This window comes from Budorcas taxicolor, chromosome 2 (genome assembly GCF_023091745.1).
Source record: "Budorcas taxicolor isolate Tak-1 chromosome 2, Takin1.1, whole genome shotgun sequence".
NCBI classification, from domain to species: domain Eukaryota; kingdom Metazoa; phylum Chordata; class Mammalia; order Artiodactyla; family Bovidae; genus Budorcas; species Budorcas taxicolor.
The window spans coordinates 815,133-883,461 of NC_068911.1; the positions used below are offsets into that span (position 1 = coordinate 815,133).

The 68,329-nt window shown below is 61.6% G+C and overlaps 2 protein-coding genes across 2 annotated transcripts; both read left to right on the plus strand.

Annotated features, from left to right (window-relative positions):
- Window positions 1–16,510: 16,510 nt before the first annotated feature.
- Window positions 16,511–48,554, plus strand: FAM20C (FAM20C golgi associated secretory pathway kinase). The gene is made up of 10 exons (XM_052658013.1): window positions 16,511–17,148; window positions 18,817–18,992; window positions 23,271–23,349; window positions 39,656–39,748; window positions 40,075–40,190; window positions 45,677–45,857; window positions 46,398–46,507; window positions 46,665–46,746; window positions 47,268–47,327; window positions 47,720–48,554. The coding sequence occupies exons 1-10, from the start codon at window positions 16,535–16,537 to the stop codon at window positions 47,967–47,969; spliced, it is 1,761 nt and encodes a 586-aa protein (XP_052513973.1). The 5' UTR covers window positions 16,511–16,534; the 3' UTR covers window positions 47,970–48,554.
- A 9,617-nt stretch (window positions 48,555–58,171) lies between these two features.
- FOXL3 (forkhead box L3) lies at window positions 58,172–59,482 on the plus strand. Its single transcript, XM_052636359.1, has 3 exons — window positions 58,172–58,278; window positions 58,654–58,822; window positions 59,081–59,482. Exons 1-3 carry the CDS (start codon window positions 58,172–58,174, stop codon window positions 59,480–59,482), a joined length of 678 nt encoding a protein of 225 aa, XP_052492319.1.
- Window positions 59,483–68,329: the final 8,847 nt, after the last annotated feature.

Sequence of the window (68,329 nt, forward strand, 5' to 3'; positions counted from 1 at the left end):
CCCTCACTCAGACGCTCTCCCGACCTCCCTCCACAGACCCCCCTGCTCCACTCCACAAGGCCCTGCGCCCCGAGCCCCCAGGCCCTTCTGGCTCAGCGAGGACCCCCAGCCCTGAGCTCTCGTCTCCTCTGTTAGCAAAGCCTGTCTCTCTGTTGGAGAGAAACCCGAGGAAACGCCACCTGTAATCCTGTGACTGTAACAAACCCTTTCCGCATTTTCAGCACTAATGTGGACACCGCACGTGACTCCCATCTCAGCGCACAGGCCGTGGTTCTAAAACGCGCTTGACTCTGTTTCTCAGGAGCTAAGTCACCGCGTCGCATTCCGCAGCGCCACCCGCCGTGCCGCGCCCTCCTCCTCCGCACGCATTCCACGCACCCGCTCGCTTGTTTGGCTGCGAAGCTGTGTCCGACGCTTTCCGACCCCGCGGACTGTGTCCCACCAGGCCCCTCTGTCCCTGGACTTCTCTAGGCAGGAGTCCTGGGGTGGGAGCCCTTGCCTCCTCCGGGGGACCTTCCCAGACCAGTGGCCGCTCGCCCGTCTCCTGCATTTCAGGCGAGCTCTCACCCCCGAGCGACTGGGGACGCCGCCTTACAGGGCGCGCCACAAGCGTCTTCAGGGATGGAGGCCGTTCTGTTGCCACGATTATGTTTTTGTTTCTCAGCTGAGTAGTTTCCTTCTGGGGTCGATGAGATGAATCGTTTTAGGAGTCTCGACTTTCAGAAAGACTGAATGGCACACTGTAGGGCTGCGACACTGGCTTTGGCGGGGACCCGGGCGGGTCCTCAGGATGGAGCCGAGGCGGGCACGTGGGACAGAGGACAGGCCCGGCTCTGGGGGCCCCTACAAGTGCCACGTCTCGGCGTCATCATCCCCGACAGGAGGCATCTCCTGCAGCCCCCTCACCGAGTGCATGGCCGGCACCCCGGCCAGGTTCTGCGGGATGGTGCAGGGCGGAGGCCTCCTCGGAGCTCAGTAATCCGGCTCTGACACCCCCACCTCCCTCCCTCTCTCTCTCTCGATTCTGCTGTGAGCAGAAGGAGGCAGAGAGGCCCGTGTGACCTGGACCAGGGGCATCCCTACCCCACCCCACGGCGGCCCTCAAGGCTGGAGACTCACCCGGCCACCAGGCCCCCTCACCACGGGAAACACGAGAGGCCACATGCTGTCGTATTACGATGCTGAGTCTTGGGCGATGTGGGAAGCGGCGCCCACTTTGGACCAGCTCACAGTTCCGTGCCTTTCCCCCTGTCAGCGATCCACACCAGCGGCCCTGGCCAGCCAGCTTTGCAGCTGCCCTCCGCGGGGCAAGGCCGCGCTAGCCCAGGGCTGTCTGCGGGACGGGGCCCTGCTGTAGGAAGCGGCCTCCATCCTGAGAGGCTGTTGTGAGGCCTCCGAGAAAGTGATTCTGAGGCCCCCGCCCACCCCAGAGAAGGAGCGAGGCGCCACTCGCCTGGCGTGAGCAGCGCCCCAGAGAGCCGTCCTTCGGTCCCAGGCCTCTCAGTCCTGCATGCAGCCACGCTCAAGGGCTTAGTGTGCCCGGCTCCCTGTGGGCATGGTGCCACGTATGCTTAGCCAACAAAGGGGTGAGTAGTCCAGAGGGTTAATCAAGATGTGTGAAAGTGCAGGCCCCCTCAACCCCAGGGGGTCCTTTCCAGGGAGCCACGGCCAGCCAGTGCGGGTGGAGGTGGACAGGCCAGGGCTGCCGAGGACCCACGGGAGGATGGGGCAGACGGCCATCCTGCTGTCTCTGCTCGCTGCCCAGGGCTCCCAAACGGCTTCAGGCTGGAGCAGGTGCCGCCTCCCAGGTGGAGACAGGAGTGGAGATGGGGGTGTGGCCCTGGGGCATCAGTGGAGGGTGACCCTTCCAGACCAGCAGGGTCCGAGGGACTTGGACCCGCTCGTGTTATTCTAGCCCTAGGTACAGCAGGGCCCGCGGCCCCGGGGGTCACTCGCCTCCAGGCTGCTGCTCCAGGATGCGGTCGCCACCCAGCCTCCTGGATGGGGAGGAGCAGGGGCTTCCTGACCTCTGGGCCTGGGACAGGGCCCTGCACACACTTGGTAGCTCAGCTGGTAAAGAATCCGCCTGCCCAAAAACCACTACAACATTGTAAAGTAATTAGCCTCCAATTAAAATAAATTAATCAACTGAAAAAAAAAAAAGAGAATCTGCGTACAGTGTTCAATCCCCTGGTGAAGGGATAGGCTGCCCACTCATTTTCTTACCTGGAGAACCCCATGGACAGAGGTGTCTGTCGGGCTACAGTCCACGGAGTTGCAGAGTCAGACACGACTGACTGAGCACAGCACATGTGTACACACAGTAACACGCACATGTGTGCACACGCACATCAGTGCACCAGCACACATGTACACGCACCAGCACATGTGCACACACACTGCACACAGGAATGTGTGCACACGTATGTCCCTTGTCCCTCAGCTCCTCCCAAAGGGGCGCGTCCTAATTTCTCTGTGATGGGCCTGAGTGCCCAGCGTCTGAGCCATCGGGCACTGCTTGGGAAGGCCCTCCCCACTGTCAGAGCCCTGTGGGTGGCAGCCCTGCTGTGCGGCTCCCCTGCCATCAGGACCAGGACCTGGGCCTTCTGGCCACCGGGGCCTGTGTTTCAAAGGGACCAGTACCCATGGCTACAGGGCCTCACTCTCGGGCCAACCCTGGTGTGCCCGCCTCAGTTTACCCACTTGTGCAGTGAGCCGAGGGGCCACCCACCCTGGTAGGGGACGACATGCTTCGTCCACTTGCCCAGATCCTGGCCAGTTTTCCCTGCATCCCTGCGGTTTCCTCACAAAGGGGAGCATGTTAGCGTTTGAAGTGTTCTCACCTCTTGCTATTTTTGCAAGAGGCCTGAGCACAATTGTTAAAAATAGAAATAATGAGGGAAAGCAGAAGCTCTGACCTTGAGTCCTGAGGCCAGGACAGGGTTTCCAGTCCCCTCTCTGGCTTGAGATGATAAATGATCATTGTGCTGTGTTTGCCCTTAGCTAATTTATCCTTGGCTTAAAGAGAAAGTTTCTGCCTTTTTTTCTTTGGGGGGCAGGAGCTGGAACGGTGCTCAGGCCTCACCGCCTAATCCGGTCTTCTGAGGGATCCTCTGCCTCGACCTGCTGTGGGGACCCCATTCCGGGGCCCTCAGGAGCCTCACACCCCCTATACTGGCTGAAAACCAGTGTGTCCCTGCCAGACATCGGAGGATATGCAGGAAATCACCCTCTACCTCCTGCCGACAAGCTGCATGTAAACCCTGCAAAGGGATCAAGAAGATGGGGACCCTCCTGCACCCACATCAGCCGGACCAGGGTGTCATGCCCGCTGTCCTCCTGGGCTTGTTTGGAGCGGGTTGGAGATCTGATATGTGGGGCGCACTGACCCTTCCGAGCTCTCCGGGGACCCCAGCGGTCTCCTGAGTGGTCTCCTGAGTCAGGAGGACCTGTGGGAGGACCCGGGTAGAGGCCTGGGACTCTTTTCCGGTTCCCAAATCTGCGTACGGCTGTGTGCCGGCCCCCAGCCCAGGACCCGAGTCTCTGAAGTGTACGCACAGCTCTGTACAAGCTCCAGAGCAAGCAGAGTCTGACTCAGAGAACTGATGCTTCTGACCCTCACGTGGAGCCTGGGCCACTGCTCGCCTCCCTCAGCTGGTGGCCAGCCCTTAGCATGCGGGGCCCTTTGGGCAGAAGGAGCTGCAGAGGGTGGATGGGGTGGCCAGCCCATGTGGTCTGATACGTGTGAGCTGGGGGCTGCGTGGTCTCAAGAGCTGCCCCCACCAAGACTCTGGGATGGGTGGCCTGAGGCCCAGAAGTCTAGGAGGGAATCTTCAAATTCTGCAGCAAGTGTGGTCCTAGAGTAGCACAGCCATCTTTTTAAAAAAAGTGCATAAACAGAGACTTTAGACAATATTCTGGTATATAAAGTTATGCAAACCAAAGTGTCTCTTTAAGAAGAGCCATGTGAGGCCAGGGCAGAGTACTGCAGCTCTGGAACCCTGTCCTGCTCCCGTCTTCACTCAGCAGCAAGCTGCTTTTTGTACAGGTAAGTGGCAGGGAACGAATACAAAGAAGACTCTTTCTTGATGTACAAATCATATGAAATTGAAGTTTAGGTGTCCATGGTAAAGTTTTGTTGGGCCCCAGCCTTCCACCAGTGACACCGGCAGAGGCTAAGTCACCCCAGAGCCCCTGACCTCCTGCATTGGGCTTGATGAAGGGCGGGGGCAGAGCCAAGGAGGCCGGGGATCCAGGCCTCCCGGCTGCCCAGCTCTTCTTGGCAGAGGGGAAAAGATGCATCTCAGGAACTGGGAATAACTTGCCCAGAGGCTGATGGATTATGGCTGAAGCAGCCACTGCTTTGAGCGCCAACACCTGGAGGCCAGCCAGGCCCACCTGCCTGCACCCGCATGGACACAGAAACAGCAGGTCTGCAGGTGGTGTGGGGCAGAGGGTGATCAGGCCCCAGGGGAGCGGCGGCTGGGTTGGCAGCTGGGCCAGCAGGGGCCCCAAGGAAGCCCCTCAGGGCCTCTCTGCTCAGAGAGGAGCTCTCTGGCCTCCCCCTCCCCTTCCAGCTCTCTTCCCAGGCCGCGTTATATCCACCGGGTGCTGGTCTGAGTTCTGGGTGCTTCCCACACCGTTCCGCTGCTCACGCTTCCCAGGTGGCTCAGGGGTAAAGAACCCATCTGCCAATGCAGGAGACGCCTGGGTCAGGAAGGTCCCCTGCAGGAGGGCATGGCAACCCACCCCAGTATTCTTGCCTGGATAGCTCCATGGACAGAGGAGCCTGGTGGTCTCCCTCACTCACCCTGCTGCTGACAAGGTGGGCGGGCGGGGTGGTGGCTGGTCCAAGCAGGGCTCGGTCTCACCGTTGTACTGGGGCTCGGGGTGAGACGAGGCCCAGGCGTCTCTGCACCATTTCTCCTGCAGTCTGAGCCTCTGGGTCCCCGACACGTTTGTGTTTTGAGACCTAACACCCGACGTGACTGTATCAGGAGGTGGCTTTGGGGGTGCGGATGAGGTCCAGGCAGTGCAGGCCTCATGAACGGGGTCAGTGCCCTCGTGAGAGGAGACCCCAGGAAGGTGAGCAGGCAGCCGGCTGGTGACCAGGAAGGGAGAACTCACCAGACACAAAACTTGCCGACGCCTAGACCTAGATATCCAGCCTCCAGTGGAGAAACCAGCGTTTCTGTTAAAGTCCCCTGACTGCCCTGAGAGACCCGCGGGGACCATGGGACCTGAAGGGACATGGACGCGGGTGCCCTGCACCCCGCCCCTGCAGACACAGGACGGAGGCGGGCGCCCTGCACCCCGCCGCTGCTGAAGGGACGTGGACGCGGGCGCCCTGCACCCCGCCGCTGCAGACACAGGACGGAGGCGGGACTGGAACCGGCGGGGGGGGGGGGGGGGGAGGGGCCCAAATATTCTACTGCTTTCAAGCTCAGTGGTTTCAGAAAATGGTTTTGTTTTCAGATCAGCTTGCCTCATAGGTAGTTAAAACAACATCAGCCACACCCCAAATACTTAACTTTGTTCTTGGTCCAAAGACGCTGAATTGGGGTCACAGCTGAGGCTCCAGACCCTGGGGGTCTCCTCAGGGTTTTGGGAGCCTGGTGACTGTCCGAGGGGCCCTTCCCGGGTATTCAGGATGGAGCAATTCCCCCCAGTTGCGCCTGGGCCCCTGCTGCCCGCTGCTGCTGGCCGTGTGCCTAGAATCCGAGGGAGCGACTCCAGGTCCCTGTGAATTACAGAGGCCACACCTCTGTGGGCAACTCAGGGCCTTGGGAGCCTCCGAGGGAAACCAAACCCTGGGGGCTCCCCTCGCCCATCCTGCAGCACAAAGGGTATGGGTCCAGCAGGGGACCCCAGCCCTGGGGCAGGATGCCTCGTAACTACAGGGCGGAGTTTCTGGAAAGTTCCCACTTCTCTGTGTCATTGTGGGCAGTAGTGTTTGTCCAGCCTTCCACTTCTGCTCTTCACTTCTCATTAACCCTATTTTTACTCCGAAGTGCTGAGGCCTCTGAAAACATCATTCAGATCTTCACACCTGCCTTCTGTGAGAGGGCAGGCTGAACGTCAGGTGTGACGGGGGAGAACAGACCTTCACCAAGGCTGCGTCCCAGGAAAGGTCCTCTCCCCTGCAGGCCCCCGAGGCCTGGAGCAGGGCGCTTTCCAAAGAGAACGTGCTGCCCCCGCAGCCTCTCAGAGGCCTCCCCTGGCTCCTGAGAGAAAATCAAGACAGCTCTGGGCAGCCCCAGTGTGGACCACGGTCAGACCCTGTCTGCGGGTCTGTTCAGAGGGACGGGTGGGGACGGTGGTCCGGGAGGCTCAGGGCGCCTGCTGTGTTGACTCAGGTCACAGAAGAGCTTGAGAGAAGTGAGTCCACTTGGCACCCAGCTCTCCTCCCGCCTGGAGCTGGTGATGTGGGCTTGGGCCGTTGGGACCCCCTAGAGAAGGGTCTGGATCCTCCCGTCTTGGCCGGCCTCAGTCCCTCTGCCCTGACCTGGGATCGGTCCCCACCGAGGGCCCCGTCCTGCTGCTCCTGCCCTGGGTGCCACACCCTCCAACCACTCCTCCTGTGACGCAGCTGGTTCCCAGGGCCCAGCCTAGCTCTGGCAGTCCCACGTTTTCCGTTCATCTTTGGAGAGAGTGCAGAAGAGGAGCCGAAGCTTTGGGGGGAGGTTGAAGCCGCGGGTTCTTTGGGCCAAACGCAGTGATTTCCCTGGAGCTCACTCAGCCCTGTCCTGATTCTGCTGCAGCACCGGCGAGGCTGGGGCAGGTCTGGCCTCAGTCACAGGAGCCCCGGGCAGGAAGGGGTCTGTCGACCTTGCGTCCAGCACAGTGAGCGGAGGAGGAGGGCCTTTGGTCTTCACCCCTCGGTGAGGGCCTCGGCTGGAGAGGCTCAGACAAAGAGGAGGAGCTGCTTTCCTTGTTTTCTCATAAAGAGAATGGGGTTTGGCCAAGGAGGTTCCTGCAGGTGTCTGCAGAACAAAGTGGGAGGAGGGAGGCCAGAGGCCTCCGTGGGGCCCAGAGTGAATGCCGTCCCTGCGAGACTGGTCTGGGCCAGGCCGTGCCCAGAGACGGGGCTGGAGGGCGTGGGCGCTGTCCTTGCTGTAACCGCTCGACTGGCAGGGAAGCTGGAGCGGGGAGCACGCCTGGCCAGGTGTCACCTGGGCCCCCGCTCGAGGCTTGGTCCGCAGGCTCTGCCCGCGTGTCCCAGGCAGTGCACCGCCTGTCACCACAGCGATGGCACAGAGCCGTGCTGAAAGCCATCTGCCGTCGTAAAGCACAGCATCGCTTTTCTGCAAAGCCAAGCCTAGGACTCAGCCAAGAAACGGCCTATAAAATCCCGAATGATGACCTCACAGCATACTTTCCAATGTAAAGACCATTCTGGGCAGCTGTTTCCAGATTCTTTAAGTTAAGCCACTTTACACCCTGGCTTTTACCGTGTTCGCCATCCGACCCTAACAAACGCTGCCCCGTGAGCCGTCTCGGGACGCAGGCCCCATCCCTCTGGGTGCCACGTGGCAGGGCTGTGCTCCTGAGCCGTTTGCTCGCAGACACCCCGGCAGGCTGGGCCAGAAGCACCTGTGGCCTCCACGGTCTTCGGCGTGCCAGGAAGGAGGCACCGGGCTCTGGCCTGTATCTGTTTCCAGGGTAACAAAGAGAACACAGGTTTTGTCTGGACATGAGGCCCTGATTCAGGGGTTTCCCCTGGAGAGGGCTGTGGGAGGCCCCTCTGGCCAGGTCCCCCCGACTCTAGAGGAGTCATGGGACCTTCAAGAGCGGGATGGGGTCCTCAAACATGGCTTGTCGCTGGAAGCATGGCTGCGGCAGCCGGCAGGGTGTTGGACGGCGCCATTAGGGTGGACCTGAAGCTGGAGGGGCATCAGGGGGCCCCACAGCAGGCTGCTCCCCCAGGAGGACTGGCACCCCACCATGTCAGAAGGAGGCGTCTGCTCCAGAGCCAGACAGTTGGCAGCTCTGATTAAGAAGTTTTGCTGAAATTTATTCTCTCTCTTGAATCTTGCATTTGCCTTTAAATATCAAATCTTATTTGTCTGATATTTGCATTTTCTTTCTAATCAGTAAGCCTGTAAATTACATTTAAGCATAAAATAATGATGTTTGGTGAACGCCTTTTTACAAAATGCCTGCTTCTAAAATTACTCCCCTGCACCCAGGAAAACACAGAACGGTGTCACTTGGAGACAAAATTATTTAGTCAGTCTTCTCAGCTTTGGCTTTTGACATTCGGGTTAGCAGCGGACAACCAGTAAAGTCCCTCCGTCATCACAGGGAAAGGGATGACTGATGAATAATGTCAGGTTAGCAGAGGACAGGAGAAGGCAATGGCACCCCACTCCAGAGTTCTTGCCTGGAAAATCCCAGGGACGGGGGAGCCTGGTGGGCTGCCGTCTATGGGGTCGCACAGAGTTGGACACGACTGAAGCGACTCAGCAGCAGCAGCAGCAGAGGGCAACTGGTAATGCCCCTCGGTCATCACAGGGAGAGAGACGACTGATGAAGAATGTCTTTAATTACCGGGCCCTCCTCCTCCCCAGACCTCCCAAACTGGGGGCCACCGCCTGGATGACCCAGGTGGCCCCAAAGCAGCGCCCCAGCACTCGACGTGCCTTTCTGTTCGGATTGAAGGTGCCTCCGCTGTGGCGCCTGGTTGTTCACAGGACGGAGCACTTTGCTGCTGCCGGTGCCACAGCCGGCCGACCCAGCAAGCAGCGTCCAGCCCCAGGCCCGCAAACCAGCACTGGAGCTCCTGGGAGAGCGGGGCTGCGGAAGCCTCGGGCCGTCTCTCCGCCCGGAGGCTTCGCCAGGCCTGAGTCCTCCGCTACCTGCAGCTCTCCACCCTCGGCCCTGGGGGACCCCGCCCCGCGGCCCGGCGTGCAGACCACCCCGCCCTCCCCTGCGACCAGAGCCCATGCCTCTAGCCACACCCGAGCCCGGGCTTGCTCCTCTTTCCCGCCAGATTTCACAGCATTTCCCGCTTCCTCTGGTCCCTTCAGAGAAGCTCTTTTCGTCTCCCAGCGCTCGCCATCTCGCTGTGGCTTGTTTGCTACAGCATTCGGTCTTGGTCTGCTCCATCGGAACCGTTCCTTCTTGATTCGGGCTTGTTTTATTGTTCTTTTCCCAGTTTCTTGAGCTGAAGTTCAGTTCACTCAGTCATCACCGTTTCCCAGCAAACGCAGTTACCCCTCCAGCTCCCCTCTGAGAGCCTTGGGCAGCCCTGCACAGGGCAGCCCTGCACAGGTCTTCTTAGGTACTATTCTCATTTGCGTTCACTTTCAAATAGCCTGATTTGCCTTTTGGTTTCCTTCATAAACCCCAAATTATTTACAGCAGTGTTTTCACTTGTGGTATTAATTTCCACAGAAATATTTTTAAAGCTTACCTTGTTTTAAAATGAAACTGCGTTGTGTTCAGTGAACAGACTGTAGATGATGCACGCAAGCGTATCTGTGTACAGGGATGCGGACATACATACATACAGACTCCATGAGCCAACCGGAGATTGTATGCGCTTGTGGATGTGTACGTGCGCACACACGCACTCAGTAAACAGACTATAAATTTTCTTCCTTTGAAATTTCTTGACAATTTTCCTGATAGATGGTCAGTTTTTGGTGGCTATACCATATGTGATAGAAAATAATATATATTATGTATTTGAGTGATATCAAACGTACAAAATGAAGTCAAGCTTTTTTATTGTTTGATTCGCTCTTTTTTTTTTTTGGCTTTTGATCTGTCGTTTTTAGTTAGCACAAAAGGGGCTCTGTTTCCCAGGGGCCCCTCAGGCTGTGGCTGCAGGCGGGAGAGTGAATGGGCCAGAGTCCCCGCAGGAGGTGCCTGATGGGCCGCCAGCGGGGTCAGGAGGCCAGGTTCACCCACAGGACACTTCCCTCGGCACAGACGGCTCTGGTCTTCTTGTCCCCCTCCTGTTAGTGGTCAGAGTGAACCCCCTGCGGAGGCCCATCACCCCTGCCAGCCCCAGGTCCAGGCATGCGGGAGGGCAGGGGCCTCCCCATGCTCTTTCATCCCCCAAACGAGGGTTAAAGCCCCAAAGCCTGGGACGCCTGGACAGGCACAAATGGATGCCCTGTGCAGACCAGGACCCCGCCCGCCACCCGGAGGCCAGCGTTCCTACCAGGCCAGCTGCCCCCGCCCCCAGCTCCCGGAATAGCCTGTGGCCAGGGCAGGCCTGTGGTAAACAGCCCAGGAGCCTCCCCCGTGGGTCTCAGATGAGTCATCCTCTGAAAACACCGGGCTGTGGGTGCTGGCCCAAGGCAGCGGGCAGGGCCCTGCGGGCCTCCTTCCTGCTCGGCAGGCTGGACACAGGTTGGGCCGGGGGTGGGCCGGCTGAGCGACCCACAGGGTGGGGCAAGCCAACGGGCAGGCTACACTGCTCTCCTTTCTGCCTCGGGAAGGAGGGTCCTGGCCCCCCGGAACATCCCCCAGGCACTGAGGCAGGACCGTGGTCACCCTGCGACCGGCGGCCCTGCCCACCCGGCACGCACACACCCACTTCAGGGCACAGGGCTCCTCCCAGCCTGGCCCGGCCGCCGGGCACCCCTTCCCAGGCGACACTGGATTGGGCTCCAGGGCTGGTCCCACTGCCTCACACGACACCCACGAAGTGCTCACAACTCCTCTTCGGCACAAAGGCCGCCACTTCCCTGCCCTTGCCTGTCCAGGCACCAGCTTTTTTGCTTGAAAAGACTAACCATGCCCCCTGCCAGGCCCGCTGGCCTCTCCTTGCACCCCCAGGAGGTTGGCACAACAAAACACTCGCCTCCCTGAGGGTGACGGTCTCACTGAGGCAGAATTCAAGGAACACTTGGCAGGTGGGGAACCAGGGGGTCCTAAACGGGTAAGAGGCAGGGGCCTCGGCCCTGGATCAATCCCCGGGACCTCGCCTCTCTCCGCCTGAAGCACCCCCCCTCGCTGGGAGCCCCCTTGTCCTCTGCCCAGCCCTGGCTTCCAGGGGTGCACCCAGCCCTGCAGCCAGCACCTTCTCCAGGCCTTGCAGGGCAGCCACGGGGCCCGGGGCAGATTGCCTTCAAGAAGCCCACAGAGAGGTGGTCCAATGGAGAAAGGGGCTCCCAACCAGGGTCCTCAACAGACACAGGACCGGGCTGGCCCTGCCCGGAATGCCAGCCCCCCAGGCCTCCACGCGGCTGTTCCCCCCAGGCCTCCACGCGGCTGTTCCCCCCAGGCCTCCACGCGGCTGTTCCCCCCAGGCCTCCACGCTGCTGTTCCCTCCAGGCCAGGTCTCTATGCAAATGTCATTTTCTCAGGGGCTATCCCTGCTGAACAGCCAGCTCCTCACCCGGAACGTGCGTTATTCTCTCTCTGTGGCACCAGCTTGATCTTTCCATGTAATTCCTGGCACCACTTGTCTTAGCTGAACTGATGTATTGGAGCGCCAGTCTTTGGAAGAAAGCAGTCCCCAGAACTGCCCTCTGGTCTCAATTAAGACATTTAACCTTCCTGTGCCCTTCGTGAAGCAGCTTGCCTGGCCCAGTCTCTGCCCAGGGACAGCACAGCAGAGGCCTAAGGGAGCTTCAACCCTGCATGTTTGTGAGCATGGGTACTTCCCGACTACGCTACAGCCTTTGACCGTGTGGATCACAACAAGCTGTGGAAAATTCTTAAAGAGAAGGGAGTACCAGAGCACCTGACCTGTCTCCTGAGAAATCTGTCTGCAGGTAAAGAAGCAACAGTTAGAACTGGACATGGAACAACAGACTGGTTCCAAATTGGGAAAGGAGTACGTCAAGGCTGTATACTGTCACCCTGCTTATTTAACTTCTATGCAGAGTGCATCATGGGAAATGCCAGGCTGGATGAAGCACAAGCTGGAATCAAGATTGCTGGGAGAAATATCAATAACCTCAGATATGCAGATGACACCACCTTAATAGTAGAAAGCAAAGAGGAACTGAAGTGTCTCTTGAGGAAGGTGAAAAGGAGAGTGAAAAAGTTGGCTTAAAACTCAACATTAAAAAAACTAAGACCATTGGCATCTGGTCCCATCACTTCAAGGCAAATAGATGGGGAAACAATGGAAACGGTGACAGACTTTATTTTGGCTCCAAAATCATTGTGGATGGTGACTGCAGCCATGAAATTAAAAGACACTTGCTCCTTGGAAGGAAAGCTATGAGCAATCCAGACAGCATCTTAAAAATGAGAGACATCATTTTGCCAGTCAAAGTCTCTATAGTCAAAGTCACAGGTTTCCAATAATCATGTGCAGATGTGAGAGCTGGACCGTAAAGAAGGCTGAGCACTGAAGAGCTGATGCTTTCGAACTGTGGCTGGAGAAGACCCTTGAGAGCCCCTTGGAGAGCAAGGAGATCCAACCAGTCCACCCTAAAGGAGATCAGCCCTAAATATTCATTGGAAGGACTGATGCTGAAGCTGAAGCTGAAGCTCCAATCCTTTGGCCACCTGATGAGAAGAGTTGACTCGTTGAAAGACCCTGATGCTCAGCAAAGTTGAGGGCAGGAGAAGCGGGTGACAGAGGGTGAGATGGTTTGATGACATCACTAACTCAATGGACATGAGTCTGAACAAATTCAGGGAGACAGTGATGGACAGGGAGGCCTGGTGTGCCGCAGTCCACGGGGTTGCAAGAGTCAGGCGAGACTGAGTGACTGAACAACGGCAAAGTGTAAACCCGCCTGCGTGTCTGCGTGTGTGTGTGTGTGTGTGTGTCTGTGCCTCTCTGTGTCTGCGTGTGTGTGTCTGCGTGTGTGTGTGTGTCTCTGTGTGTGTGTGCCTCTCTCTGTGTCTGCGTGTGTGTGTATCGGTGTGTGCGTGTCTCTGTGTGTGTGTGTGCCTCTCTCTGTGTCTGCGTGTGTGTGTGTCTGACTGTCTGTGCCTCTCTGTGTGTGTGTCTGGGTGTGCGTGTCTGTGTGTATGTGTGTGTGCCTCTGTGTCTGTGTGTGTCTGTGTGTGTGTCTGTGCCTCTCTGTGTCTGCGTGTGTGTATCTGTGTGTGCGTGTCTCTGTGTGTGTGTGTGCCTCTCTGTGTGTCTGCGTGTGTGTGTGTCTGTCTGTGCCTCTGTGTGTGTGTGTCTGGGTGTGCGTGTCTGTGTGCGTGTCTGTGTGTGTGTCTGTGTGTGTGTGTCTGTGCCTCTCTGTGTCTGCGTGTGTGTGTGTGTATCTGTGTGTGCGTGTCTCTGTGTGTGTGTGTGCCTCTCTGTGTGTCTGCGTGTGTGTGTGTCTGTCTGTGCCTCTGTGTGTGTGTGTCTGGGTGTGCGTGTCTGTGTGCGTGTCTGTGTGTGTGTCTGTGTGTGTGTGTCTGTGCCTCTCTGTGTCTGCGTGTGTGTGTGTCTGTGTGCATGTCTGTGTACGTCTGCTGCTGCTGCTAAGTCGCTTCAGTCGTGTCCGACTCTGTGCGACCCCATAGATGGCAGCCCACCAGGCTCCCCCGTCCCTGGGACTCTCCAGGCAAGAACACTGGAGTGGGTGCCATTGGCTTCTGAGGGTGAGTCCATTAAACCAAAACCAAATTGCTTCTCAGAGCAAAGTATGAAGGGAGCAGGCGGACAGACTCGGCCAGGAGCCCCATTCTCCGACCTCCGGCGGCGGCGGCGGTGGTTTAGTTGCTCCAGCCGTGTCCGACTCTTGCGACCCCATGGGCTGTAGCCCACCAGGCTCCCGTCCCTGGGACTCTCCAGGCAAGAGCACTGGAGTGGATGGCCAGGGATCGGAGCCGGGTCTCCTGCGCTGCAGGCGGACTCTTTACCGGCTGAGCGACAGAGGAAGTCCCCGACCTCCCACGGCGAACGCTGTTTCCAGAGACTTCTGTTATCTTCGCCTGTTGACACCGGACTCCAAGCTGGACAGTGGCTCGTGGTTCCTTCCCTGGCGCATGCCCTGCACCTGCCCAGGGCAAGGGTGTGGAGAAGGCTCTGATCTTAGTGGAGCCTGTGCGCTATGAGGGACAGAAACCATGAAAGAGAACAGAAGATGGTTTGGTATCATGATGGCGTCAGTGGGAAAATAATTTGAGCGGCAGGTCAGGAAGAAGGTGGGTGGGGCTAGTGAGACAAGGCTTCTGCCCAGTGATAGTTGAAATAGGGCGAGAGCTGTGTGCGGGAGCCGTCTTGTCTCCCAAGAGCATGGCGACTGTGCAGAGAGGTCATCGGAGCCCCGGAGAGCCCCAGAGAGGCCCCTAGCCCTGATGCCCACGCTTCCTGGGGTCTGCCCACCCCACGGCCACTTAAGGACACTGAGCGTGTGAGGCCTGGGCTGTGGAGCTGGAGCCGACAGAACCCCGGGGCCAAGCGAGACACTCTGCTGATCTCAGACCTAAGCGCCTTCCTGCCTGGTTCCCTTCCCCAGAGAGGGGGCTGCTTCTCAACCTCCGACTCAGTTTGCGTCACCTGCTTGGTCTCTGGGTAACCCTGTGCAGAGTTACCTTATCTGCGCACAGATGGCACTGTCCGTGTGAGAGGGAGGGAGGGAGGGATTCCACATCTGGGGATGAATGCCCCCAAATCCCCATCTCCAGTCAAGCTCACCTCACCCTTTTTTCCCCATCCACCCTCAGCCCTGGCCCCAACACATCACCCACACCAGCTCCAGGAGGGCCCAGCCTTCACAGGCTTCACAGGGCCTCAGAAACATCTCTTTGCCTGACTTGCTGGGCTGGGACTCCCTTCCTTCACCTCAAGTGTCTAATGGGCACCTTCTGACTGTCAGGCACTTCGCCAGGCACTGAGATTCAGTGCTGAGTCTCAGGGAAAGCGGACCCTGAATTCACACTCAAGGAAACATTGGTCCTGAGAGAGCAATACAGTGAGTCTGTGGGAGAGTAGGGGTCCCACCCAGGGCCCCCACCAGAGACCGGCCTCCTCTCAGTCCTGCCAGAGAGGCGCCATCTATCTGTTCTGGAAATGTGCAGGGCTGAAGGGCAGGGGTCAGGGAGACTGATGGTGGGTGTGTTTGTGATGTGTCCTTTGGCAAAGTTCACCTACCATCCCAACTATGATTTCAGGCGGAAATGCACATTGATATTTCCTGCTGGGGGTCCAGAAGCTGCGTGGGCCACACACACACACACACACACACACACACACGCACACACACACTGTCCCGCCCAAAGCGAGGGAGGTTCGGCACACCCAGGCCCCTCTCTCCGTGCCAGGCGGAATTCTAACGGGGCGCCGGCGGGGCCAGAGTTAAAGAGCAGGCTGGTCCCCTGGAGGTGGAGTGGCCTCGCGCGCTGTAGCCCCCAAGCTGCGCAGGCCTCCCCTCCCGGTTTGGGCCAAACACCCCGCCCCCCTCATCTTCTCCAGGGGCGGAAGCCACAACACCCCCGCCTCCCCATCCGTGCGGCCAGGGGCGCGGGACCCGCCCGAGGCGGGGGCGCGTGGGGCACAAGGTCGCCGCCTGGGGGGGAGCTCGTTCGGCGGCGCAGACGCCCAGCGGCCTCAGGGAGGGACTTGGCCCGGGTTTCGGCCCTCGGCTCTTCCGGGAGAGCCGGGAGGCTGAAGCGGGCCGAGGTCGGGGCGCGGGGCCCCTCTCGGCGGAGCCTGCTCAGCGCGGCCCCCGCGCCCTCCGCCGGGCTCTCCGCGCTCCCTCGGCACACCGCGGGGCGGAGGCGCCCTCTCCGTAGCGGGCCCGGCGGTGCAGAGCATCGCGGGGCGCGGCCGAGGGGAGGAGAGAGGAGACAGCGGAGTAGGCCCGGGCTCCCGGGACGCCAGCTCCGCCAATCTGCGGGCGCTGACGCGGGGGGCGGCTCCGCGGCGCTCGGATATCTGCCCGCCCGCCGGGGCGCCGGGCGCCGAGAGGTTGGGCCGCGAGGGCGCCGCGCTTGGGGGCGGCCGCTGCACCTGCCCGGGACCTCGCCGGCCTCTCCGCGCGCCCTGCCCCCGCCGGCGCTGCTCCCGCCCTCTCCTCGGTCCCAGCGGCCCCGCGCCCTGGTTCCCCGCCAGGTCCCCACCTGCGGGCCGCGGCGCGCCCGAGGGAGAGAGCGCCGAGCCCTGCCCGGGGAGCCACCCCTTCTCCTGGCCGGCCGGGCACCCAGCGCGGCCCACGAAGCCGTGGAGACTGCTCCGAGCCTCGGATCGGATTGCGCCGCGCGGTTGCCGCCGCCACCTCCGGACCGCCGCGCCTGGGCCGGGATGGGCCTAAGTGTCCGGCCCCTGAGCGCCTGATGAGCGCAGCCGCGGCCCCGGAGACCCAAGCGGGCCGCTACGTGCGCGGGGCCTCACCGGGCTGCGCCCCTCGCTCCGCGGACCGCTGGGCCCGGCCGGCCGAGGGCGCCGCCGCTCCGAAGAGGCGAGAGGGACCTGCTCGGACATGGCCGGGCAAGCGGGCGCTTTGGCGTCGGGCGCCCTCCGCATGGGACAGCCCCAGGGCTGGTAGCTGGCCGACGCCAGATGGACCTTGACCCGCGCCGCGGCACCTCCTTCGTGCCGAGTCAAGGCTAGAGGGGCACGGGCGGGCGGCGCTCCGGGGGCGCCCGGAGGTCCAGGCCGCGCTCGCCCGGGACCATGAAAATGATTCTGGTGCGCAGATTCCGCGTGCTCATCCTGATGGCCTTCCTGGCGGCTTGCGCGCTGCACCTCGTGCTGGACCTGCTGCCCAAGCTGGAGCGGAGCGCCGCGCGGCCCTCGGGGGAGCCCGGCTGCTCGTGCGCGCAGCCCGCGGCGGAGGCGGCGGCCCCCGGCTGGGCCCGGGCGCGCGGACACCCCGGAGGGGAGCTGGCGCCCGCAGCCTCCGCCGCCGGCGACGCGGGCTGGCCCAACAAGCAGACGCTGCGTGCCCTGCAGGACTTCAGCTCCGACCCTTCCTCCAACCTCACGTCCCACTCGCTTGAGAAACTACCCCCCGCAGCCGAACCGGCCGAGGGCGCCCCGCCGGGGCAGGACCCCAGCGCCCCGCGCCCCCCAGACCGGGCTCGCCGGCCGCTCCCCCGGGACCCCGGCCCGCGTGGACCTGTGCTGCCCCCTGGCTTGAGCGGGGACGGCTCCCTCCTAACCAGGCTGTTCCAGCACCCACTGTACCAGGTCCCCATTCCACCTCTAACGGAGGGCGATGTCCTCTTCAACGTGAACAGTGACATCAGGTTCAACCCCAAGGCGGCAACGGCGGAGAACCCAGACTGGTGAGTGGGGTTAGGGTCATTGAGGTGGGCGCTGGAAGGCCGGACTCCCGAGGCAGCCAGGAACCATTTGAGAAAAAAGGCCCACCCAGGGCTGCTTCCTGGGAGGGGCCCTTGCTCATCCAAGGTGCAGTGTAAAGAGCGTCAGGGTGAGGGACACCCTGGGGCGTGGGCCTTGCGGTGGGAGCCCCAGGAAGGGGAGGCTGGGGGCACGCAGCAGGCAGGCTCCAGGCACTGCCTTTGTCTCCAGAATGACCGCCGCCCTGAGGAGGACTGCTGGGCGGCTGGGAGCTCTTCCCTGTGGCCACTGGCCTGAAAGGCAGGCGGGGCAGGGGAGAGTCGGTGCTGCGCCTGCCGGAAAGCAGTGCTGGCCTGCTGGGCCTGGCCTCTGGCTCACAAAGGAACTCGGGCAGGGAGCGAAAGCGCTTCCTTGGGAAGCGACTGGCTGCTGGCTTCCAGGGACTCAGCAACGCTGCTCTGGTGGACATGTCAGGGAGGTCTGGAGTGGCCTAAGGGGCTTTGTAAACCAGTCCCTGAGAACAAAATTAGTGAGGGGCGTGCTGACCCCCCTGAGGCATTACTGAGGGGTTCTCCCAGCCAGGGTGCCAACCGTGCCAGCTGCAGACAGCAACGGCTCCCTAAAAGGCAAGTGGCATCCCCCAGGGGCATCCCTTTAACTGCTTTAAACCCCTGCCCCCAAGGCCCTCAGCCACACAGACCAAAGTAACCAGATGCTGCAGCCCAGGTGATGAAATGCTAGCCAGCAGCAAGGCCAACATAAATACCTGCGAAAGGTCACCCAAGCAGCCGAAGGGAGGCCAGCTTTCCAAAACACCCCATGGAAGCCGCTCTCCTTCGCGTTTGGACCAGGCCCAGGGTTTTCAGTCTAAACACACCAAGGCGTTCAGTAGCCTCTGAGCTCTGTCTGCTGGCCAGGTTCACCGAAATGCTCAGCAGTTTGAGAGGCGGAGCCGTGAGCCAGGCCTGAGCCTCTGGAGCCAGCGGTCAGTGATGGGGCTCCTGGGCAGCTTCTTGTAACCCGTCATGTCCATCGTGGGGCAGCATTTGGCTGAAAAGGCCTCACTTGCACTTAGACAAGTTCCGCTGTTCCCTCCGGCAGCAAACAGGCTCTGTCCTCCCTCCAACTGGCCCTTTGACTCCGGAGGCAAGGACGGGCCACGTGGGCAGCAGGTCCTCGATTTGCGCCTGAGCTGGAGTGAGCACCACGGTCCTCTCTCCCCACCCAAAAGCAGAATACTCAGCGAAGGCTTCCGCCAGACTGGGCTCGTCTGCCCCCGGGAAGGCAGCAGTCCCTCAGACCCCAGGCTGGCAACGTGCTTGCCAGGCTGTTGCAGAGACCCCAGGACAGACCCGGCGGGCCTAGCCCTGACAGTCTGGGCTTGGTCTCCTTTAGTTACAGCTGTCTGTGGCGTCTCTCGCGGGTAAGTGAGAATTACGGGCCTTCAGATATGTTATTAGTCAGTTGAACAACAGCCACAGAAAAAGTGCGGACGTCGCAGGGTCCTGTTTGAGCAGAGGCTCCTCTAAATAAACCCACGTTTGTTTGGAGCCACAGTGAAAACCTTGGCGCTGGGGCCAACTCCCCAGTCCATGCTGAGACCTTGCTGTTTGTCCTTTCCCTGCTGACCTGGGTCACCTTCATTTGTGCAGGCCACACGAAGGTCTTGAGGATGAATTCCTGCCCACGGGGGAGACGGCCGTGGACTCCTATCCCAACTGGCTCAAGTTCCACATCGGCATCAACCGATATGAGCTGTACTCTCGACGCAACCCTGCAGTGGAGGCCCTGCTCCGTGACCTGGGCACCCAGAAGATCACCAGTGTGGGTAGGTGCCCTTGTGCCCGGCCGGCTCCTTGCTGAAGCGTCACCTCCTGGGCGAGTTACACCAGCAGCCTTCCTGGAGGAGGCACACAGGCCTTCGGTGCTGTCTGTAATTGAGGGGGTGTGGTGGAGAGGGAAGGGTTGCCTTCTGCTGCAAAACAACCGAGGCAGGACAAGATGCCGCCCAGCCCACCCTGTTGTTCTGCTGGGCCGGGGGGTGGGGGCCAAGGCCAGAGGCTCCTGGAGCTCACATCTGCTCCTAGATTCAGGGTGGACGGAGGGTGACTGGGGCTCCACTCTGCCAGGGGCAGAGCGCCATGCGCCGAGTAGTTTGGAGGTTACATCTCCGAGGACTTTGGGATCTGCTGAAGCAGAGGATTCAGGGCATCCAGTTACTGATTTCAAGAAACTGTTGGCAGTGGCCTCTAAGCGTGGAGGTTCGGTGCCATTGCTCTCAGGCCTGTAGGCGATTGTTTGTGAAGGTCCCCGGGTAGTCACCAGGGGCTCCCAGAGCAGAGGGGGCAGGCAGAGGCCCTGGGTGGGAGGAGCGGTCCTGGGAGGCCCAGAGGGTGGAGGAGGACTCGGGAGCATGGTGCTGGGAGCAGGGGCTCCAGGCAACGTCTTCCTGATGTCTGGACTGTCCTGTGGCTTAAAGGGTTCTGCTAACCCAGGTTCTGTCTGCCGCCAGGGCCAGGGAGCTGGGTGTTGCCTGCGAGGCTGGCGGCTGGGGGTTTCCAGAGCTCCTTAGAGGCTGTGCTGGGTGTCTCAGCCCGGCGCTGAGCTATTTCTGGCACCCGCCCTCTTCCTAGCTGTTCACCCTGAGAACATGATGAACACCCTCCTGGCCGGGGCAAGGTGGTGGTCTCCCCTCCTCGATGCCACCCAGGAGGAATCTAAGCGCCTCCAGCCTCCCCCAGTGCTGGAAGGCGGTCTGTGCAGCCAGCGGGGACTGCTGGGGAGAGGCCGCAGCTGGTGCGTCCCCTGCCCGCCTGAGCAGACGAGGCTGTTAGAGAAACACCCAGTGCGGTGACGCTCATCGTCCATCCCACAGGCTCTCTTGAGCACCTTCCGCATCTCAGGGCCCTGTCTGGGCAGGCACTTGGGGTAAGCCCGACCTTGGCAGAGTTCTGCTACGTCCTGACTTGCTTGTTCCCGGAGGACCGGAAGTGCACACAGGATGGGCAGAGAAAGTCCAGGGCGATAGGTGAGGAGGGGACCTCCACCCCGCAGGACTGGGTCCTGGATGGGGCAGAGGCTTTCGTGGTAGAAGCCAGCAGAGAACACAGGACTTCGGGGGGAAGCTATACCAGCGTTTGGAAACTAGGGTTTAGGGAAGTGCGGCATTCACGCTTGCAGGTCAGCCCACCGAGGTCTCCCGTCCGGCAGGCTCAGGCACGCTGTGTCTCAGTCCGGGAAGCTGGCCTGTGCCCCAGGCATATGCTGTGTCGACTCGGGCTCTGAGCAGGGCAGAGGCAGGGCTGAGAGGACTGGCCAGGCTCCCCATAGCCCTCAGGGCACGGCCGGTGACCCCGCTCTCACCAGACGTTGCTCTATGCCCAGGGGCCTGGGAGCCCTGAAGGAAGAGGATGGGCCTCGTCCGTGCCCTGGGGACTGACCTTGGGCCACCCTCGTCGGGTCTGACTGTCCCGGGCTTGGTGCCCAGGCTGCCTGACATCCCAGTGGCCCACCCCCGAGTCCTAGCCTGCTCTGTGCCCAGCAGTGGGTCCTGGACTGAGGGCCTGCCCAGCTGTGTCCTGCTCTCGCCGCTGGACGACCCTGACCAGCTGGCCCTAATCCGTGGGCCGGTCAGAACCCAGGCTGGCACGCACAGGCACCTAGTGAGCATGGGAAGACTGGTGATGGCCCCGGGCGGCTTCCCCCGCGGTGAACAGCGGGCTCGGTGTGCCCTGACTCCCCCGTCATGGGCCAGAGCAGCTCTGGGCAGCTCTGTGGGCCTCCTGGGGCCTCTGTGGATCACAGAGGTGGTCATAACCTCGACCCTGTAATCTCCAGCTTGCAAATCCAAAATCATAACCCGTTTGACTGCAAAACCCAGCCCAACATGAACAGACACGGAGGCTAACCCTAAAATGAGAGGCTGTTTCTGAATCTTCGCTTTTCTCGCTTGGAGTGAACGTTCTCACATACCTCTTCAGACACGGCCGTGTGTTTCAGTCCCGGGCTCTGCCCCCTCCCCGCCCTGGCTGCAGGCCCTCTGGGCTGGATGCCCCTATGCCTCTTGTCACCCAAACGCTTCTGCTCCCAGAGACCTTGAAGGCGGGTGTGTGTCTGAGGCCTGTCTTGGGGGCTGCTGAGACGTGGGAGCAGAGGCTGGGGCACCTCTGCACAGGGCGGCGGCACTGGGCCAGCCGGAGCCTGGTGAAGGCCTCGCCTGGACGCTCAGCCCCACTCTGCGCGGCCTTGGGCCCAGAGGTGCTCCCAGAGACTCACACTCGGGACGAGACCCTCTTCCTTGAGAAGCAGAGCGCCGCAGTGGGAGTGTGGCTGGTCCGACCAGGCGCCGGGCTCCCCTGGAGAATGGACGCTTTTCCTGGGGCGGGGGCGGCAGGGTTGGCCCTCCCATCCGGCTGGATGTTTTGATTAAAAACCCCGCTGCTGAGACGGTGGCTTCTGACTGGGCCCTTGGCCTCACAAAGCCACGGGGCGGATTTAGAGACAGGGGTCCCTGGACAAGAGCTGTGTGCTGCTGGGGGCTCTGCCCCTGTCACTACTGTGACCTGGGGGTGGGTGCAGCCCTCAGAGGCCCTGAGGGAGCCTGGAGTACAGCATTTTGGGGAGCCTGGAACCGACCATGGGGTCAGGGTTCAGCAGAGCCGTCCTTCTGAGCTTAAAATGGAAGAAGAGCTAGAAATCTCGCCTGTCTCCCAAGTCCCATCCTGCAGATAAAGGAACAGGCCTCCGAGAGGGCAGGCTTGCCTGTGGTCAGCTCATTCCCGCCCTCAGCTCCCGACTCGGTCCCGCCCCGAGCAGTCTCTTCAGTCTTGGAACGTGAGAGAAAGTGTGGCAAAGAGAGCAGCTCCTTCAGGCCCCCAGAGACATTTCTTTACCGCTGGGCTCCTCGCTGCGTGGTGACGGCCCTTGGCTGCCTTTAACGAGTTCAGAAACTATCTGCCTCCGTTCAGCTTGAAGCCAGGCCTGTGGAGGCCTGGGCCTCGCTGGTGACGATTAAGTCGATGTCGTGGACGATTACGCATACAGAGTGAGTGATGCAGTTGACGACTCTGTGCTCTGAGTCATTTAGAAAGAAGCCACGGTGCAGGCGAGGACTCGAGCAGCCTCTGACCTGAAGCGCAGGCCCTGCAGTTGTTTGTCCAGGTCAGGACGGAGCTGTGGGTGGAGGTGAGCAGAGGAGATGGCTCCACTGGACGGACTCCCTGGACACTCACTGGCCTGCTCGGGCAGCTGCCCCGGGGGCCTGGGGGCCGTGAGGCCACCCTGCCTAGTGAGCAGGCCCCTCAGGAGGGCAGCTCCGGTCCCAGGAAGGCCACAGTCCCACGCCCACGCGAGGACACTGCCGCTTCGGGGCCTAGTGCCTGGAGCTCTTCCGACTCAGCGGCGGGGAACCAAAAGTGCCCCGTAAGCCAAATGCCCAGCCCAGGGCCAGAAGGCCTCTGTCATCCCAGAGGAAGGATCCAGGCGCCTCAGGGCTCCAGGGGGAGGCGGTGAACAGCTGCGTCCCCGTCCCTGTTCTCTCTGCTGTCAGGCGAAGCGGGACAGAGCCCCAAGGTGCTGACCCAGCCCCCGCTCTGTCCACGCTGAGCCGACGGCGGCCACAGCCCTGGACTCCAGCGGACGGCACTCTGAGTGGGTTCCCGAGCCCCGGGCGGGAACTGCTTTCCACTGTGGGTGCTGTGGGTTCCCTTTCCTGGGAGTGGGTCTCAGCCCTGCCCCAGCCCCATGGGGGCACTGGGCGAGGGTGCGGACCCCCCTTCGAGAGAGGCAGCTGTGGTCGGGTGAGCCGAGGCGCGGTCTAGGGAGCCAGCAGGGTGGGAAGCCAAGCGCCCCTCTCCCATGTGCGGCCCTCCCATCCTTCTGATCCCTCTGCTGTCGCCTGTTTCCCAGTCCCAGCCACCCTCCTGCTACGGCTCTTCCAGCCCGGGCGGCCCTTCCTGACCCTGAACACGCTGCCTGTCTCAGACCTCCATCCCTGACCCCGCTCGCCGCCTCACCCAGGTCTCAGGCCCCCCCTCTCCACCAGCGCGTCTGCGCTCACAGGCCTCCGCGGGCAGCAGGTGACCGAGCTCCTTTCCTCCCACCGCAGCCATGAAGTCCGGTGGCACGCAGCTCAAGCTCATCATGACCTTCCAGAACTACGGGCAGGCGCTGTTCAAACCCATGAAGTAAGTGCCGGGGCGGGGGCGAGGGCCGTGAAGTTGCGTCTCAGCCGCTCAGCCCTGGTCTCCTCACCAGAAGGCAGCCAGGCTCTACGACCATGGGCACAGCTGTGCCCAAGAAGCTTTATTTCTGAAGCTAGCAGGTCAGCTGATTTGACTCCTGACCGCTATTCCAGATGAAATAGAAACTGTGCTCCCAAAATCAAAAGGAAGCACTCAGTGGCATCTGAAAATTGTGGGGGCGGTGGAGAAGGGACGTTTGGAAGGCAGACAGCCCCGGAGACTCAGCACGTGCGTCTGCGCCCTGTGATGTCCACCCGGCGGTCCCGGGGCTTGGGTGTCTCCCGTGGTCCGTCTGGTTAGTTTCGCATGGGCCACTTCTGTCCTGACCGGAGGGTTCATTGTGTTTAAAGCGCGGGTTGCACCCCCAAGGGCCCGTGGCGCCACTCTGCCAGTGTGTGGAAGGAAGCCCGCACGCCCTGGGGGCTCGGGGACCGCTGGCCGACCGCTGCTCCGTGGCTGTGACGACCGCCCGGGCTCACGCGCCCCGTGCTCGGGAAGGGCGACATGGGCTGCACGCAGGCTCCTCGGGCCCTGGAGGAGACGGATCCCCCTGGCACCTCGGGCACCTGCGTGCCCTCTCAGGCTGGAGCTTGAGGAGAGGGGCCCCTTCAGCCCCTTCATACCTCAGCGACGTGCTGGGGAGGAGGATGCTCCGGGTGGGGGCGGGCTCCGACACTCACTGCTGGCCTGGTGACCGGTGGGCCTGACCGTCCCTGGCCGTCACAGGAACCCAGGAAAAGAACCAAAACCCACCACGCCCTTGGCAGCCCCTCAGCTGCACTTCGGGGCACAGGCCTCTTGTCTCCAGGGTGCGTCTAACACAGTGCAGCAGACCCGGGTGTGCGCAGAGCTGCGTGGAGGGGGAGGGGCCACGCCCGGCCCTGGGGGGCAGGAGCCCAGTGGCGCGGGCAGGGCAGCCTCTGCAGGGGCCTTGGGGCTTGGGGCTTGGTGTTGCTGGGACCTGGCGGCCTGCCGGGGCGGTGGCTCAACTCCGCACCTTGGCTCGGGGTGGGGGCTCTCCCGGGCCAGTCCTCACCTCGGGCATCCAGCTGTGTGCAGGTGCCCAGCGCCACGCCCGTGTTGAGGGCTTGCCCACCGTGTGGTTTAGTGTTCCAGCCCCTCTGTGGGTTAGAGGAAACGTCACTGTTGTTATTATTCTGCCACGTAAAGATGCGGGAATCAGGGCTTGGCGAGGCGGTGCAGACCACCCAAGGCGGACCCAGACTCTGGAGCCTCCCAAGGCCAGGGCACCCAGCCTCGAGCCCCTCTCGGCCTCCCCAGCCTCCCTCACCGCGGGGTGGCCGTCCCCTCTGTGGCCACAGGAGGCGTGAGTGGCAGCCGCTGTGGCCTGGCGGCCGGGGCAGCCGGGCTCCGGAGGGCGCCTGGAAAGGCCACAGAGTCCACACCTGCCCTCTCCGGCCCTGAACCCTCTGCCCTCAGCCTGTGTGTCCGGGGACGGACGTCAGAGTTCCTCTCAGAAGGCTGCACGTGGAGGGACAGCCTAGGGCACGGCTCCTGTCCCGTGGGCTGAGGCTGAGGCCGGGGTGAAGTGTGGAAGCAGGGTGGGGAATCCCCCAGGGGCCGGGGACGCTGAGGCCAGGAGGATGGGCGTGTGCACGGCCAGCCTCCCTGCACACTGCGCTCCCGGGCAGAGGGCCCTGGCCACAGGGCAGGCTCTGCTAGGCTCACGCTGCTGACCTCATGCCCTGGCCAGCCTTCCTGCCGCTCTGGCGGGCCTGGCCCACGCCGACCCTGGCTCCAGGCTCTGACCCACCCCAACTCCGGCATCCGCTAGAGTCTGGTTGCTGGCAGCCACCACCCTCCCGATGACCCTGGGGCACACCGTTCCTGCCCCTGCGGCCGTGTTCTGAGCAGGAAAGCAGCTGTGGTTTCTGACCATAGCATTAAGAAAATAAATATATGATTAATAATTCCCTTAAAAAAGAAACTTTCTTCGGTGAGTTCGTAATAGCTCTGTAAGCTGAATGTTCTGAATTAATCAGGTGGTAGTTTTTCTCTGAGATCCTGAAGGACGTGTGCTCAGAGGACCCAGGCAGGAGCAGTCCTGGGGCAGGAGGGGAGCCTGGCAGGGCTGCAGGGTGCAGTCCCCGTGGTATGAGGGGCCACTCATAGTCTAATGGTATATGTTAATAGACGTTGAAAAATGTATAACTAGGAGAAGGCAATGGCTCCCCACTCCAGTGCTCTTGCCTGGAAAATCTCATGGACAGAGGAGCCTGGTGGGCTGCAGTCCGTGGGGTCGCGAGGAGTCGGACACGACTGAGCGACTTCACTTTCACTTTTCACTCTCATGCACTGGAGGAGGAAATGGCAGCCCACTCCAGTGCTCTTGCCTGGAGAATCCCAGGGACGGGGAGCCTGGGGGGCTGCCGTCTGTGGGGCACAGAGTCGGACACGACTGAAGCGACTCGGCGGCGGCAGCACCTTAGCCTGCCAGTTGCTGGGTAGTCTTGGTTTTACTGTTAGAGGAAGGTGTTTTGACGCCTTTACCCAGATACGGTTCGCACAGATCGTGATTCAGCCACTTGGAGTCTGTCACCCAGTAGCTTTCAGTACATTTCACAGAGCTGTGCGGCCATCCCCATGGTGTTGAACTGCTCCGTTACTCCGGAAAGAAGCCTGGTGAAGCGCTGCCCTTCCTGCCTGGACACCACTAGTCTGCTTCCCGTCGCCGTGGACTTGCCCGTCCTGGGATTTCACGTGAGCAGCGTCCGTCGCTGCTGGCCTTTGTGTCCGCTTCTGTTGCAGAGCGCTGGGTGTTCAGGGCTCCCCCGCGTCGTGGTGCGTGTCTGAGCCTCCTTCCCTTCTGTGGCTGAACACTGAGTGGTGCTCCCTGGTGTGAGTGGGCCACGCTTCACTTGCCTTACTTGCTTTACTTTACTCTCATCTGTCAACGGATATTCACCTCATTTCCACTTCTTGAGTGCACGGAGGGCGTTGTGTGAGCATCTGTGTACAGGTTTCCATCTCTCTTGGTGTAAGCCTGGGAGTGGCATTGCTGGGTCCAGAATAACTCGGTGCAGCTGCTAAGAAGCTGCAGCCGCCCTCCCAGCAGCCGCCCTCCCAGCAGCCGCCCTCCCCAGCGATCTCTGCAGGCTGCGCAGCCTTGTCTTCATCATCCCTGTTGACCCTCACCATCCTGGTGGGGGTGGACCGTGTCTGTCTGCGGTTCTGAATCACAGTTCTCTCCTGACTAATGACTGGGAGCATCTTCTCACGTCCTGTTGGCCATTTGGATCTTCTTTGGAGAAACATCTGTTCAGATCTTTTGCCGCTTGCTGTTCAGCTGGCCGTCTTTCCATTAGTACGTTGTGAGAATTCTTCATGTATTTGGGTTCAAGACCCTTGTCACACACGGCCTGTCTTTTTGAGGCACAAGGCTCTCATTTGGAGGATGTTGGAACCGACTGTCGCGTTGTCGCGCGTCCTTTGCTGCAGTCTTTAAATTTTAACGTCTGAGAAGTCCATGCTGGCTCACAGTGGTGCCGGTGATGTGTGTACCTAGATGGAAGCCCGGGTGTGTCTGCAGAGACAGGAGGCCTGGCGAGGCCCTGCGTGTGTGGCCTCCAGTAACCTCCTTCCCTCCCCGGGACTCAGTTTACCCACCTGTCAACGAGGGCGTTGTAGGCGAAGGACTGAGGTCTAGACCCTACTGGACTGGCTTTAGGAGGCAGGGCACCGTGTTTATGGAAGGAAGCCGGGAGGGGCTGGTGGCTTGGCGAGGCAGGGCGACACTACACAGGCAAGCCAGAGTGTACATCCGACTTCACCATGCTTCTTAGAAAGAAAGCTTCCGGGCCTGCTCGTGACGCTGGCTGTGGCCACCTCCTGGCAGAAATGTACATTCAGCCACCGCACTCACACCGAGCCCAGCCTGGCCTCCTGCCAGGCACAGGGGCAGGCTTGACGCAAGCCTGGCGCTCCTGCCTCTGAGGGCCTTGACCCTGGGGCACGGGGCCTGGTACTCAGGCCTGGTCTGCAGGACGGACAGGGGAAGGAGGGCTGAGCACGAGTGTGAACGTGAAGTGGGCGTCACCCCAGGCCAGGAGTCCGGCCTGGAGGCGGTGACGCATTCTAGGACTGGGTGGCCTCTGCAGGCTGGAGGACCAGGGCCACTGTGTGGAGGACTACCAGGTGGCTTTCTAGGCTGAGATTAACGTAACTGAGATGAAGTTGCACCCTAGTCTTCTGCCGCACCTGGGCCATCGGGGTTGCGCGTGGCTGGTGGCGCCATGGTGGACATGGCCAGAGTCACAGAAAGTTCCCTGGGACAGAGCTTGTGGGGAGGTGAGGCAGGCGGCTGGACAGTGGCAGGGGCCAGGCCCTGATGGGCATCCGGCCTGATGTGATCTCTTTCCCCGCTGTGCAGGGACAGAGCTGGGAGGGCGGGAAGGCTCCCCGGGAACCAGAGGTGAGGTGTGGGGTGAGGACGGGGACAAGCCTGGGTCCTAGAGACTCGTTGGGGCCAGGGGCAGGCAAATGCCCTGGGCCCGGGGACGGACTTGCTGGGGCCGAGAAAGTGAAGGCTTCCAGCTTGGGGCACAGTGGCCAGGGGGCCCTGTGGGGGGTGTCCAGGCAGGCCAGGAGCACGGGGCGGGGCCGCGTCGTGGAGGGCATCCTTGCTGTGAGACCTTGCAGCCCCCACACCGTCTCTGGGCTGCAGCTGCCTTCTGCTGCTTGAGGCTGGACAACAGGAAGCTTTGGGTCCTGGCCCTTCTGGGACCAGGTCTCTGTCTTCAACCAGTGAGGCCGTGGGTTCATACTGGTGGGGGTCTGGGAGCTGCTGCAGCCCCTCCCCAGGTCTGTCCTTGCTGATTGTCTGGGTGTCCTGAGGTTTGCAGCTCTGAGTTGTAGGCATTAGAGGGGTGACAACTACTGAGTGAGCGTTTAGGGTGCACAGCTGATTGCAGGCTGCACACCGAGCCGCAGCTGTGCTTCTCCTCAGGTCGCCGGCCAGCAGAGACTCATCACTTCGTGCAGCCTGGTGAGGCTGCTCTGAAGTCCCCATCTCCACCAAAACAGCCAGGTGACCACCTGAGAGTTTGGAACCCAGAGCTACAACGGCCTCTGTGCCGCGTGTGGTTTGGGATCCAAAGCGTGTTCAGACACAGGGAGGGAAGAAAAGCACACCTTCCCCAGGTCGCTTTGAGGCAAGAATAACTCCAGCAGCAAGGCAACACCCCCGGGACAGACGGGCCTGCCGCTGGAACTCCGCAGACCCAGCCTTGCTTGCAAACCGGAAGAGAAAGAGAAAAGCCCCGTGGGCCAGGCTCAGTGAATCTGAAATGGGTCATTTCAAGTCTGGCTTAACAAGCACCTGTCCAAGGCTCAGGAGATGGGGGGACAGTGAGAGGTGCCCCCAAGGAAGGCCCCAACCTGGCCTGGAGGCAGGTGGGGCTGAGGTCGTAGGTGCAGGAAAGGGCACCACGCCAGGCCTCGAGAGCCAGACAGAGAGGCCACTGTTGCCTGTAGATGTGGTTGTAGACAGGGAGGCTGAAGCTCAGAGTGACCGGGGACGTGCCCGAGGGCACCGGCCAGCAGCAGGTGGAGCTGGAGAGACCACTGGGAGTGAGCGCCACTCAGTCGTGTCCAACTCTTTGGGGCCCCGTGGACGATACAGTCCATGGGATTCTCCAGGCCAGAAGACTGGAATGAACGGCCATTCCCTTCCCCAGGGGATCTTCCCAGCCCAGGGATGGAACCCAGGTCTCCAGCATTGCAGGCGGATTCTTTACCAGCTGAGCCACCAGGAGAGCCACCGTGTGGCAGGGTGGCCGCCGTACGGTCCCTGTTCAGATCTCAGAGCAGTGGCCACCGTGATCTCTGACGTCACCACCATGTAGGCTCCTTCCTGGCTCCTTAATTTGTAGTACAGTTCAGCTGTAACCCCACGTATCCACACCATGTGGGCGTCGGGGCAGCCGTGGGGAGGTGTTACCGCACGAGCCGCTTAGGGCACCAGGAAGCTCTTCTCTCTCCAGAGTCAGAGACTATGGTGCCGCCTCCCCGAAGGCTCCGGAGGGTCTTCCCTGGCTTCCCTCCTGAGCGTGGCGTCAAGTCTTGGCTCTGTGCCTGTGGCCACGTCACTCCCATCTTCACCTCCGTTGTCACGCGGCCTGTCCCATGGGTCTCAGTCCAAACCACCCTCTTCTTATGAGGACGTCGGGCACTGGACTCAGGACCAGCCTGATCCACGGGATCTTTTCCTAGTGAATCCCGTCTGCCACGTCCCTATTTCCAAACAAGGCCACAGCCACAGGCTGGGTTAGGGCTTGAGAAGACAGCACAGCCCTCTCCCATGCGCAGCTGAGCCTGAGCTCTGCATGCCCACGCCACTTCCCGGTACCTGGTGATGAAGGCAGGAAAGCACTTGCGTCCTCACTGTGGATGGGTTCACCACCGCCCGCCTTGGTTTCCTCTGTATGTTGGACAAGGGGGGGTGATTAGATCAAGGGCAAACGTCATCAGTGCTCGTAAAACACAGCACAGCGCTAGCTTTACCAACGCTTTGAGTTCCCCACTGTCCCAACTTCTTAAAATACAGATTTGCATTGACTGGGGTGTTCATACAGAAATGCAGACAGATGGTAAGCAGATATTTGCAGCACAGGCCAGTGGCCAGGTGCCCAGGTGCCCAGGTGCCTAGGTCAGGAACAACAGGCAGCCCCCAGGCTCCGGTGACCCCTGCCCTCCCGTTCCTGACGTGGGAATCCTCGCTGCCTTGCCCCCCTCCCCTGCTGCCGATGTGTCTGTGAAGTGCCTCCCCCAGTGCCCAGGCTGGATGCCATTGCCCGTGATGGCAGTACACGCAGAGCCTGGACTGCTCACAGGCTGCGAACGCCCTGCCCGCCTGGACCAGGCCAGGCCTAACCCCTGTGTCTGGCCCGTGGAGCTCACTCCCTGCATTTGCAGGCAGCAGCTCCCCCTCTGTCCTACCCTGGGTGCCTTGGTCTGGAGGCAGCCCTGTGGAGCCTGCGGGGGGAGGCACGTTGCTGCCGGCCCTGCAGGGACACACGCCCGCCGCTGCCCGCCGCCCGCTCCTTGTTCGTGCTGAAGCCTGGTGTCTGTGAGGCTGCTGCGCTGGGCCAGGGCTTCCCGCTCCGGGGGCCACGCCCTCCCCATCTTGAGGTCGCAGAGGCAGGGACCCTGTCACTGATATGCCAGGTGGTTTTATTTTTATCACCAGCTCTCCTTCAAGGAGGAGGAAATGGAGGCTCCGAGGTTTAAATGTGAATCGGGAGCAGGCGGCTGGCCAGGCCTTGCTGGGGCCCAAGGGTCCGGGATGTCAGGTCCCAGCCTGTCGGGCACAGCCGGCCGGGGAGCCCTGGGCCCGGGGTCTCCGCTGGGGCCCAGGCGCCGCACACGGGGGGACTCTAGGTGCGCAGGCTCCTTTTATGAAGGAGAGGGTGCGTGTGCACGCGAGCATGCGCATGCGAGCCCCTCCCAGAGAGTGCAGCCCTGAGCAGCTGTCCGGAGGCCCCGGGTTCCTCGGAGCCGAGGGGCGCGCACAGGCACCAGCAGACGCAGTGCCGGCGGGAGGCCGCCTCTCGCTGGGGCCCAGCCTCCCCGCCCCCAGGCCAGCCCGGCCGCCCAGCCCCAGCGGGCCGCTGGCACCCGGGTCCCCTTCCTGCATTTACCCCCGGGAGGCCCACCCCTGCCCTGGGTGCCAGGCTGCCCGGAGCCCTGCAGTTTGCCTGCAGCCTCACGTGACCCCCACTGAGCCCTGGGTGCGGTGCTGAGGGGCTGCTATGTGACCCGTCCAGTGTCCCCGGGAAGCAGAGGCCAAGCGGAGGGGCCACCCCGTGGGTCCTGGTGGCTGGTGCAGCCCTTGTGCTGGGCCACTGCGGTCCACGGGCTTGAGGGGCCGGGGCGCCATCACTCCAGCTCCACAGACGCCTGCTGGCTTGCCGTGGGCCCAGACTGCGTAAGTCAGGTGACCACAGGAGTCCACTGTCTTCTCCTGCTCCCACTGGGAATTTGGAGTGATTACTAATTCTGTAACTGTTGCAGGGAGGTTGGCAGGGAGGCAGGTACACAGTGAAAGCTCAGCACAACCTGCCGAGAGTGTAGTCCTGGCCCAGCCCTGCGCCGCCCCCGTCGAGCAGGTGGGGGCCGTGCTGTCTCCCAGGCCCCCCAGCTCCTTTAGGACGCCCGCCCTAGTGGGCCATGACACGTTTCCTTGGGAGCTTCTGGAAAAGACTGTCCCCTTTGTTCAAATCAAAGCGAGCAAGTCATTCTTGCCAGAAACGCCCTCCTGCGCAGCAGCGCGGGAGTCTCTGTACTTCTGTCTGGTGTTCGGGTCTCTGGGCTCTGCTCCCTGGGGGTCGTCACTGTGCTGTCGTGAAAGGGGCAGAAGATGGGAAGAAGGGAAGAGACTCTGGTCATAGTTCCCCCGTGCTGGGAAAGAGGCCACATTGGGGGTCTCAAGAGTAGTTTGATCAGCTGGCTGTTTCTTATGCCCCAGAGGGAAATGTTGCAGGCCTGAGCTCTTAAGAGGCCTTAGGAGTGACCCAGACTCTACCCCCTGTGCCAGGGAAGAACAGCAGCATCACAGCAGCCGCCTCGGTGCTAAATATTCGCTCCACAGTGTAGTAGGCTAGGGGCGTCTTCTCTTAGATGAGGAACAGGGGCTTAAATACAGAAAGAAAGGAGCTGGGGGCCGGTGTGCGCGGTCGCCGGGGATAGCACTCATTTCCACTCTTAATTCCATTCCTTAGTCACGTCCTCAAACCCCAGACAAGCTGGCAGAACAGTATTCAGAGCAGAGTAGAGCTTCCTCTTTCAAGCAAATCTACCCCCTCACCCCCACGCCTTTGCTCTGGAAAGCGAGTGTCACTACCGTCCCTTTTAACGTCAGGCTTGCTTTACAGTCACAGACCTTTGAATTGTTTTCAGATTGGTTTGCATGAAATCCACCTTAAGACACTTGAGTGTCTTTTGAGTTAATTATTTTACCCAACCATAAGTGAGCGTCTTGTCCCGTGTCCCACTTTGAAGAGCTGTCTCTTGGAGACCCTGAGGCGGGGGTGGGATTGGCGGGAGTGAAAACCCCTTGGGACCCCTGACAGCGGCCAGTCAGCGCTGGCCCCTGACGCTCTGGCCACGTGGCCTGCCAGGGGCCGGCTGCTCTGTGCCTGAGTCCCGTCCTCGGGTCGGTCATCCTGAGGCCCGCGCCTCCAGGAAAATCCTCCCCGACAGAGAAATGGGGTGGTAGGAGTGGACGGCAGGTGCCCGAGGTTCTAAGACAAGTGTCTTCTCCCAAACAGATGCCCACCCCCACTGCTGCTGCCAAGTCTGCTGGGTGGCTTCAGTTGTGTCCGACCCTGTGCGACCCCGTAGACGGCAGCCCACCAGGCTTCCCTGTCCCTGGGATTCTCCAGGCAAGAATGCCGGAGTGGGTTGCCATTTCCTTCTCAGGGCCAGAATTAGCAGGAGCTACTGAGGGAGCGGCCTGCTCGCCCGCCCCGAACATCTGCCGCTGAAAACCTGATATTAAACAGCTTAATATATCTCCTTAATGACAAGGTGGCTGCCTTCTGCTGTGTGAGTGGCAGGGAGGCTCGGGACAGGAAGGCTGGTTTCTGCTCCCTCGCCCGCCTGGTGCGTCTGGCAAGAAGCAAGGTCTCCCCATGGGCTTGGCCCCCGTCGGGAGCCGGAGCCTCTTCCCCAGGCGGCCTCTGCCCCAGGGCACCACCTGGTCAGCAGCAGGGTCTTCACGGAAGTGGAGGGTTAGGGCCTGAGGACAAGGCGGTCACCTGGGCTCCTGAGCAGACTTGCCGTGCAGTCGTGTGTCCTTGGTCTGGACACGAGAAACCAGAGGAGGGACGTGATGGAGGCAGACCTGGAACCCAAGAAGCTGCTCAGCCCAGAGCGGCCCGCACCCCGGGGAAACCTAGGCGGGGCCGGAGCGGCCGGCACCCCGGGGAAACCGAGGCGGGGCGGAGGGGCCCGCACCCCGGGGAAACCTAGGCGGGGCCGGAGCGGCCCGCACCCCGGGGAAACCTAGGCGGGGCCGGAGCGGCCGGCACCCCGGGGAAACCGAGGCGGGGCGGAGGGGCCCGCACCCCGGGGAAACCTAGGCGGGGCCGGAGCGGCCCGCACCCCTGAGAGAGCCAGGCGGGGCCGGAGCGGTCCCCTCCCCGGGGAAACCTAGGCGGGGCCGGAGCGGCCCACACCCCCGAGAAAGCCGGGTGGGGCCGGAGCGGTCCCCTCCCCGGGGAAACCTGGACGGGGCCAGAGCGGCCCGCACCCCGGGGAAACCTAGGCGGGGCGGGACTGGTCCCCACCCCTGAGAAAGCTGGAAGTCTTGGATGAGGTGGAGTGGTCCGTGCCCCCAAGAGAACAGAATGGGACTGGAGTGATCCACACCCCAGTCCCTCGGGGGGTGTGACCTACTCAGGCCCTAGTTTGGGGTCCTGTTCCCCAGAACTGCAGGACACAGCCCCCCATGGCCCCAGCGCCTGAAAGAAGAGGGGGCCTACCCAGAGGCGGTGGGGAGACAGGAGCTGCTGGGCTCTGCGGTCTGCGGACTCCCCCCACCCTGCCACCTCACCCGGGAGGGGACCCAGTCAGACTGCCTGCGCCCGAGCCCCAGCGGTGCGAGCCCATGTGGGCGCAAGCTCTGGCGGCCGCCCTGGGCCCCGGAGAGCTCCGCGGAGGCGGCTCTGCCAGCAGCAGCTTACTCATCAACCACAGAAGAGGCTCGGGGGCCGGGGAGGCCCACGGGAGCCCCGCGCTGCTGTGCCCCGGACGAGTGGGCCCAGCAGGGGCGGCTCCCTGCCCGCCGCCGCCTCACCAGCCCTGGGATGCCCACGTTCCCACCCTGTGTGCGGCAGGCCCCTCTGTCTGGGCCTCAGCTTCCGGGCTGAGTTCAGGCACCTCGGGGCCCGCAGCACAGACGGGACGCAGAAAGGCCGTGTGACGGCTGTGTGTGCCCTGAGCGGTCGCAGTTGCTCTTTTTCCAGAGTGTGCCCTGATGATTAGCTGCCCTCTCTCCCGCTCACCGCGTGGGAGTGCATGGCCCCATCCCACTCTGCACAGGCTGGCGGGGTGGGGCCAGGGTCTGTGGGGCTTTGCTCCCCCTGCAGGCATCCCCCCTGAGCCATCACACCTGCTACACTTCAGAGGGCATCAAGGATACACCCGCTCCGTCAGCCTGGCGAGGGCGGCAGCCAGGGCGGGCCTGGGTGGGCAGAGCTTCCCCGCCAGTGTTCCTCCCAGACATCCAGTGCAGAGGGGCCCGCCCCGCCCAGCGCAGCCCCAGCCTCGCGTCTCAGCCCGGGGCCCCGTGCCCTGGGGCCCCTCTGTTGGAGAGCTGGACGCCCTCACTGGCTGTGTCCTGTCTACAGGGTGGGGGACACTTCGCGTCACAACCCAGGGAGTGTGCGCACAGAAAGCGCGCAGCCGGGCACTCTGCTCAGAGGAAGAGCCAGTCAGACGCTGGCTTTTGTTCCTTCACAGATTCTGGTCATGAGCTGCCAATTTGCTCTGTTTTTAACCAAAGCAAAAGTTCTCTGTTTTCCCACAAGTTGAGGAAGGCTGAGATGCTGATGGTAACAGTGGGAACAGTCAGAGGCTGCTTCTCTGCGGAGGGGACGGTGGTCCGGCAGCGGCTCTGGGGGGCACCACGGTGAAGCCTGTGGGGGCTGGGGCAGCACCTCGCAGAAACTAGATGCACCCCCCGGGGGGCACGTCCTCCTCCGGGAGCCAGGACCTTTCTTGGGGACACGGGGACGGTTTGTGCTGCCGACCCTCTGGGGCTGTGGCCCCTTCTCCTCTGTGAGCAGACACCTGACCAGGTGGCTGGGGGCCAGCACCCTCGAGCCTCACTGTGCCGGGAGGTAGTTCTGATCTCTGAGGAATACGATCTTCAGGCCCCACAACTGGAGGCATGTCTGACTTTGGGGCCCAGAAGGAAGAGCCTGGGACTGGGTCAGACCCCAGCTCCTGACCAGGGCCCGCCGTTTCCAGCTGCGTTTCTGCAGACGACCTGTGTCATTAAAACAAGGACACGGGGCGTCCCTGGCAGTTCAGCGGCTAGGACTCCATGCTCCCAGAGAAGGGGGTTCGATCCCTGCTTGGGGAGCTAAGATCCCACCTGCCTCTCAGCCCAAAATCAAAAACAACCAGAAAACAGGGACAAGGATCAGAGCCTTGAGAGGCTGCCCAAGGATGAATTGTGCAGCCCAAGGAGGGCCCACGAGGCTTCTTTGGAAACAGAGGCGCCTTCTCTCAAAACCATCTGCGTCATTTCTTAAAAGTGTGGTGGTTTCAGCATGCCCAGATCTGGAGGAAACAGGCCGAATCTCACAGCCTTTCCAGGGTTGCTAAACCCTCGTGTCTTTCGTGCTGCTGCGGTGTTGCCAGAGATTCTGTATTCGCTTCCTGATGCTGCTATAAAAAACGATCACAAATGTAGCGGCTTAACGCCACACAGCCCTGGTCTCTTACAGTTCTGGAGGTCTGAATCTAACATGGATCTGTGGGTTGTGGGCTTCCAGAGACTCTGGAGGGAGCTGGCTTTCTGCTGAGGGGCGCTGGAGAAGGCAACAGGTCCCCTCCCAGAGCCTCTGCCTTCAAAGCCATCAGTGTTGGCTCCCCTGCCTTCACGCCTCCCTGCGCCTCCCTCTTTTAAAGACTCTTGATGATGTTGGGTCCGTGGAGATAATCCAGGATAATCTCTGCATCTCAAGATCCTGAACTCGATCACGTAAGAGAGCTCCTCTTTCCATCTAAGGTAGCATATTCATAGGTTCTAGGGATTTAGGTCACAGATTTCCTGGGGGAGGTCAGCATAGTAGTCAGTCTCACTTTAGTCTGTACAGCCACAATCGGGTATCATTGTGGTTTCTTCTGAGCTCAGGGAAGTCCCTCTAAAGGAAGGGGCGTGGCTGTGGTCCTCTGGAATGGCAGGGGAGAGGGGCACGCCTGCGGCCCGGAGCACTGGCAGGGTTTCACAGGCCTGGGGTCTGAAGGCGTCGGGGTGCCCTGCAGAGCCTGCTCTCCAGTGGCCTTGGGGCTTCACGTGACACTCTCAGGCCTCCTCGCTTCCACCAGCTCCTGCCTGTCTGCGCCTTCTCACCCCAGTCACCATCGCCAAGGCCCTCTTTCACTCCAGCGGCCACCTAACCCCATGGTTTGCCTTATTCCCCAGTTGCTGTTTTACCAAGAAGTCAGCCCTAAAGCTTTCATTTCTCTGCCGCGCAGGCCCCAGGCCGGGGTGCCGGGCTGACCTCCGAGGTAGTGTGGGAGCTCCCGGTGCTGACTGCTGCCCGTGGGGGTGGGCCCAAGGAGGCTCCTCTGGCCCCTGGTCCCGGCAGGGGGAGGCTGCCGTAAGCCCCAGTCCCTCCCAGTCAGCAGAGGAGGAACGCTGATCTCCACCCCCCAACTCAGGGTGCGGCCCGGGGGCCCAGCCAGCCCCCACTCTGACAGCACCTCCTGTTAACGTCCGCATGCCCCTCTTCCGAGAAAAAGGCCTGTGATGAGCCTCGCCCCACACCTCCCCTCCCACACCTGAAGGAAGGAGAGGCTGCCTAGCCACCTGGCTCAGCCGAGTCCACTCTCCCGCCCGGTGCACTGGGCTCAGTACTTTTCCAAAGCACCTGCTGCTCCCCTGCGCCACCCGGGAGGTGGCGGTGGAGTGGGCAGGCAGGCGAGGAAAGAAGTCCTGGTCTCCCCAGAGGGGCGGCCCTGGCCCCAGCTTCCCACAGACGCTCCCGGGTTGTGCCCGGCTCAGCAGTGGGGCCCTGGACACGCCAGCATACACCACCCGCCCCCAACGCACACACAACCCTGAACCCTGCGGTCTCCTCTCGGGCCTGGGCTGCTGGGAAGGGCATCCGGCAGGGGGTAAGCAGAGCTGCCTTCCTGTGGATGGCCCGACAGAGGTCACTGGAAAACCCTGAGGTGGGAGACGGGAAGGAACAAGGAACTGTTCTGGAACCTGGTCACAGAGCCTCCAGGAAGTGTCTGGTCTTCTCCCAGAGCCGCGGGCTCAGAGCCACCTGCATTCCAGGTGACCTCTCTGGGGTGAGCCAAGGTCAAGGAAAGGGAACAAAGGCAAAGCGGTGGTGGTGGTGGCGGCTGAGGTCGGAGGTCCTGCTGAGCCGCGCCGGGCTGGGGAGGGCAGTGCAGGCCGCTCCCAGCAGAGTCAGTGACCGGAGCCCCAGGGCGGGGTGGGGGGCCCACTGCAGCCCATGATTTTAAAGGGCTCTGGGCCACAGGCTGGCAGTGAGTTCTGACGTACTTTCCAACAAAAATAATTCTTAATTCCACAACAGACTGAAAAAATAGAAGGCCAGGGACGTGTGGGGTGGGGTTTGCAGGCGACTGGAAGACGCCGCCTCTCGGAGGGGGCCGCCCTGGGGTCTGCATGCTCCAGGCACACAGAGGGTCTGCAGAAAAGAAACCTGCTAAAATCCGTACCACCCCTTTTCCAGTTAAACTCTGGAGAACCAGCGCTGTGTAGACAGTGCTCGGCTCAACCAGGGACTTGAGTCAGCTGCCACTTTCAGCCTCAGAAATGCCCAGCCCGCCAGCAGCTGCAGACACAGGGCTGTGGGAGGCTTCCAGTGAGGGAGCCACACTTATTTGGTTTGAACCACAGCGTCTTCTGAAAAAACTGACTTGCCAGCGTTTAAAATCAGGGTTTTCCACCAAGAAACGCGGACTCGGTCTCCATGAAGTCTCAGCCCACGCCCCACGTGCCAGCCCCCTACAGGGTCTGTGATGGAGAAACCTGCGCCCGGGGACGAGGCGGCCTGCACCTGGGCCACCAAGCAGCCGTCCCTGGGGTACCCTGTGCTTCTCACAAAGGGCCCAGGCAAGGCCAGGCTGACCCAGCCAGAGCCCTGTCCTGGCCAGCGTCACCCCTGCTGGAACTGTGGGCAGTGGTCTGTTGCCAGTCACAAGCTGGTTCCTGGAAAGGCTGATTCAGGTGACGTTCTGGAAACGTGGAGGAAGGAGTGTGTCCTGCCAGGCGCTCTGAGAGCACAGGGAGTGAGGTGCCCTCCGGTGGACGTGTGCCCTGCCGGCCTGAGCCTCACATCCCGAGGGTGGCCGTGTGGTCCCAGCACCTGCATGCCAGCAGGGCCGTCGGGAGGCTCCGGGGCCTCTGGCTGAGCCCTGCTGCGTACCGGGGAGGAAGGCCTCGGACAGGGGAGCAGGCTGGGGAGCATCACCAGGAAAAACGCACTGTGTCTCCTGGGCTGGCGCGTTCCAGCCCGCCCGAGGGGAGGTGTGCGCCAGGCCACAGGAGGCCCAAGTTCCCAGCTCGGGGAAAAGTCGTGACCTTTGCATATTCTTGCAGTTTGAGGGCTGTGCTTCCTCCCTGGTGGTGCCTCCTGGAGAGAGGGTCCCGGTGGTGGAGGCGGGCCTGGAGCAGACTGGATCTCATCCAGGGAGGGAGGGTGTTCACTCCTGCTCGGCCTCAGACAGGGAGCAGGTGTCCCCACGTGTGAGGCCAAACACCAGCCATCGCTGTGTTTGCAGGGTGACTGACGTTCGCAGGGTGACATCTGCCCTTCAGCACCGTCCTGCGTGTGGCCTCCTGCACGTGGCTGGGTTGGGGGCTGTCTGCTGCTCACGGGGGTGCCCAGGACATCAGAGCCGTTGGCTCCCGGAGCTCCTCAGTCCTCCCGTCTCGGGGGGATGTGGGGCCCAGGCAGGGCCAGGCTCTGCTCCCTCACCACATGTGCCCATGGAGATGGGGCGGCCGGCCCGGCGGGGCTTCCCGGGGCCCAGGATGTGAGGGACGGGCTGGCCACGCTCGCTGTGGGTCAGGGGAGGCTTGGGGAAGAGCCGCCTCCAAGGAAGAGGCAGCAGATCGCGGTGAGAGCTCAGCTGGCAGGGCTCACACATGCAGAACCCACTGTCCGCTGTGAGCCCCGTGGGCGAGGCTGCAGGCCTTGTCAGAGCCTTCAGGGTGCTCACGCGCACTCTGTAGGACTCTTACCCAACTCCGAATTCCTTTGACTGAGGACTCCTTTCATGCTGGGAGTTGCAGGCTGGTGGGGACGGGAGGCTGACTGAGCTTGAGGAGACTCCAGGAAGGCAGGATAGCGGAGCGGACACCTCGGAGCAGGGCCCTCCCCTGACTACGTTTAACACTCACTCCCAGGATTCCTGGGAGCCTGACAGTCAGCTCCTTGGAGCTGGCACGAGCTCCGCACCCTTCCACTGGGAGGATTTCTCCCTGCAAACTGCTTCTGTCTCGTCCTGTTCTCTCCAGGCAAACGAGGGAGCAGGAGACGCCTCCCGACTTCTTCTACTTCTCGGACTACGAGAGGCATAATGCGGAGATCGCCGCCTTCCACCTGGACAGGTGAGCCCCCGCGGGCGCCCCGCACCATCGCCGCCGCAGGCACGGGCTGCTGTGACCTGGCCGTCAGGAACAGGGGCCAGAAGACTCGGGGTGTCAGCTTCTCTGACAAGACCCAAGATCGCGAGCCCCACAAACGGCTCTTCCCTAGGTGGCCCCGGGTCTGGGGCAGCTCTGCGGAAGAGGACAGACCCCTTTTGGGCTCGGTGGGGCCCCTGGCTTCTGGGGAGGAGTGGAGGTTGGGGGCTGACGGGAGAGCAGGTCCATTCAGATCCGGTGGCGCGCCCAGAGACCTCAAGTGAGGATGCCGCTCCCTGTCCTTCCACCAGGATCCTGGATTTCCGCCGGGTTCCTCCTGTGGCCGGCAGGCTGGTCAACATGACCAAGGAGATCCGGGACGTCACGAGGGACAAGAAGCTGTGGAGAACCTTCTTCATCTCCCCAGGTGACCTCCCTCCCCAGTGAGCTCCCTGCCCGGGTGACCTCTTTCCCCAGGTGACCCCCCTCCCCAGTGAGCTCCCTGCCCGGGTGACCTCCTTCCCCAGGTGACCCCCTCCCCGGGTGACCTCTCTCCCCGGTTGACCTTCTTCGCCAGGTGACCCTCCCCGGGTGACCTCTCTCCCAGGTGACCCCCTTCCCGGGTGACCCCCTCCCCAGGTGACACCTCCCTGGGTGACCCCCCTCCCCTATGACCCCCTCCCCTGTGGGCCCCTCCCCGGGTGACCCCCTTCCTGGGTGACCCTCCTTCCCCGGGTGACCCTCCTCCCCAGGTGACCCCTCTCCCTGGGTGATCTCCCTCCCCGAGTGACACCTCCCTGGGTGACCTCTCTCCCTGGTGACCCCCTCCCCTGTGGCGCCCTCCACGGGTGACTTCTCTCCTGGGTAACCCCCCTCTCCGGGTGACCCTCCCTCCCCGGGTGACCTCTCTCCCGGGTGACCTCTCTCCCTGGTGACCCCCTTCCCGGGTGACACCTCCCTGGGTGACCTCTCTCCTGGGTAACCCCCCTCCCCAGGTGACCACCCTCCCTGGGTGACCTCTCTCCCTCGTGACCCTCCTCCCCTGTGACCCCCTTCCCAGGTGACCCCCTCCCCAGGTGACCCCCTTCCTGGGTGACCCTCTCCCCGGGTGACCTCCTTCCCCAGGTGACACCTCCCTGGGTGACTCCCCTCCCCTGTGACCCCTTCCACGGGTGACCTCTCTCCTGGGTAACCCCCCTCCCCGGGTGACCATCCTCCCTGAGTGACCTCTCTCCCTGGTGACCCCCTCCCCTGTGGCCCCCTCCCCTGTGACCTCACCCCTGTGACCTCTCCCCTGCACCTGGAGCGGCCTGGCTTCAGCACTGTGTCTGCGTCGCCCCAAGTCTCAGAGCTGCCAGGTGGTCTTTGTCGTTCCTGACTCCGCCCCTGGGCTGCAGGTGATGTTGCTGCTGCCAAAGGCTGGGGCGAACTCCCAGCCTCCTGGGAAGCCATCTCCAGGTGGTGCAGCCAGAGCGGCCCTCCGTTCTGTGGACGCCCCCAGATTAAAAACACCCCGGAAAGACCCTCACGTGGCTCAGGGCCCTGCGGCCGCCCTCTCCTCTGTGGAGCACTGGACACAGAGTGGGGCTTCCCCTGGTCCCTGGAGGGTTGGCACTGCCCCGCCCTCGGGCCCCTGCCCACTCCAGGTGCATAAGGTCCCGACTTCGTGGTGCCACCCTCCAGCACACACACGAAGGAGAGTCAGGCTCAGCGGGGTGGTCTGCCCGCTTGCATCAGATCTAATCCTCGGGGCTCCTTTCCTGACCACCCCTTTGGGGCCGGGCGACCCCTCCTGAGACTGGACCCCGAGGAGCCCCTCCTACATCCTGCGGCCTTTGTCACTTGCATTTCGGCTTGGAACATTTTGCGTTGTCCCAGCAACGCTGGCACAGCGGAGTAGAGTGACCCAGCTGGGCCACCAAGACCCCACAGAGCAGGGCCCCGGCCCCCGACCCTGCAGGGATGCCTCAGCCGTGCCAGGCACCCACCCAGCCAGTCCACACAGACAGAATCCACTCGCCAAGTCCAAAGATCCGCTGGCCCAGAAGCCCCCTCCTTGTAGGTCAGCGTGCTTCTCGGCCGCGTGATGAGCTGGTCAGAACTGAGGCCCACAGCCCTCGCTCCGTTAAGGCCATCTCTGCCACACAGTGCTCACAGTTCCTCCTCTCCGAGCCCACAGAGAGGAGAGAGGCGGGACCCCCGAGGCGAGAGGGCTCCGTCCCCCTTGAATGAGTGTCTGGCCCACGTGACAATGCCGAGGGCCCGAGCTAGAGCCTTGTCGGGAGGGTCTCTGAGGTTAGGCCTGTGGGGCGTGTGCCCACCTCGGTCACGTCCAGGGGACGCAGCCTCACCCAGCCCCCGGTGGCCCCCCGTCCCCACACCCCGGCTTTAAATGGTTTAGTTGCCACTTGGAGTCTGAGCAGTTTCGCTACACCTGGAAGCATCCTCACAGCGAAGGTGACTGGTCCATCCTCAGAGTCCCCTCCCAGCCCTGCGCCCGCCAGGACGGCCGTGGCCCGCCTTCTGTCTGAACGGCGCTGCTTCTGCCGGCCCCTCGCTGCGGGGAGGCGCCGGGCAGCTGTCTCTCCCGCCGCGGCGTCACCCTGAGTGCCGGTTCTGCGGCCTGTCCCATGTTTTCTCTTTCGTTTCTGAACCGGTCGATGAGCCCGAGCAGAAGGGACAAAGTAGTTTGTCGCAAGGAAGCGGAGGGACTGACATCTGAAATCCCAAGAAATGGAGACGAATCAAGCAGTCTCTCTGCTGGGTCTCCCGCTTGGGCCCAGGGGCCTCCTAGCTACGCCCCTGCTGTGTTCCCTGAGCTCAGTTGTCTTACGGAGGTTTGTAAACGAGCAAGGGCTCCTTTCCATGGTCAGCAGACAGTCACTTGCTGTCTAGGTGGGTGATCTGAGATGCAGGCATCCCACCCCGCTCTCGCACCCGTCTGCACCCGGGACCGGGTCTCCGTCGTCCTCGCCGATGCTGGCATTGGCGGGCGCTGACACCCCCCTCGCCCTGAGCCACGCCGTCGCTCAGCCTGGTCAGTCCCAGAGGCAGGGCCCGTGGGGGTCCCGGCTCCGGGCCACTCTGCCGGTCCTGTGGGTCCCCGGCTTGGCGTCCGGGCCCCGTCTGGATGCGCCCCTGCTCCCTGTCCAGGAGCCGCCAGCTCTGGGCTCAGCTCCGCCTGCTGCCGCTGACACCCACCCTCTCCGCCCAGACTGTTTCTGTTCCCACCGCCTCTGCTCCGTCGGCCAGATTTCTCCCCGAAAGCCTTGAGAAGCGTTTGGTTTTCTCTTAAGCAGCAGCTAACAGGAACCAGCTTTGATCTCACTAGAAAATGAGGTCTGTTCAGATTCGTTTGGAGCGTTTCTGCTTTGCTGGCATTTCTGCGCCTGTCGTGGGTGTAAAAGCTGCAAAGGCCGAACTTTGCCAGAGGCGCCAATCCACGCCACTGCCTCCAGCCTCAGGGCCCTGAGTAGCCCTGCTCTGGGGTCCGTCAAAGTGGGGGAGACGTGTGCAGCCTGCAGAGGCTGGGGAGCCCGGTGGGCTAAGAGGTGGGAGTGGCCAGCCAGCTGGGGGCAGCGTCAGCCAGGGACAGCGTCAGGCGGGGGGCGGCTGAGTCCCCGTCACCACAGGACTGAGTGGGGCCAGCGGCCAGACCTGCGTCTGCCGTGTGACACCTTTCTCCCACTTTCCTGGTGACTCCGTCGCCGCGCCTCTCATCCCAAGGTCAGCCCGCATCCTCCCGTGCAGGTCTAGGCCATGGGGGGCAGGGTGCGCAGGGGGGCGCGGCAGATGGGGAGAGGGCGCGGCGTGCGCCCCCCAGCCCCTCCTGCCCCTCCCCGCCACTCAGCCAGCTTTACGCCAGCTCTTCCCCACACTGGCTGGGGGCTGGCGGGGTGGTCCCTGGGCCTCTGCTACTCTGTGGCCAGTGTCCAGACTCCTGCCAGGAGCCAGACGGGTTTCCCAGAGCAGACAGACCCCTCCCCAGCAGCCCTGCCCCTTGTGACACCCCACGCACACCCTCGGGGCCTCTGAGATGGGCAAGGACTCACCCCTCCTGCCAGCAAAGCCCCAGACATTCAGGGGAACGGCCTGGATTCTCTGGGACCCTCAGGCTGGCAGGCTGGGACCCCCTGATCTTCACGGAGACCAGGGCCAGGGAGCCTGTCTCGTTGGAGTCCTCGGGTCCTCCCCGCCATCTGGCCCACTGCCCTGAGCTGCCCTGGCCATCACTGTCAAGAGGAACGGGCACTGCCTCCCCGAGCCCAGCCACTCCACGCCTGTCCTCTCTGCTCCCCGGGTCAGGAGCTGCACAGCCCCCTGTTCAGGGACGGAGGCTCGGAGGAGTGAGGGCCCGGCCCCCCACGGGGCTGCAGAGCGGAGCAGTGAGAGGCCACAGGCTGGAGGAGCCCCACCCTGACGCCCCCGCACAGGCCGGGTTTCTGACGGGGAGAAGGCTGTGAGCCCGGGAAATGCCTCTCTCTTCACTTGACTCCATCTAAAGTCAGCTTAGGCTCAGAGGTTACAGACACGAATTCCAGGGCTCGGAGAGGATTTTCCTCCTGAAAATGGGCCGAGATTGAATCATGTCGACACAAGAGACCTCAGGCTGAGCCCAGTCTGCAGCAGCGGCTGCAGGATCCTGAGGTGCAGGGCGGGGGCGGGCAGGCTTTGCTGTTGGCAGGGCGGGGGCCGGTGCGGAGGGGCCACGGGCTTGGGGCTTGTTTCCCCCACAAACAAAGGCAGTGACGGAGCGCAAGAACGCGGTTCCATAGGTAAGCGCAGGCTCAGACACTCCCGCCGCCCAGCACGAGGTGCTTCGCGACTCTCCTCCTGTGGGGACGTGACCCACACGTCTTGGGTCCAGTGTCTGAAGTGTGCAGTTAAGTGGTTTTTAGTGCATTCTCCATGTTGTGCAGCAGGCCCCACTGATTCCAGGGTATTTGCTCACCCCGAAAGAAACCATCACTGTTCAAAGCCACCCCACTCTCCCCTCCTCTCGGCTCTGAGAGCCGCCAGCTTCCGTTCAGTTCGTCTCCTGCCAGGGTCTCGTGCGCACGGTGTCTGGCTTTGCCCACAGTGTTCGTGGCTCATCCATGCGGTGTTCCACTTCATTCCTTTTGTGGCTAAATGCTGTTCCATGTTACGGGCAAACCACACTGCCTCTGGGGGTGGTCTGCTGGGAACACCTCTGTCAAGGGTCTGCGTGGACGTGTGTCTTCCCTTCTCTCGGGTGTGTGCCTGGGAGTGGGGTGGCCAGATCACCGGTTCTGTGTCCAACTTTCTGACTGTTTTTCACAGCAGCTGCACCACTTGACATTCCCACCACAGCTGCATCAGGGTGCAGCCAATTTCTCCACACCTTCAACCACACTGGTATTATCTGTTCTTTTGATCAAAACTGTCCTAGTGGGTGAGAAACTACGGATTTGACTTGCATTTCCCCGATGACTCACGGTGCCCAGCATCTTTCCCCATGCTTGTTGGCCATTACTATATATTCTTTGGAGAAGGATCCTTGAACTCCTTTGCCCATTTATAGATTGGGTTATTTATCTTTTTATTACTGAGACGGAAGGGTTCTTGTGCGAATACTGGGTGCTTATTCGGTCATGATTGCAAGCATCTCCCCCATGCTGCCTCTCTTTGGAATGAGGGCCTTTTGCAAACCACTGAACAGAACCTCCACAGACCCCAGACCTAGTTTGGAGGGTGATGAGGAAGAACCCAGACTCCAATCCGAGCTCTGCGTCCTGAGCTGTGTGGCCCTGTCTGCGACGCGGGGCTGGGGCAGGTGGCTGAGGTCCAGGGTGAGGCCGTGGGGAGCCCCGCCCAGGGAGGGAAGACGCAAACGCGGTGCCGACACGCAGACCCCGCCTGCGGGCCCCCACTGACCGCCCCCTCCGCCCGCAGCCAACAACATCTGCTTCTACGGGGAGTGCTCGTACTACTGTTCCACGGAGCACGCGCTGTGCGGGAAGCCGGACCAGATCGAGGGCTCACTGGCCGCCTTCCTGCCCGATCTGTCCCTGGCCAAGAGGAAGACCTGGCGGAACCCCTGGCGACGCTCGTACCACAAGCGCAAGAAGGCAGAGTGCGTTGGGGGCGCGCTGGGCCGGGGACTCTGGAGTCCTGCCCCGCCGGGGTCTCGGGAGGGCTGGCTCCCACCCGACCTGCTGCAGAGAACGAGCCCCAGGGTCTTGTCCACAGCAGACGGTGTGAGGAGCCGCAGGGCTGCGCTTGAGGCCGCAGATGATCAGAAAGGGCCCCTCACGCAGGGACTGGGCGCCAACTCCCCCCCCGGGTCTCTCCACAACTGGACGAGGCTTCAGATCCCTTCCCCCCTTGAGAGAGACGCTGTCCCTCCAGCTGTGGAGACGTCCGCGAGTGAGCTGTCCCGGCCTGTCCACACACGTGGCCTCTGGGTGGTGTGGTTTAGTCGCCTCCCAGCCCCGTGCTCCTCCCAGCCCCCGTTAACGCAGCCTCTGCCCACCGCAGAGATCCTTTTCTCACTCGGTCCCCCGGCCGCCCTGTGGATCCGAGGTCCTGAGCCGGGCAGCCCCAGGCCCCAGGAGGTGGTTTGGGCCTCCTTGTCATAGAGGAGCCCACCATTCTGATGCCGGGTCCCCTGCAGGTGGGAAGTGGACCCTGACTACTGCGAGGAGGTGAAGCAGACTCCGCCCTACGACAGCAGCCACCGCATCCTGGACGTCATGGACATGACCATCTTCGACTTCCTCATGGGTATGTCCAGGGCCCCCGGCCTGCCCAGCGAGCGCCCAGCTCAGGCCCCGCCGCCGCGGCCGTGCTCATGCTCGCCGCTCCCCGCGCGGAGGCCGGACGGGGAGGGAGGGCGCGCCTCTGAGCCTCAGGCAGGCTCCCAGCAGGCTTGTCCCCACAGGGAACATGGACCGCCATCATTACGAGACCTTTGAGAAGTTTGGCAACGACACATTCATCATCCACCTGGACAACGGGAGAGGGTGAGTCCTCCCAGGTGCCGCGAGGGGCCAGCTGCCCCAGCCCAGACACACCGGGGGGCGGGCGCTCCGTGGGAGGGACGGCCCGGCCCCCAGAGGCCCCCTGGGGTGACGCAGGGCCCTGTGAGCTGGGGACGGGGCCCCAGAGCAGGCGTGTATGCAGGCCTCAGGCCCTCCGCGGGTCAGAGCAGCAAGTACCTGGACGCCTCGGGGGAGTCCGCTCTGGGCCCCTGGGCAGTGTGTGGGGCCCTCACGCCCATCTGTAAAAGACACCCCTGCGGCTGGATCCGAGGCTGCCCTGCCCTCGGGCCTTGTCCACCCAGCCCGGCCAGGGCCTCTCACTGTCGAGCTTCCGCTCAGTCCAGCAGCCAGAGGGTGAGACGGGCTGTGTTCACCTGCCTCACCCGAGGCCCTGCGTCTGGGCTGGGGACAGCAGGAGGCAGGCCCCGGCGGGCCCCACGGGCAGCCCGGCAGCTCTGCCCAGGTGCCCCCGCCCGCTCCCCAGCTCTGCCCTTCTTGCCCAGGTTTGGGAAGCACTCTCACGACGAGCTGTCCATCCTGGTGCCTCTACAGCAGTGCTGCAGGTAGGGCCCTGCCCCTGCAGACGCCCCAGCCCAGCACCCCCGCAGCCCCAGGCCGGACCGAGCCTTCCCACCCCGCCGCGCACAGTGCCTCCGGGAAGGCTCCCTGTCCCCACCGAGCAGAGGAAGACCCGAGGCCCCGCCCCCACGCTCCCCTCTTGTGGCTCCCGAACCCAGCCCCTCCCTTTAACAACCAGGGAGACAGGCCGTAGGGCCCAACCTCCTGCTCCGCGTCCCCCTGGCCCAGAGCCGAGCCACGGCTGTCTCCCGCCCCACTCCCGCCAGAAAGGACGGGGCCTGCCAGACCCCCCTGCAGTGGGACCCTCCCCAGCACCCTTGAAACCGGCCGGAGCAGGCTCCGCCCTGGGCGCCAGCCTGACCTTCGTCTCCGGCAGGATCCGGCGGTCCACGTACCTGCGGCTGCAGCTCCTGGCCCAGGAGGAGCACCGGCTGAGCCTGCTGATGGCCGAGTCCCTGCGCGAGGACCGCGTGGCCCCCGTGCTGTTCCAGCCGCACTTGGAGGCGCTGGACCGGCGGCTGCGCATCGTGCTCCGGGCGGTCGGGGTCTGCGTGGAGAAGGACGGGCTGCACAGTGTCGTGGAGGACGACCTGGGCCCCGAGCACAGAGCCGCGCCCGGCAGGTAGTGAACGCGGGCCGCGGCCAGGCCAGCCGCCCGGGACCCAGGCCCACACGGGGCAGACAGGCTGCCGGGGCAGGCGCCTCGCTTCAGACCCGGGCAGCCGTGGGCGCGCCCTGTGCCCAAGGACAGAGGCGGCCTGGTGGCAGGCCAGCACCCTTTTGTATGGAAAGGAAGCCTTTACTTACGATTTTGTATTTATACCTGGTGCAAATGTACATACATAGAGACATTGTCTGTACAGACCCTGACCACCCCGCAGGCCACACTGTGGGCCACCCGGCCGGTCCAGATGGTCCTGAGAAGGGCTCCCACTCTGGGCCAAGCTCACAGCAGAAACTCTCCTCCCTTCCCGGGGCCACGGGAGGCTCCCGAGGCCCTCACGGACTCGCGTCAAGGGATGGACAACGCGTGGGTTTCAGGCGAAGTGAAGGACCAGCCGTCCCCCAGGCACCGCACAGTCCTCAGAGCACCGTCTGGAGCCGGTGCACGTGTGACCAGTCCTGCAGCTGGCTACCTTCAAGGCATTTCCGTGGAATAGTTTGCAATGTGGTAAAAGTGCAATAAAGATGAGGCAAGTATGTGCTCGGGCCTCACTGGCATCTGGGTCCCTCACTTCCTGCTGCCCAGTGGCCTGTCCACCCTTGGGCATGGCCAGTATCCGGCCTGGAAGGAGGGGGTGCCTGTCCCATGCCTGGTGTGGTCGCTTCCAGGGAACTGAGTGCAGCTCCCCGAGTCTCTCCAGGGCTGGCATCACATGGGCGCTGTGCGCACCTGCAGGAGCTGGCATGCACTGGGGCTGAGCCAGGGGTGGCTGGAGAGACCCAGCCCCCCAGGGCCCCGCAGACGGACGCAGGGGGCCAGAGCACTTCCTGCAGGCCGGCCGGGCCCTGGAGGAGCCTGCCGGCCAAGGGCTTGCCTGAGCCTCGTGTTCTTCGAGCAGAGAAATCACAGCCCCTCAGCTGTCCCCGCAAGTGTCCTGGGCACGCAGATGGGGGCCACGTGGGCACTCGGGGAGGAGACGGCCATCCGCAAGGTGGGAGAGAGGACCCGCCAGAGACTTGGCCTGGGCTTCCAGCTCCCAGGACACAGGGAGGAGCCTGCGTCTCAGCCGCCCCGTCTGCGGTGTTCCGGCACAGCGGCCTTTGAGCCCCCACCCAGAGCTTCCCCGTGTGTCAGAACTCCCTGAGCTGGACACAGAAGGAGAAGGGAGCGGGGGGGGCCTGCTCTGGGGGTGACCAGGCGGAGCAGGGCCAAGGCTGTGGTGGCTACACGTGTTTAGGTTCATGCTCCCCCCAGTAAGAGTCTCTCCGGATCCAGAGTCACCCCCGCTTTGGGCGGAGAGGGACACTCAGAGAAAGATTCCCTCAGCCATGGAAGGCCCCTCCGCAGAGGGCAACGTCCCCTCCATTCCTCAAAGTGGTGGCCATGCTGAAGGGGCACACTTGGGGGACATCTCCTACCCCCCAGAGAGCACACAGCCTCGCCAAGAAGGCCCTGAGCTCCGCAGAGCTGCCCAGGGGGCCAGAGCTGGGCAGCAGGTAAGCCCTGGAGACAGCTTCGCTCGGCCTCAGCACAGCGGGGACAGAGGGCCTCAGTCCAGGACCGGCTGGGAGCCCAGTGCGGCCGGAGGTGGGGCCAGCCGTCCAAGGGGCAGGTGGGGGCGGGTGGAGTTCCCAGTGAAGACAGGCTGGGGGGTCTCCAGCCCACCTGAGTTGACAGGAGTCTTGTGAAGACTGGGTGGTGCACAGTCAGACCGCAGAGGAGCTTCACTGCAAGAGGCTCCTGAAGTCAGGTGGACACCCATCCGGTAGGACAGGGCCTCGTCCTCTCACCGCAGGAGGCAGTGCTCAGAGGTTCGGAGCTGGGGCAGGCCCCTGAAGCCTCCCGGAAGCCGGGGGGTGAGGCTGGACAGACGGACCTGCAGCAGACTGTGCAAACACACCCTGAGGGCCTGCAGATGCCGCTTGGTGGGCTTCGGACGGGGAGGAGGTCAGGGGACAGGGGAGCGGCAGGGGGCCCAGCCCCCATGTGCCCGTGAAAGCCACAGAGCGGGCTCAGACCCGGGAAGACCAGGACTGAGGAGCCCTCGTCACGGTGAAGACAGGCCTAGGGACAGGTGGCGTCTGGGTGACAGTCCACCCGGCCGTGCTGAACTTCCCACCCACGGCCACGTCAGCACTCGGCGCCGTTTCCCTCAAAAGGAGGATGTGATGCGGCTGAACTGAAAGGCAAGGGGGGACCCAAGGCCTCTCTCGGGCAGGAAGATGGGAGGTTAGATTCCCCCCAAGGCCCCTCTCGGGCAGGAAGATGGGAGGTTAGATTCCCCCCAAGGCCCCTCTCGGGCAGGAAGATGGGAGGTTAGATTCCCCCCAAGGCCTCTCTCCGGTAGGAAGATGGGAGGTTAAAAAAAGAAAAAAGGGCGGGGGAGGGGAGTTATGAATCTTACAAAATAAAACGTTTGCTGTTTAGAAACATGGAGATAACGTGCAAACGAGACAGGACAGCCCAGCACACCCAGGACGGTGAACACACAAGCGATCTCTCTGGGCCTTTGTTTCAGGAACAGGGGTGAGGTGGGCAGGGGTCCACCCTTTATCCTGATCTGATTGGTGGTTATTTGACTTTTGAAACTGGGTCCATCTATTCAGTCAGTTCGGTCCTTCAGTCGTGTCCGACTCTTTGTGACCCCATGACTGCAGTGTGCCAGGCCTCCCTGTCCATCACAAACTCCCGGAGTCCACTCAAACTCATGTCCGTTGAGTAGGTGATGCCATCCAGCCATCTCATCCTCTGTCGTCCCCTTCTCCTCCCACCTTCAATCTTTCCCGGCATCAGGGTCTTTTCTAATGAGTCAGCTCTTCGCATCAGGTGGCCAAAGTGTTAGTTTCAGCTTCAGCATCAGTCCTCCAATGAATATTCCTATGATTTCCTTTAGGATGGACTGGTTGGATCTCCTTGCAGTCCAAGGGACTCTCAAGAGTCTTCTCCAACACCACGGTTCAAAAGCATCAGTTCTTCAGCACTCAGCTTTCTTTATGGTCCAACTCTCACATCCACACATGACCACTGGAAAAACCACAGCTTTCACTATATGGACGTCTGTTGGCAAAGTAATGTCTCTGCTTTTTAATATGCTGTCTAGGTTGGTCATAGCTTTCCTTCCAAGGAGCAAGTGTCTTTTAATTTCATCTTTTAATTTCAGCTACAGTCACCATCTGCAGTGATTTTGGAGCTCAAAAAAAAAAAAATAAAGTCTCTCACTGTGTCCACTGTTTCCCCATCTATTTGCCATGAAGCGATGGGACCAGATGCCATGATCTTAGTTTTTGAATGTTGAGTTTTAAGCCAGCTTTTTCACTCTCCTTTTTCATTTTCATAAAGAGGCTCTTTAGTTCCTCTTAGTTTTCTGCCATAAGGGTGGTGTCATCTGCGCATCTGAGGTTATTGATATTCCTGCCAGCAATCTTGATTCCAGCTTGTGCTTCCTCCAGCCTGGCATTTCACATGATGTACTGTGCATATAAGTTAAATAAGCAGGGTGACGGTATACAGCCTTGACCAATATACTACTTTCCCAATTTGGAACCAGTCCATTGTTCCCTGTCTGGTTCTAACTGTTGCTTCTTGACCTGCATACAGATTTCTCAAGAGGCAGGTAAGGTGGTCTGGTATTCCCATCTCTTTAAAAATTTTCCACAGGTTGTGATCTACACAAAGATTTTAGCATAGTCAATGAGAAAGAAGTAGATGTTTTTCTGGAACTCTCTTGCTTTTTCTATGATTCAGGGGATGTTGGCAATTTGATCTCTGGTTCCTCTGCCTTTTCTAAAGCCAGCCTGAACATCTGGAAATTCACAGTTCATGTACTGTTGAAGCCTGGCTTGGAGAATTTTGAGCATTACTTTGCTAACATGTGAGATGAGTGCAATTGTGCAGTAGTTTGAACATTCCTTGGCATTGCCTTTCTTTGAGATTGGAATGAAAACTGACCTTGTCCAGTCCCGTGGCCACTGCTGAGTTTTCCAAATTTGCTGGCATATTGAGTGCAGCACTTTCACAGCATCATCTTTCAGGATTTGAAACAGCTCAACTGGAATTCCATCACCTCCACTAGCTTTGTTTGTAGTGATGCTTCCTAAGGCCCACTTGACTGCATTCCAGGATGTCTGGCTCTAGGTGAGTGATCACACCATCATGGTTATCCAGGTCATTAAGATTTTTTGGTACAGTTCTTATGTGTATTCTTGCCACCTCTTCTTAACATCATCTGCTTCTGTGTTAGGTCCACACCATCTCTGTCCTTTATTGGGCCCATCTTTGTTTTCCTCTATTCTTGGCATTGATCGCCGAGGAAGACTTTCTTATCTCTCCTTGCTCCTCTTTGGAACTCTGCATTCAAATGGGTATATTTTTCATTTTCTCCTTTGCCTTTCGCTTCTCCTCTTTTCTCAGCTATTTGTAAGGCCTCCTCAGACAATCATTTTGCCTTTTTGCCTTTCTTTTTCTTGGGGATGGTCTTGATCACCACCTCCTGTACAATGTCATGAACCTCTGTCCATAGATAACCAGGCACTCTGTCACATCTAATCCTTCAAATCTATTTCTCACTTCCACTGTATAATAGTAAGGGATTAGATTTAGGTCATACCTGAATGGTCTAGTGATTTTCCCTGCTTTCTTCAATTTAAGTCTGAATTTGGCAATAACAAATTCATGATCTGAGCCACAGTCCGTCTATTACTTTGATACAGATTCAAACAGCAGATAAAGCTGCTGGACGGGAGGAGGGACGGGGGCAGGGCTGAGCCGTGAGCTGGGCGAGGGCCCCCTGCCTGGTCCTGTGTGCGTCTCAGCGCAGCTATGCAGGAAATCTGAATTCCAGTGTGCCCTGTTCACCATCTGAACCGATGCCCAGCCGGGTGAAGGGACTTCCCCAAATTATTGTCGGAGTGCCTGACACCTGGGACTCAGACTGCTGCAGCGGAGGGGGGCGGTGCCGAGGGGGCAAGGGAGGCAGAGGACGTCGTGAACAGGCCAGGAGAGGCTTTCAGTTAAATCCCTCTCTGGGAAGCCGGCTTCCCCACGACATTTGGGCGGCATGCTTGGTCCACAAGTGTTACAGGACATCACCTGCCACAGGGCCACAGAGAAAGTGGCAAGAATTCAACCATGGTTGAAAAAGCAAATGGGGGGTAATCCAAACCAAAGCCCTCCTCAGTCAGCCTGGGAGCTGGTTATGTGGAATCAAAGGGCTGGAGGCAGTGGTCATCTGAGGGCAGAGAGCACTTCCTGAGCTAAGCGCGTCGAGTGGACGAGTCAGCCAGCATCTGGGTGGGGAGGCGTGCGCGGCCCCTGCACCCTGGGTCTGAGGGGTGCAGTGTGTCCGGGCGGCTGCAGAGATGCAGGTGGGGAGCCCAGCGTCTCTCCCGGCCCCGCCCACAAGCCTGAGACAGAGGACAGGGAGGCCCCTGGAGAGGGAGGCCCCGGCCCTGCCCAGAGCCTCCCCACTGGGGAGCAAGTCAAGTGTGCAATTCTTGGGAGCAGCTCCCCAAAGGCCACTGGATTCAGGGGCCCAGGCTACCCTCTCAGGGTCCTGCCCAGTCCCCCCAGAAACTCCCTCAACCCACTGCCCCAGCCCTCACCCAGATGGAACAGAAGCAGAGGTGCCCAGAAGCCTGGAGGCAGAAAGGGCTTGGACGAACCCCGCCTTGGTCAGGAGAGCCCATTTTGGGGGTCCCCAAGTGCACAGAGGGGTCTTTCTTACCTTTTTTAAAATTGGGGTACGGTTGCTTTTAGCGTGTTAGTTTCTGCCGTACGACGGAATCAGCTGTGTGAGTGTGCTCACAGATGTCCGACTCTGTGACTTCATGCACTATAGCCTGTCCCTCTGTCGGTGGAATTTTCCAGGCAAGGATCCCCTCCTGGACCTCCCCCGCCCCACACTGCGCCGAGCGCTGCGGAGCACCGAGCTGGGCTCCCTGCGTGGACGGCAGCTTCCCGCCAGCGGCCTGTTTCACACGTGGCCATGCATGTGCGGCAGTCCAGTCTCCTGACTCTTCCCACCCCCTTCCCCTCCTGTCTCTCCCCTCCCCCTCCCTCTCCAGCCCAGGTCCACTCGTTGTTCTGGACCCCGGGTCCTTCTTACTCTGCTTGGAGCTGCCATTCAGGAGCAGGGGTTTGCGGGCTGGCTGGGGGCTGGGAACCGTGTTCACCCCCCAGGGAGGTGGCTCCCAGCCTGCAGCTTAAACGGGATAAGAGGGGGCCTACGGCAGCAGGGGGCCTGTGGGGCCACAGTGGGCCGCCCAGGTCCAGAGCAGCCCCGCTGGGTTGCGGGGGCTCGGATCGGCCGCCCCCCCACCAAGGCCTGAGCTCTGTCCTGCCCCTGCTCCCGGCTGCAGCCCCCCAGCTACACTCGGTCGGACGTGCCCTGGGGTCACTGTCATCCTGGGGGAGCCTAGGAGGCCGCGGCAGCACACTGCGCCTGGCTCCCCTGCACCATCTAGAGGAGACCCTGAGAAAAGCAAGAGCAGCCTCAGGCAGAGACGGCCGGAGTCCAGCCTGGGAAGCGCCCGCCCGACACCTGCGTTCACGATCAGAGTCCAAGGCCTCAGCAGCAGCGACCCGCAGTGCTGGCCCGGTGGGCCCCTCGGCCCGGTGAGCTGTCAGCAAGCCCTGCCTGCCGTGGGGCCTGGAGCGGGCCGGCTGCCCGTTCAGTGACCAGGGCTCGGGGCCCCGCCAGACCCCAGGGCAGGCCCGGAGCCGGGGGAGGTGGCCTTGCCGCCCTTTTGTCAAGGACCCAGTGCAGCTCCCGGGTCAATGTGTCATTCTTCAGCGAATGTTGAACAGGAGTTCTGTGCACTGGTAAATATTTCAGCACCGAAGAAGGAGAGGACGGAATTTACATGGAGGGTTGAAGGGCCCTGGCCTTCCCGGAGCTTCTAGAAGTACTGTCTTCGGCAGCCCTGGGCCGTGGCCCCTCTTCCCCCCGGGGGCTGTGGGCCCTGCCCCACCCTTATTTTGTTCTGACCTCAGGCGCTGCCCAAACGCCCCCTCCTGGAAGGCCTCCTGACCTCCCGGCCTGGCGACTGCGGTGTGTTCTCCCACACCCCCTCCAACGGCAGATCACCTGTTTCTGAGATCGGTTCCACTTCCCACCAGACGGGGCCGTGTGAGGACTAGGGGTGCAGCCTAGCACCCCAGCAGCTCCTCCCGCTCAGCCCCCCGCTCAGTGGCCCAGCCACCCCCCACCCTGAACCCCTGCTTCCGCAGGGCCGCCTGCCCCTCAGCCCCGAGCCCAGGCCTTTCCGACCCGAGCCCACGCAGACCCCACGGCCGGGCCCAAGGGCTCCCACTCCCCTTTGCGTGGCCCCCGCGGTCTCGCCTCCTGGGATTCAGGCCTGGCGAGCCCCCTCCCGAGAGGAGTCCAGATTGGTGAGGCTGAGAGGACCCTGGAGGGGCAGACGGTCACTGCCACAGCGGAGCGACAGGGCACGGCGGGTCCTCTCTCAACCTTTGCAGAGGGGGACGGCTTCTGTCGGTGAGATTTTCTATTCTCAACCATTTTGTCCTTTATGAAACTTCTGTAACAAACACAACTTTTAATTACAAAATACAAAAGTGTGTAAGGGCTCACAAGACCCTACAAAGGTCACACAAAGTCCCGTCTTCCTCCTGTTCCCTGGGGTGGTCTGTGCCACGTCTGTGTCCGACATGCTGGGTGAGGGCTGCTGGGGCTCAGGGCTGCCCTCCTGACCAGCTGGGGCCCCGTCTTCACACAGGCCCGCTGTGCCCAGGCCTGTGAGCGCCCACAGGCTGCCCCTGACTCTGGAGCTGCAGCCGCGTCCTCCCCTGAAGGGTCTGGATCCCACACGGGTGACCTGACTCAGGTGAGCTGGTCACCCTCCCGGCCCACGGAGGGGACTGCACGGTCGTCCTGGCTCATGAGGTTGTCCTGAGCAGTGAGTCAACACAAAAACGCAGAGGCTCTCAGGACGCTGCCTGCCTTCTGCTGACGCCTGGGCCGCCATACTCAGCGGTGTCTTGAGGACGTTTCCGGCTGACGGACCAGAGAAGCCGTTCTTCCCACTGCCAGGCCCCAAATAATGACCCAAATAATAAGTCATTTTCAGAAGGAAGCCAAGCAAGGTTCAGATGCCTAAGAAACAGAACACGCTGGGAAGGTTTTCTAACCAATCAGCCTTCATGTTCGATTCAGTTAGACAAGTGACCAGACTGAGGCGCCTCTCCCGCCGTCCACTCTCTTATGCGGCAGAAGCTCGTCCCGAGACCTTGTCTCTGGACTGGCCACACCCCGGGGACGAGGCCCCAGCTGGCTGGCCCTCCCCGGGCCGATGCTAATGGGTTCCGGGGGGTGCTGTGTAAGTCCGCACCCCTAGGCCGGCCGCTGCCTCCTCCCCTCCCCTCCCAGGCGCAGCGAGGCCCACGGGAGAGCCGGCCGCGCTCCTGCGGCTTCGGCAACTCTCCACCCCAGCCCACCTGCAGCAGGCACCCGCTTTCAGGCCTGCCCTCCTCTGATGGGCCTGGTCCCCGGGTTTCAGTTGCTGCCCTGAAACCTTAGCTCTGACAGATTCAAGAAAAGTCGTGACTGTGCGGATCGCTGGTTTTCTCGCTGTGAGGGGGAGGGTTCTGCTCACCTCACTCTTGTCGGGGGGCTTCCGGCCCAGCTGCCGGACCTCGGTGCCGCGGGGGTTCCTGGCATGTGGCTGGACCACAGCTTGTCCAATGCCTCCCTGCTGACAGACATCCGGGCTGATTCCAATTTGGGGAAAAGAGGAATGAAATCATTCTGGACACATGTCACAAGAGCTTGCGTAAAGCTCTGTCTCCACTTGGGATAAACACCCAAGAGTGCAACTGCTGGGTCACATGGTAGCTGCACGTTTCGTTTTTAAAGAAACAACCAAAATGTTTTCCCGAGGGGCTGTACCATCTGATGTTCCCACATCCCAGCATTTCTCATTTTGACGCCTGGTAGAGAGGACGCTGTGGAGCCCCTGACTGCGTCTGAGCCCGAGCGCACCTCAGGTCCCAGTGCAGGAGTCGGAGCCAGGAGGGGGCTGGCACGGCGGCCCTGGATCCTGGGCGCCCACATCAGTAGGCCGGCCACCATCCCGTGCCGGGGCAACAGGCAGGATGGAGCACAGATCATTTCAGAGCTGCAGGTGCAGCTTCGAAGGTAGAATCTTCTGGAAGAGGACTATTCAGGTGTCCTGGCCTTGGGCAGACTCACTGACAGGGCTCATGGCCAGAATTTTGCAGACTATTCGTGGACATGCCTTTTGCTGGTATGGCCACCTTGAAACAAAGGGCCCTCCTTAGGGTCCCCCCTGACTTCTTGCTAAAATGTCCACCCCCTCTCTTTTCTCCCCCAGGCGCCCGCTGGTGACCCCCAGAGGGACCCGTGAAGCAGAGGCTTGGCTGATGAGGAAGTTACGGAGCAGGGGCCACTGGACTCAGAGCTCCACAAAGGGCCCCCCAAGGAGGACGCGAGGGGGACATCACAGCGGGGACTGAGTGTGCCGGGGGTGGGCTGGACCCTGTGTCCGGCTCTGGTCCAGGGTCCCGGCGGCACACACCCTGGCCACTGTTGCGCTGGGGCTGAAGGCAGAGGGGCAGAGCCTGGTGGGGAAGGGGCTTCGCCCCGCCCTCTCTGTGGTCGGGCTCCTGGCAGCTCCGGAGTGCGCTCTGGGAAGCCAGAAGCCAGGGAAGGACCTCTGAGTCTTGGGGTGCTCGCAGGCTTGGGGAACCCAGGGAGCTCCGCCCTTAAGTCTGGGGCAGCGCAAAGAGCGCGAGGCATACTCCGCAGGAGCGGGAGGGGGTGCCCCCGCCCTGGGGGTGCCCCCCCGCACCGCCCCCGCCTACCGTCGGACCACCATCGCGTGGCTCCCTCCTCCCCCCCCGCCGGTCAGGGTGTCACCGCGAGCCCGCTCTCCGCTCCCCTCGGCCGCTTTACCGGCAACAGGGGCCTCCCCCGCTCCGGGATTGGATGCGAGAGGACGGGTGGGGGCGGGCGCGGGGGGGGGGGGGACCCCAGGAGCCCAGGTTCCCCGCTCGGCGGAGAGCAGCCGGCAGCGCAGACGCCGCTGGTCCGCACCGAGGAGAACCTGCGCGCAGACCTGGAGCGCGCCGGCGGGCGGCGTGGAGGAGGCGGCAGTATTGCGACCCGCAGGCGGCAGGCGCACCGCGATGTTTGACAGCTCGCAGTATCCCTACAATTGTTTCAATTACGACGCCGACGACTACCCGGCGGGCAGCTCGGACGAGGAAAAGCGGCTCACGCGGCCGGCGTACAGGTGACCGCAGGGCCCGGCCGGGGCCGCAGGGGTCGGGGGCCCTTCTCCGCGAGGAGGCCAAGACCGGCTCGGGCGCGGGAGGGCTCACTTCTCATCCGCACGTTGGGAGGTAGCCGAGAAGGTTCTCCAGACTCCCCGAGGAAGCCCCAAGTGTGAAGGTGAGCTTCCCCGGTCTGCCCAGAGCTGCGCTGGGAGCTCCAGGGCCCCCCCCCGCCCCGACTCCAACAACCACCGCCCTCCCACCCCCGCCCCCAGCTCCCCGGTGCCCCGGGGAAGGCAGAGCGGAGTGGTCCCCGCGCGGGCCGGAGACTGCAGACGCAGACGCGCCCCGGGGTCCCTCCCCGCCCGGCCCGGCCTGAGCACCCCTGTTTGCAGCTACATCGCGCTGATCGCCATGGCCATCCAGCAGAGCCCGACGGGCAGGGTGACGCTGTCGGGCATCTACGACTTCATCGCGCGCCGGTTCCCGTACTACCGCGCCAACCAGCGCGCCTGGCAGAACTCCATCCGCCACAACCTGTCCCTCAACAGCTGCTTCGTCAAGGTGAGCACCGCCCCCGGGCGGCCCCTGAGTGTCCCGGGCCTGGCGGCCCCCGGACCAAGGCGCCCCTGATTGGGCGGTGGGGGTGCATTTTGCAGCGGCGTGCGCTGGAAAGTTCACGCGTAGCCCTCGCCAGCTCCCCAGCGACGCGCCCACCCTGGGGCGGGGCACCCTTCCGGCCGCCAGGGGCTCCCGAGAGAGCGCGGTGGGCGGGGCGGCCCTGGGAGCCCGCCGCGCGCTGAGCCCCTCGTCCGGGCACAGGTGCCGCGGACCGACGGCCCCGAGAAGGGCAAGGGCAACTACTGGACCTTCGCCGGCGGCTGCGAGTCGCTGCTGGACCTTTTTGAGAACGGCAACTTCCGCCGGCGGCGGCGCCGGCGCGGCCCTAAGGGCGAGGAGGCGAGGGGGGCGCGCGGGAGAGATGCGGGGGCGCCCCCGGGCCCCCCTGAGCCGGCCAGCGCACGGGGGGCCCCAGGCCCCGGCTGCGAGCCCCTGACCCCGGCCAGCCCTGCCGTCCCGAGGAGCGCCGCGCACGGGGACATCAAGTTCAGCATTGACTACATCCTCTCCGCCCCCGACCCCTCTCCCCGGGGCAGGCCACCCCACGTGCAAGAGGGCAGACACCCCCCGCTGGAGGCCGGCCAGGTGGACCTCGGCCTCTGAGGCGCCCCCCGGTCCAAGGCTGGCACCTGGTCAGTCTGGGCCCTTCGCAGTGATTTCAGTCCACCTGAACCAAAGAAGTGAGGTTCTGCCGTGCTCCACACAGTCCACAGACTCGCTCCCCGCTGAAACCAGCCTGAGTTGGAGGGAAAGACGGGCCGGGCTGAAAGGCGCTCATTTCCCTGTTGCCCCATTACCCTTTCAGATAAAACCCACCAGTTGGAGCCTGCGGGCTTAAGGGTTTGCTCTTGACTCACCCGGGGACCCTGCCTGAGGGCTAAGCGCTCACGGTCAGGGTCACATTCACTTAGAGTCAAAGTCGCTTCCTAGACTGCTGCGGGCGAGTTGAGTGTTGTGTGGAGTTGGTGGGCGTTTTCTCTGGCTGAAAACAATAAAAGCAAAGTGCAGACGGCCGAGTCAGCTGTCGAGTGACCCTGCGGAAGAGCCCCCGCCACAGATGGCGCGACTGGAGGTGGCAAGCGCATCTCGTGGTGTGGGCTGAATGTTTGATGGTGTTTAAACATTTCTGGGCACTCTTTTTATCCAGGAAAGAAGGGAGGGGGGGAGGGAGGGAGAGGGGGAAGAGGCGAGGCCCAGATCCGGGGCGGCGTGGGGCGAAATGCGCTGTCTTGACTCTCCTGGGCAGCAAGGAAGCCCTGCTCTGGCACGTTCCATCCAGCAGCTTTCCTGAGAAAGCAGACACTCCGGAGCAGACGGCTGGCAAATTTCTGCTACGCTGTGAGGTATACGGTTAGGAAGTGCACAATTACAAGCATTGGAGGTGGGTGCATCCATCTGAAATGTAAATGACATAATTACTGGGTAGAGACGGGCATTAAAATACACAGTTAGTGAAGCTGTTTGACCAACCACATCATTTTTCACCAGCCCATTTCTCGCGGAGTTAATTGCTTTCCGTGACTTAATTTGAACATTAGTATGGATTACACCTAATCTGCTTCACTAGGTGACGATGATTGGCTAATTTTGTAAACGGCAAAAACCCACCCAAGGAGGCTCACTGTCTGGACTCAGAATTACCATCTTGCTTTATCAGACTTGGAAAAACTGGGGCTGGGGTAGATGAAGGAGGCAGGCGCAGGGGACTGACTTGGTCAGGAGACACGGTTGCACCCTGATTCAGAAGGTTGGGCATTTCATTAAATCACAGTATCCCGATTTCATACACCCTGTGAACAGAAACCCCATGGGGTCCTTTCATGGTTTTGAGAAGACGTGTCTGGCCCCAACTCCAGAGATGGGCACTGGCAGTGATGCCCACTCACGTCCCCAGTGCCCTCTCGGCCAGCCCAGGCCACCAACGGGTCAACCGGAGAGAAGTGAGGCGTGTAACAAGGAGGTCTCTGCGCCCTCACAAACACCCACAGACAGAAGTCTCTCCTGGGGGAAGCAGCCAGTATCAGTGGGCTCTCGGGTCGGCCGGGCACGGTGCTGAGCCTCCCTTCGGGCCAGCACCCCAGCCCTGTTCCCCTCGCTCCGGACAGATCAGAGACCTGCGGCACAGCGGCCCAGGACTGGGACACGGGCTGTGGCTCTGGGGTCTGGCTTCCTCCGTGCCGTGGTTACACGCGCGTGTGTGCATGTGAGTGCCGTGCGGGCCTGTGTTGTGTCTGTCTCATTCCTGTTACTCACACCCTGTCGTCAGTCGAGCTGAGATCATTTTAAATTATTCCAGATATAATTCAGAGGGTCACCGGACACAGCTGGTTCCACACACAAGTATACGACATATAGACTATCTGAGGGTATGTTTTTCTGCTTCCAACTGGGCAAATAAAGTTTCATTTCATCTTTCAACTTCTCTTCCTGAGTTTCATCCCGGTGCTCAAGCGGCCGGAGCCGAGGGCGGCAGCAGGCCTCACGATCTGAGCACAGCAGCGTCTGCTTGGCAAAGGACATCAATCATGCTTTCGAAGCAACGGGACATTTTCAATTTGCAACCATGTGACACCCTTCGACTTCAGAAAGGCTCCCAGCCCTCACAGTGAATGGCATTTAATCCCCAACAACAGAGCAGGGCGAGGGCTGGTCTGACCTATTCAAATGTCGCCTCCACCACGCACACCTGCCCAACGCAATTATAATTAAATACTTTATGCCTCTCTTGCAAATCCACTGATTGATCACCGATACGTACATCACCAGCACATTACCCCGAGCAGATGTCTGCCACACGGGCCACGGATCACCGAGTTTCCATTAGCCGGGCCGGGGCTGTGCGTGGAGCCACGGACGAGCCGCCGTCGTGTGGAGCGCGCTCCCAGGTCGCGGCACCAGCTCTCGGGCCGTGGGTGCTGCTGCTCAGAGCAGCCGCCAGGCGGGGGGCCTCCACCAGCGCTGGTGCTACAGGGCGAGGCCCAACAGGGCACGACACCCGAGGGGAGGGAGGGTGCCCCCGAGACGACAGAGGGCGCTGGACGGCAGCCCCCCTCTCTCCAGGGCCCCAGTGGCCAAGCCCACACGTGCACACAGATGGCCTCGTCCTGCGGCTCCAGCAGCTCCGTGAGCCGAGACGGACAGACAGCCAGCGCCGTGAAGCAGGAACGGATGAGGAAAAAGGCTCAGCAGGGCAGGGCCCAGCCCCACCCTCCCCACTGCAGGGGCCCAGGCTGCCTGTGGGGACGGCGCCCACAGGGGTATGGCAACCACGGAGGGGATGGCACCCTCTGGCCAGGAGGATGGAGGCATCACACTCCCAGCCCCCAGCCTGCTCGCAGCATCCACTAGCATGCGAGCCCTCGGGGCCTCCCCGCCCCCCCCCACCCCCTGCAACCTGGCCTCCAGCCCCGCCCACCCCCCCTACCCCCGGCAGCCTGGCCTCCAGCCCCCCAAGTCAGGAGGGTCAGCACTGCCTCCCCGGGGCTCAGCCTGGAGTGCGGTCCCCAGTATCACTTCAAGAGGAGCTCAGGAAGGACACAGTCCGTTACCGGTAATGTGACCTTGTATTCGGCCAAATTAATAACAATCCATAAACACTGGCAGAATTCCTTGTTTTCATCCCGTTAGAAACACCAAGTTTGTCTGATGTAAATGGACCTCGCTGTTCTGGAGAAACCAGTTCCCCCGAACCCAAGGCACAGCTGTCAGGCTGCTGCTGAGGACAAATTAACTGTCCTCGTGCGCGTCCGGGAAATTACACTTCCCCAGCTTTAGGCAACTTCAGGCCCAGAGTCCAAACAAGATGTAAGCTCACTCAGCTGAAACTCGCAGGATTAGATTTATAATAGGCTGAGGGAGGTCGCACGGCTGTGCCTTTTTTAACAAGCAGAAATCGGGTGGGAGCGCTGGGCGCCCACCTGGCTTTGCTTCGGTCCGTGCTGGGCTCGGGGGCAGGGACAGGGGATCCCTCCCGAGGGTCCTGCTGAGCCCACACACTTGCCCGTCGGGGGGCGGTTCCGGTCCGCACCGCTTGCCCAGGAGCCCGGTGTCTCTGGGGCGACCAGCAGGTCCCCACTGCCCGCCAAGCCCAGCAACCATGCTGCTCGGCCCTGAAGGGGTCCAGAACCGCTCTCTCTGCAGATGCTTCCATCGCTTCATACTGGTCTCTGTCCATCCGCAGGGAGGCGGGAAGCCACGGACCACGCGTCCTGGGGCCTCGCGGTGCGGGAGACGCGGTGGGAGCAGCGAGCCCCCACGCCCAAAAGGCCGGCCCGAGGCTGACGCGCCTGCTCTCACCCCTCTGCGTGCGGGCACCCTGGACAGCCGGGCCTCACTCGGGTGACCGGGACAGGAGGGCCCGCGCCCCCCAAGAGGGCGCCCCACTGGCTCTGGGGCACAGGGCCTGCGCTCCACCCATACGCCTCTCAGCCAGAGGAGCGACTCAGGAGACAGACCTGGTGCGCCTGGGGGGCTGCGGCGAGGCCTGTCACCCCCCTTGACACAGGTCCAGGCAGAGGGCCCCGCCACTGGGACTGCTGTGCCCACCAGGCGCCATGGGAAGTCCTGTCTGCCCTGGGCCCTGAGCATCAGGAGCAGAGAGGGTTCCCCATGAGGGGGTGTCTGCATGTGTCAACACTAGGCGTGCACCGGCCAGGGGGGCCCGTCTGCCTGGTGCACATCTGCGAACTGTGCTGAGTGTGCGTGCATGGTGTGAATGAGGGTGAGCCAAGCGCACACCTGTGAGTACGTGTGCTCTGGCAGGTGCACTGCGTGTGCACAAGGGTGAGCCAAGCGCACACCTGTGAGTACGTGTGCTCTGGCAGGTGTGCGCCACGAGATGGTGTGCCACACCAGTGTACATGGGTGAGAGTGTGTCACGAAGCAACACACTGTTTCCAATCCTTTTTGTGCCAAGAAATCTGTGTAAAAGCAAAGGCACCTGGGAGCCCCCAGGTCCACTGAACAGCTCATCTGCGGAGTGGCTGGTGGGAGTCCCACGGGGTCTCTGGTGAGACCCACCTCCAGGAGCCGCTCAGCAGGACGTGGTGAGAAGCGCTCTCAGAGGAGGGGTGACTGCAGCTGACAGATGGGACCAGAGCCGCTGGATGTGGAGGTTAGGACATAGATCAAAGGCCAGTGTCAGGTGCCTGCTAACACCCATCCAGAGGTAACCGGGGGTGGGGCCGCGCGTCAGGCACTTGCTCGTGGAGGCTCAGAGAAATTATACCCATAATCACCTCCAGATCCAAGCCTCTGTGGCCTCCCAGGTGGGAATGTGTGTCCAGCACTCAAGCCCCACATCCACAGATGCTGAGGACGCCCAGGACGCAGCGCAGACACAGGGTCAGGCCGTGGGAATGTTCCAAACGGCCCCTGGAGCAGGCACACCCTGGAGCATCTCTGAGGAGCCAGACAGAGCGCTCAGCGGGCCTGTCCTCCCCAAGACCTCCAGGCACCTCTTCCTGCCCTGCCCCACCCAGGCCGCGGTGCCTCCTGTCTGCCTGTGGCTGCCAGCCTCAAGCAGGGCACTCTAGTCAGGGCGAAGACCCTCCCCTGGGCCGCCAGGCAGCCTCTAAGGGCCAGGATCGGGCCCAGGCCCCGAATACCGGGCTGCTGGGCCTCCAGCCCACACACCTGCAGAGGACGGCAGGCAGGCACACCGTCTACATCATCTCCAAACGAGACGAGGCTCGCAGCCTGTGTCAAACATTATTAAACGAAAGCATTAAAACTACTCTTAGAAATCACAGCCCTGTTTGGCCAGTTACTCTTCATTTCTTAGCATATGTACAGCTGCAGCAAAGGAGGGCCTCTCCTCTCTGCCTCCAGAGACCCTGGCCATGTCCTGCTGCCCACCCAGACTGGGAGTCCCCAGCTTTCTGAACCAAGCATGCCTGCCTGCCTGCCTGGCTCTCTGCTCTCTGTACAGAACCCAACAGCAGGGCCCCTCTTGGGCGCCTTCCCCTCTTGGCCTTGCTGACTCACGTTTGTGCTCTGAGACGCAGTGCTCAGGCTGCCTCCTCCAGGAAGCCTTCTCTGACTGCCTTTCCTGTAACCCTAGGTTGCAAACGCCTCATGTTGCACTTTGGTCTGGGAGCGCATGGTTTTGTACTTTGGCTCCATCTTGAATGAAGCTCTGGGTAGAGCACCAGGAACGTGTCACAGTTTATTTTCCCACATACAGTTGTTCCGGCACCATTACCTCCCTCTCCCCATGGGACTGTACTGATGTCTTTGTCGGGAATCTGTTGTCCGTGTGTAGGTGAATCTCTAAACTCTCGTTATGTTCCATTGATTTACTCGTCTATTTGGCACAAATAGCCAACTCATTGGAAAAGACCCTGATGCTGGGAAAGATTGAGGGCGAAAGGAGAAGGAGGCGGCAGAGGATGAGACGGTTGAGAGCATTGCTGACTCAATGGACACGAATCTGAGCAAACTAGCAAATGCAAACCTAGCGTGTTGCATTCTCAGAGACTCAGACATGCCTTTGCGACTGAACAGCTGCACGGTATCTACAGCGCTAGCCTCGCAACATGTGGAAAGTGGGGAGTGTTAGCCGCATAAATTTGCTTTTCTTTTTCAAAGTTGGGTGGGCTATTCTAGAGCCTTTGAAATGCCAAATAAATGTTAGAATAGGCTTGTGAATTTCCATGAGAAACCTGTTGGGATGGTTTGGGAGTGTGTTGAAGCATAGACCAACTGGGGGAAACTGGCATCTTCACGTGTAGCTCATGCTTCTGATACCACTATGGACTGTATTTTAAAATTTTATATCATTGTTTGTGGGAAGTTTACAGAAATACAATTAATTTTGTATATGGGTCTTGTATTCCAAAACCTTACTAAACTCACTTATTCACTTTTTGTACTTTCCATCAGATTTTCTACAGAGATGACTGTGTCCTCAGTGAATAAATTCTGAGTTTTATCTCCTAAGTCCCAATCCTTTATTTATTTTCTTGCTTTTTTGCACTGGCTAGAAGCTCCATGCAACATTGAATAGAAACAGCAAGAGTGGGCATCCATGCCTTGTTCTGATCCTGAGGGGAAAGAATTCCATCTTCCGCTATGATGCATAAACCCAGTGTGTGTGTGTGTGCTAAGTTGCCTCAGTCGTGTCTGACTCTGTGTGACCCTATGGACTGTAGCCCGTCAGGCTTCTCCACCCGTGGGATTCTCCAGGCAAGAACACTGGGGTGGGTTGCCGTGGGATTCTCCAGGCAAGAACACTGGGGTGGGTTGCCGTGTCCTCCTCCAGGGAATCTTCCTGACCCAGGGATCGAGCCCATGCCCCTTACATCTCCCGCGTCTGCAGGCAGGTTGGTTACCTCTGGTGCCACCGGGGAAACCCTTACTATCCCCCTTGCTGCTGCTGCTGCTGCTGCTGAGTCGCTTCAGCCGTGTCCGACTCTGAGCGACCCCATAGACGGCAGCCCACCAGACTCTGCTGTCCCTGGGATTCTCCAGGCAAGAGCACTGGAGTGCGTTGCCATTTCCTTCTCCAGTGCATGAAAGTGAAAAGTGAAAGTGAAGTCGCTCAGTCGTGTCCGACTCCTCGAGACCCCATGGACGGCAGCATTTTCCGGGTCCCTTAGCATCCTCTTAATAATCATAGAATCTGCAGTGACGGCACCTCTCTCACTTCCGACATCATTCCATTTTCCTGATCCGTCTACTTAGAGTCGGCAGAGAAGCGCCAACGCTCTGGTTTCCAGGTGTGACTTCTCACCTGGAGGCAGCAGGCACCCCACTTGGAGGTGGAGCACCCTTCAGCTCTCAGCATCGAGGAGAAACCCAAGGCAACCCTAGTCACTTCCCACTATAACTGATTAAGGCCAAGGATTGCAAGCCAAAACGACCTGTTTCTGCTCTTTCTGCGGCTCAGACCCCCTGGCCGGAACCTCCTTCTGTGATGTTAAGGCCGAAGGGGTACACGAGGGCAGGCCGACCATGAGTCCTCTGCAGGCACCAGGCCTACAGGTGACCCGTATCCACAGCAAGTCACAGGGCCAAGCCCCAAGGCAGGGCCAGGAAGGGCCTCCCCATGGAAGAGGCGGGCGGGCCTTTCTGGACAATTGATTCACCTCTCTCTCTCCCAGCGATCCCGCAGCCCAAAGACCGCCGCCCTGAGCCACATCGTGTACCGTGCCATGCACTCGTTTCTCTGTGACCCAGGTGGGTAATTCTACCCCACCTTTGCTGAGCACCCCTGGTGGCTCGGATAGTAAAGCATCTGCCTGCAAGGCCAGAGACCTGGGTTCGATCCCTGGGTCAGGAAGATCCCATGAGAAGGGAATGGCAACCCACTCCAGTACTCTTGCCTGGAGAACCCCAGGGACAGAGGAACCTGGTGGGCTACAGTCCATGGGGTCCCAAAGAGCTGGACATGGCTGAGCGACTTCACTTTTGCTGAGCAATTTGAGTCCTGCTGTGTGCACTCCAGGGAGGCACAGTCAGCGTCAGCCAAGCTCAGGGCACCCACATTCTCTGGGCAGTGTGGCACAGCCCCCTGCCGAGTCCAGGGGCTTCGTGACCGCAGGCCTCTCCATCCAGGCTCTCACCCCGTCCCAGCCCTGCTCTGTGCCTGCTCTTGGGGAGCCCGCGCCAGGCCCCTGCTCCCCGCCCCGGGGAGGGCGCACAGGCCAGGGGGCGTGTGAAGGTCACGGGGCCCGGCTCATCACCCTCTCCTGCCTGCATTACGAGCCAGGGGCTGACGCCCTCCTGCCTCCAGGACATCTGAGCAGGGAGCCCCTCTGGGAGAAGGCTGACGCCTCAGGGGGCTGGGTGACAAAGGTCCGGGAGCCCTGGGAGACGACGCAGGTGCGGCAGGCCGGGCAGCCGGCCCGCGCCGAGAGCCACGGGGGGTGGGGGGGGGGGTGCCCCTGCCCCCATGCCTGCCCCTCAGGGACTCGGGCGGCCTCACCGGCCAGACCACAACTCTCTGCTGGAGACCACTGTGTGCCAAGCACCCCGTGATCAATCGGATGAGCCCAGCTAAGTTCAGCCAGATGGCAGAGGCAGTGAGATTTAAAATCTGACCTGAGACTCTACAATAAAAACACAAATCATTCAATTAAAAAACAGACTAAGGATCCGGACATTTTTCCGAAGGAGATCTATGAATGGCCAAGAAGCTAATGAGAGCAGACTCGGCTCCTAGGAACATGCCCGCAGGGCGGAAACAAGGCTCCAGACAGACGCCTGTGCACAGACGGTCACCGCAGCACCACTCACGCTGTCCGAAAGTGGGCTCACCCGCACCTCCGCCAGTGCACGCTGGACGGACAGACTGCTCTGTCCACACGACGGAGTGTTGTTCGGCCACGAAGAGTGATGCCGCAGCACGCATGAGCACACACCGGGAGAAAGAAGCCACAGGCTGCGCCTCGCATGATTCTAGAACAGGCAGATCCGCAGGCCCAGAGAGCAAGCTGGTGGTCGCCGCAG

Coding starts and splice junctions, on each gene's coding strand:
- FOXL3 (XM_052636359.1), top strand. CDS start 58,172: ATGTTTGACAGCTCGCAGTATCCCTACAATTGTTTCAATTACGACGCC. Junction 58,279..58,653: donor CTCACGCGGCCGGCGTACAG/GTGACCGCAGGG, acceptor CCCTGTTTGCAG/CTACATCGCGCTGATCGCCA. Junction 58,823..59,080: donor TCAACAGCTGCTTCGTCAAG/GTGAGCACCGCC, acceptor GTCCGGGCACAG/GTGCCGCGGACCGACGGCCC.
- FAM20C (XM_052658013.1), top strand. CDS start 16,535: ATGAAAATGATTCTGGTGCGCAGATTCCGCGTGCTCATCCTGATGGCC. Junction 39,749..40,074: donor GCCGCCTTCCACCTGGACAG/GTGAGCCCCCGC, acceptor TCCTTCCACCAG/GATCCTGGATTTCCGCCGGG. Junction 47,328..47,719: donor CCTCTACAGCAGTGCTGCAG/GTAGGGCCCTGC, acceptor CGTCTCCGGCAG/GATCCGGCGGTCCACGTACC.